We start from the raw sequence: 72,089 nt of genomic DNA on the forward strand, positions 1-72,089 counted from the left end.
TCATAGAAAATGTTGCTGACACTGAGCTCGATTAAAATGATTTACCAAACTACTTTACTAAGTATAACTAAAGAAACATCGGTGGGCCGCCCAGAAAACACTGAGCAAAACGCCAGTGGGCCGCCAGCTTTGCCATCAGCAGCACACTATCCTCTTGCTATCAGGGTAGGAGCTACACAGCTAACAAAAGAAGGACAGTGGTCCCCCCCGCCATGGTTTTTATTCCAGTCCCTGCTCTGGCTAGTTAATAAAGATGTTGACAAGCCAGAGAAATAAAATACTTCAAATTTTTTAAGCTACAGAATTCAGTATACTACGTTTAAACCGTGCTGCTCCATTAGGACATGACTGCTGGTTTAGCTTTGTTACTTTATCCTGCTAATTGCTAGTTAGTCAGCTAAAAGCTACACAGCTAACTACCAAAAAGCAGGACAATACCCACGGTTTCCAAGCTAAACCCCAAAGCTTAAGTCAGACAAATCGGTTTTTCACTAATTATTTACAATGTTCTGCTCAGACATCTTTAAACACTACAAACTTTGCTTAGTTAGCTAATTAGCTCGCTGAGGCTAGCCTAGCCAAGTGGGCCTAGGCAAGTGGTGAGCCAGAACTGGTGAGGGCAAGTTAGAAACAGTGCTGAAACAGAGGGTGGCTGTTCTGTTAAATCTAGACACTGTATATCTGTATGCAACAACCGACACATTGACTCTAGCTCCCCCTCTTGTTGTGGGGGGGTTGCGTGCCATACAGAATCTATTTTTCTATTTACCTCTTGGTTTAGGTTTATCAGGTGACATGACTGTTGGCAGAAATGGCTGTTTTAGGGGAAAATAGGACAGACAGGAAGATCATCTACAGACTAGGTTATGAATAAAAAAGGCTTTAAAAAAATAATAATAATCCCCAGCACTAAGATTACAGTCAGCCACGGTGAGTCATGATATCTAGAGGCCTCTCCTTGTTTTTATTAAAGCAGCTGCAGTAACTTAATATGCTAACTGGCCACTTCATTAGACACCCCTGCCTTGGAGCTCCACCAGCGCTCCTTCTGGAGATCTGAGATTGGTATGGATTACTACTGGATTACTATTTAGAGTGGTAGTATACGGTTTTGGACGTGCATATATGTGGTGTTTCTGATGAAATGGCCAGTGTAGCTACAAAATAGTTGTTTTTAATGAACTGGCAACTCGGTATAGGTTTGATGCAATCTAATGCTTTTGCAGTTGTGTCGGCCTTAACACCAGTCAGAGAGCGAAGTGAGCGGTCCATATCAACCCTGACTGTCCCTTTAATCTGGTCTAACTGGAAAACATTCATCTCTCAGGACCCACAGTGAGCCCTCTCAACTATTTATTCTATTTATTTATCCGTTGGCCAGAGGACGGCATACGTTTTGTGTACTCAGAGTAATTTTGCTAAGCTATGAGATGATGTCCTCCTAGTTAACATGGTAGGGCCATTAGCTTTTATACTGGAGAGGAAAGGTAACCAATGATTTAAAAAAAGAAAACAACATGCCTTTTTGTTCATACTTGTAGTTTTCCTTAACACAGGGTTCAACGGCAACTGAGTATGCTTGTGTCTGTCATATAGTTTCCACCACATATTAAAAATATAGAACAATAAAGGTTCCTAAATGGTTGCATGTGCAATTCTGCGGAAAACATATATCTCGCTGTTGTCGGAAGAAAACCTCATATCTCCTAAAGAGTCATTTTAAAGGAGAAGGAAAAAACCTACTTTACTTTTAATGTAAGTCAATGGAACCAGACATTTTTACAAGTAATTTTGGGCCTTTTCTTTTGGTCCCTTCATCATGAAATTAACACACAATATAAAGAGCAACAGGCGTTTTCAAATTATGTCAAAAACTGAAAAACAGCAAATATCTAGATACAAGGTTTTGTTCCTACAGCAGCGATATACAGTGTGTGTGTGTGTGTGTGTGTGTGTGTGTGTGTGTGTGTGTGTGTGTGTGTGTGTGTGTGTGTATATATATATATATATATATATATATATATATATAAAATCTTTACGTTAAAGGAGTGTTCATTAAACTTATCTCATTTACAATTATAATTCTCTAAAGAGCCATCCGCTAAAAAGTTTATTTGGGGGAAACGGTTCTTTCTTGAATCTTTTATTTATTACTTTTATTATTGTTGTTATTATTCTATATATAGTGTACATATACAAAACGTTGCAAAAGTAACAGATCACCCTTCATTTTTAATTTCAAGTCAAAATGTCCATTAAATACAAGTTAATAATTTGTCAGAATTAGGGGAAAAAGAAGAAAACCTATTTAGCAGCACATTTGACAGAGGCCTCAATAACTAAATATAATATATTATATAGCTTCCATTCTTTTCTGGAGACTCACTTTTAGTTCGTCAAAGAAATCTGCAGCCACGCCTCCAAAGTTCAGTCTTAGAAGTTGGTTGTATTTTCTGCTTGTCATGATTTGTTCTGTGAACATCAGCAGCTCTTTTTGCAGATGGTTGTTAGGGGTCTCATTTTCTCTGTTGTTTCTAATCATGTTACTTGGTCTCCTTTGATGTTCCCGTTCCTTATGTCTCTTGAAATGTTTCTTGAAAAATGACTTGTGCTTAATAGCTATTTTTACTGGAAATTAAATAAATGAAGGGTGGTCTCTTTGCACAGTACTGTGTATGTATATGTGCATATATATATATATATATATATATATATATATATGTATATGTGTGCATATGTGTGTGTGTACACACGCGCACACACACATCTCCTGGTCAGCCTACTTCTTCCTCTCTAAACGCCATCATCTGTTCCTCAATATGAACTATGCCTACAATATGTGCATCATGTCACTTAAACTAGAGCCTACACACACACACACACACACTAGCAGCCTCGTTTAAAGCTTTGTGTGCTTCTGTGGTAATATATGAATATATGCACCATCAGCTGTCTTAATTATTTTTAGTCTGTTAGAGGGGTGGAGGTGTCTTTAAACGATTACGTTTGATCTTATTTTATCTCTGAATCTACATGAGTGATAATACATGTGAATATGTGGTGCACATGAATAAATCATAAAACTATAGTCCCACTGTAAAACTTGCTGTGTTTTATGTGTAAAAGTTTGATTATTTATTTTTCTTTTTTGGACAAAAAAAACGTTCAGTGAAAAAGTACGTTTTAAAATTTGATTTGATCTTTTTCTGTCGTTATTACGTCAGCTGTATGATTTTGGCTTATTTGTACAAAGCTGATTTTATTATTTTTTACTTTTTTTAAATGGTTATTATTGCTTTGTGCATGAAGCAGTGGTTCCAATGCATCATAAAATCTGACAACTGATCAATCTTTCAGTTTCTCATGAGACCCTTATATCAATGAGTGTACATTTAATAAGTGTAAATTATGTTTTCATTATTTTATAAAAAAAATATATTAAAATATTTCAGGATAACTTATTTTGCTGTGTGTGGGTGTGTGTGTAATGACTATAACGGGGATGATGTATTTGTCCTCGGATCCTTAGAGAACTGGGAGATGCACTGTATGGCTTAAAGTATGTGGACACCTGACCATCACACCTATATGAGCTTGTTGGACATCCCATTACAAAACCATGGGCATTAATATGGAGTTGGTCCCCTTTTTGCAGATGGAACAGCTTCCACTCTTCTGGGAAGCTTTCTACAAAATTTTGTCTGTTTAAATTTTTGTCCATTCATTTAGAAGAGTATTTTTGGGGTCAGATGTTGGACAAGAAGGCCCGGCTTGTAATCAGCATTCTAGTTCACTGAGGTTGAGGTTAGGGCTCTGTGCAGGTCACTGGAGTTTCTCCACACTAAACTCATCAAACCATGTCTTTATGGAGCTTGCTTAGTGCCTGGGGATGTGACCAGTGAGCGTATAAAAAAATTAAACTCTATATTTAATTGAAAATGCTTCAAAGACGACACATCAAATGTTGAAACTGAGAAAATTTTTTTTTTTTTTTTAAATATATGGCCATTTTGAATTTGATGCCAGCAGTACGTTCCAAAAAAGTTGGGACGGGGGCAATAATAGGCTGGAAAACTTGTGTAAAAAAAAAAAAACCTGGTGGTTACTTGGCAACAGGTCAGTAACCAAAGAGGTCATCTCAGAGAGTCTTTCAGAAGTAAAGATGAGAAGGGGTTCACCACTCTGCGAAAGACTGCATGATCAAATAGTGCAACAATTCAATAATAACGTTTCTCAACATAAAATAGCAAAGAACTTTGGCTTTTCATCATCTACGGTACATAATATCATCAAAAGATTCAGAGAATCTGGAGAAATCTCTGTATGTAAGGGACAAGACCAAAAACCAGTATTAACTAGCTGTGATCTTTGGGCCCTCAGAAGGCAAAACAGACATGGTTATGTATTGGAAATCACTGCATGGGCTCAGAAACACTTCTGAAAAACACTGTCTGTGAAAACGGTTTGTCGTTCCATCCCCAAATATTAATTAAAACTCTTAAATGTAAAGACAAAAGCATATATCAACAGGATCCAGGAATGCTGCCACCTTCTCTGGGCCTGAGCTCATTTAAATGGACTGAGGGGAAGTAGAAAAGTGTCCTGTGGTCCAACAAATCAGTATTCTCTGGTGATTTTAATCATGTTACACTGGACTTAATGCTCACATCTTTTTATGTGTGTATGTAGACTGCCCCACTAGGAAGAACAGGACAATTGATCTCCTTTCGCCAATGTGAAGGATGCATACATTGCCAAACTCCTGCCCCCTCTGGGAAAATCTGACCACAACCTGGTCTACCTGCAGCCTCAGTACAAACCCTGTGTCCGGAGACAGCCTGTAACCACACGCTGCTTCAGGAAATGAAGCCGAAGTGGCTCTCAGGGATTATTTTGAGTCCACGGAATGAAGTGTACCGCAGGAGCCATACGGGGAGGACATTTAGGGGCTTACACACTGCATGACGGACTACATGAACTTTTGCATGGACGTTGTTGTTCCAGTGAAAAAACTGTACGCTGCTTTGCTAACAACAAGCCTGAGGTGTTGAAAAACTCCAGCAGCACTGCTGTGTCTGATCCACTCAGACCAGCGCAACACACACTAACACACCACCACCATGTCAGTGTTACTGCAGTGCTGAGAATGATCCACCACTCAAATAATACCTGCTCTGTGAGGGTCCATGGGGGTCCTGACCACTGAAGAACAGGGTAAAAGGGAGCTAACAAAGCATCAGAGAAACAGATGGACTACAGTCTGTAATTGTGGTTGGTGTAGTGTAGTAGGCAACACCTCTGGCTTCTACACTGTAGACTGGGGTTCAATCCCCTGCTTGAACAAGCCCCCTACACTATACCAATAAAAGTCCTTGGGCAAGACTCCCAACACTACCTTGCCCCCCCCCCAAGTAAAATGATCAAACCGTAAGTCACTCTGGATAAGAGCATCAGCCAAATGCCGTAAATGTAATTGTAGAATTACAAAGTGCACCTATATAGTGAGTGGAGCCGATAAAGTGGACAAGGAGGGTAGAAATATATATTCCTTTGAGTGTTGTAAAGAATATGGTTATACACTCACTGACCACTTTATTAGGTACAATTGCTGTTATGTTCAATTGCTTGTTAACACAAATAGCTAATCAGCCAATCACACAGCTGCAACTCAGTGCATTTAGGCATGTAGAGTCAAGGGAACTTGCTGAAGTGCAGACCGAGCATCAGAATGGGGAAGAAAGGTGATATAAGTGACTTTGAATGTGACGTGGTTGTTGGTGCCAGACGGGCTGGTCTGGGTAGAGAAAATATCCAGTGAGCGGCAGTTGTGTGGATGGAAAGGCCTTGTTGATGTGAGAGGTCAGAGGAGAATGGGCAGACTGGTTTGAGATGACAGAAAGGCAACAGTAACTCAAACCAACCAAAATCTCTGAGGAATGTTTCCAACACCTTGGTGAAAATGTGCCACGAAGAATTAAGGCAGTTCTGAAGGCAAAAGGGGGTCCAACCTTTTACTAGCAAGCTGTAATAAAGTGGCAGGTGAATGTATGATGCTGTCGGCCCATAAACAAAACAGGCTTCTCTTCTCCTTTAAGAGAGGCTGTAAATCAGTCACGTGGGACTCAACGCGGAAATGCAGCGCTACAAATGGAGCTGGGAGAGAGAGACAGGAATATAAAATTGGAGATATAAAGGATATATAAATCTATATATACCCAGTATCAGTATGAAGTGGAAGAGGAGAGAGTGCGTACACAGAACTGAGCTTTAAAACTACAAGCGGTCTTATTTTAAATCGTTAAAAAGAAGAGTGGAGTGTCGCTGCTATGTGGGCAGTGGTGTTCCGGGCTCGGTGCGTCTGTTTAGGGCGTTTTACTGCACAGCAGCACCGAGTAGACCCAGTATCATCAGCACCGAGTAGACCCAGTATCATCTACACCGAGTAGACCCAGTATCATCAGCACCGAGTAGACCCAGTATCATCTGCACTGAGTAGACCCAGTATCATCTACACCGAGTAGACCCAGTATCATCAGCACCGAGTAGACCCAGTATCATCTGCACTGAGTAGACCCAGTATCAGCGGTACTTACTGTCATTCAGCTTTGTTTACATTGCCTGTTTATAGGCGGAACAGATTCAACCAACCGTGATCCAGAATTTGTGAGGCGCATGTTGGTACCACTACTAACGTCACTGCTGCTACTGATGACATTCAACAGTTCGAGTTTCTAAAGTGTTGGTTTTAAGCACTGAATCCGTTTTTCTCCAATGATGTCCCGTCGTCTGCGCCATGGTCCATTCAGAGAGAGCTTATTTGGTTCCTTTCGCTAGAGAACCTCGATTCGTCTGTTCATTCAGAGATCATTTTACTTGCACTTAGCTTGTATGTTAGCTAAGTTGGTAAGTTAGCGAGGGATCGTTTAATTATCCACAATGAAAACAGGAATAATAGTAAAAACATCTGATACTCCGAGGCATCATCAGCTGCCGACTGGCTCACTGACGCGAATTTATATATATAAAAGAATGTTTTTTTCCCACTTTTGGACTCATATTCTAATTCCACAGTGGCTGTGATCCTAAAAAGAAACAAGTAAAATAGCATTAACTGAAATGAAAACATAAAAAATACGGTTAGAATTGCCTTAAAGGGTCGAAATCTCTCAAGAGAAGTTACCTTAGCTTAGCACCGTTAGCTGCCAGTAGCCGTTACCACTGGCGACGAACGAATAGGTTCTGTTCAACGGATCGTGGGAACCGATTCACAAGTCTAACTGAGTCGAACTGATTGTTTTAGCATATACGTAACGTTTCTCATAATTATGAAATAATAAAGAACAATGTCACATTATAATGTATTAAGAACAACGTTGTCGAACATTTTCTCTAATGCATCTTTAATTAATTGTTTGACACTAAACGGACAGTTCATCAAAGGAATCGGTTCGGCCAATTGAATCGAACTTTACATGGTTGGATATATCTGACGTGTCCTCTGCTCGCTCTTCCGCTGCGCCCCCTGCTGGCTGTCCGCAGTGCACCTCCACACTCCTTTCTGAACGGCTGCTTCGGGTCTGAATATGTCGAAAAGCAGCCGAAGGCACAGATCCGTTCCGAGCAATGGAGTGTCCGGTTGTCCGGTCAGAACCGGCTCCCGTCGCGCGCTGTTCTGGTGCCTGTGCTGCGCGCTGTCGGTGGCGCTGATGCTCGGACTCTACCTGTCCACCGAGACAAACACCAACAGCCCAAAACAAACCACAGATCTGCTGAAGGACAAGGTAAGACCCTGTGTGTGTGCTGGTGCTTGTAGTCTCGCCACCAGGGCGTGTTATGTACAGTAGCTTAAAACCATATAGTTAATATACTGTTACTTTAAAGGGGAATTCCACCCATTTTTCTGAATTTCTGCATAGTGAAGTGGGTAAGACGTAAAGGAAGTCATTCAGAGTAAGTTTGGTGTGAAATTCTTGATTAGAGAGAAACTTACAAAGACAGAGTTGTTTATAATGTTGGTGGTAGGAACCAGACAGCTGAAGCATTTGAATTGAATGAATTGACAACCAGTTGTCACTGTGAAATTAGACCTCATGCACACTAGGTAATAAACACACTAGGGGGTAGTGAGCACACTTGCCCGGAGCAGTGGGCAGCCCTATCCACGGCACCCAGGGAGCAGTTGGGGGTTAGGTGCCTTGTTCAAGGGCACTTCAGTCATGGACTCTCAGCCAAGGGGATCGAACCGGCAAGCCCATGACTGCCTCTGAAGGGTTTAATAGCTCAAAAAGCAGCCTGTAGTACAAATAGTTACAAATGTTGCCTTGTCTGAGACTGTATAGAAATCTGAGTCATGAAGTTTCTCTATTGTGAAGTAAATCACATCAAACCACTCTGAATGACTTTAACTATCAACGACTGAATGATGTAGAAATTTTGAAAAACTGGTGGCATTGCCCATTAATGGCATGTTGAGTCAAGCAGAAGTAAAAGTACATTCCAAGCCATCTTGAGTAGAAGTATGATGTCCAGAAACATCTCAGGTACCAAGTTCCCCATAGAACTGTAGCAGAACATTTTAGCATCTGTCAGGTTAGGAACATAAGCTTCTACACTGTTAAAGGTGGTTCTTCAATTTAGTAAGGTGAACAATAAGTTCTATATAGAATCATTCCATGCTTAAGTGGGCCGATGCATGGTGAAATGGTTTTTTAGTTTCATGGAAAATGTGTTGTATATAGTTCTCTATAGCACTAACATGGGTTCTGCTGTTATGACGTGAATCCATCCACAGGATCCTTTTGGAACAGCAATTGGAGCTGAACCGAAAGAACAGAATGAAATTAAATGTAGTTGAATGTTATAGCTGAGGTTTGAGGGGAGGACATGCCTGAAACCCCTTTTTCTTCCAGGGTAACACCCTATAAATTCACATCCTCACCTCCCGTTCCCATGACGAAGGGTTCACACAGGCAGAAGCTGCCCAGAGCTCCAGCCCAGCTTCTCAGAGTTCTCCTCCCTCAGTCAGTCTTCCCTCATACTACCACCACCATGTTGAGTCAAGTCAGCTTTATTGTCAATACTACAATATGTACAAGACATATTGCGTACTGAAATTGCGTTACTCTTGACTACGTGGTGTAACAATAACATTAAGTAGACGGTTAACAGGTAAAGTGTGAAATTAAATAGACACAAAAAACTAGACACTAATCATAAAACTAAACATTAATTGTTGAAAAATAGTAATAAAAAATAATATAAATATAAGAAGGTCCTGAAATGAACACTACAGTGACATAAGGCACATACAGATTGAGGTCTGTGGGTAGCAGTAGTGCAGTTAGACTGAGCTTATGGAGCAGTTAAAGTGATGAGTGTGCCGGCATGATCTGCACTCACAAAACACAAAAAGAGATTTAGGACCTCAGTGTGAAGGACTGAAATGCAACTGAGGAAAAAGTGCATTGCTTACCTCACAAATACATGAGCAGAATTTAAATTATTTGCATTTGGAAATATCCCGAAAAAGAATAAATCCATTAAAATAGTTTTATAGTGAAACTCTACTGATTTTTTTTTAAAACTACTGCATAATTCATTCGTTATGACAGAATCACTCGGAGTGGTATGAACGCTGTGCTGTAGTGCAGGGGTGTACTGCAGTCTGGGAGGCCCAGTGTCCAGCAGTTTGGTGGCTTTCCTTCTCAAACACACCTGACTCAGCTCATCTGTTAATCTCCAGGATTGGTGTGTTTTTCTAGGGCAACTACAAAACTGTGCTGGACTCTGGACCTCCAGGACCGGAGCTGCGCACCCCTGTTCTAGAGAAACTTGCCAAGCCATGTAAAGCATTTAATGCACATATACATATAAAAGCTCAGGCGACACGTGTAGGTTCACCAGTCATTTTGGCTCGTAAATAAAATGGCTATATTTGTGTTGTAGACATTGTGACTGGTTCCTATCAACACCACTGTAAAGAAATCTGAGTCTGTAAGTCTCTTTCCAGTGAACGGTTTCACATCAAACCACTCTCTGAATGAGTTTCTTCATATCTCGACGACTGAATTCTGCAGAAATTTAGAAAAATGGGTGGAATACCCCTTTAAAGACTACATTGTGTGTGCATTTAAATCATCCATATAAAATAGCCAAGACTTGTTAACTGAAAGCTAAAAGAAGATAATTGCTCATTTGAACAACTCTGCTCTCTCTCTCTCTCTCTCTCTCTCTCTCTCTCTCTCTCTCTCTCTCTCTCTCTCTCTCTCTCTCTCTCTCTCTCTCTCTCTCTCTCTCTCTCTCGCTCTCTCTCCCTCTCTCTTTCTTGTGCAGTTTTCCCACAAGCCCAGGAAATGCTCTCTGGCGCAGGTACGTAAGCTCGCTGCTCGGGTGGATGGATCTCGTCTGTGGGAGACTTGTCTGAGGCCCATGTTGATAGAGAGAGTACCCGGCACTGCGGGCAGCCAAACCGTACGACAGGTAAGACCCAGATATACTGAGTAATAGACATAGTACATGTTACTGCACCTTCAAATGCAGACCAGCATACCATGAAATAGCACTGCTCACCGAATTGGCATTTACAGCCATTCTAGTTAAGTCTAGTAGTGGGCTAAATTGCAATGTCAGTGGTGTTTCACCATTTAAAAATCCTGATTAGACCAGACTTAGACCTAATCTGGCTCTGGGGAACCAACCTAATAGTGTTTTTCTTGAATCGTTTTTGAATCACTTTGCAGCAATTGAATTATTCTTATTATAGCAATTGAATTTCACTTATAAAAGTAGTTCTTACATACATCTTCTGTTACACTCTCAGAAATAAAGGTACAAAACTGTCACTGGGGCAGGACCCCTCTTATCACTGGAGTGGTACCCTCGAGGGTACATCTCCGTACCTTTAGTCAGGGAACATAACTGAACCATAATCCACTGAAATTATATTTTCAGCTGTACTGACTCCACACACCCCGTCTCGCCTCCAGGCTTTTTATTTTATTGTTCTGTTTAAAACATTTGGACAAACTCATTTAAGGTATGGAATGGGACCTTAAAACCACTGTCGTACCTTTGAGGGAGCATTTACATTGATTGTACCTTGATGAACGAAAAATGCACATGGGCAGAACCTTTATTTCTAACAGTGTATGATCTATATTTTCCGCAATAGTCTCATACAGGAAAAAAAACATGTACATTTAAATTAACCTTGAGTAACGCTTTAACTGAATTCATCAGTTTAAAATGTTCCTCTTAAATCTGCACTATATGAGATTTAGTTTTTGTTAAAATTGAAAAAAACAGACATGGTGTGCATGCACATCCTCGGAAGACACATTCTTCAAGTTTTGACTGAGCTCTGAATGCTCCTTTGGTACATTTGCAATTATCAGATTCATCTGCCTGGGGAAGGAGTCCAAAGCACAACTCACATTGCATGCAATTACACACTTCTACCAGAGAGGTCTCCAAATCCCTAATTCTTGCATAGTGTAGCTTTAAAATCTAAGAAACAAAAGATCTAAAAGAAAATAAGGACATAATTGTCCAAAGTCATTAGTCTCTCTCGCTCTCTCGCTTTCTCCCTGGTTGGGTAGGATGGTCCTCCCTCTCGCCTCTCTTTTTTCAGCATGATGCTAGCCAATGCAGGCATCTGTGAACTGATGTAACGGAATTGGCAGTTAGTGTTCTCCTCAAAGTGTGTCTAACTCCAGTGACTTTATATTAGTAGCAGTTTGAAAAGATGCCTAATATGACTCCCGAAGCTCATGCTAGCCTTCAGTCTCTCCCCTTGTTAGCATCAGGTGCACATGGGTGGAATTGGCGATGACTAACTGTGATCCTTTATCTCATGTGTTCAGCATATCTTGTCCCAGCTGAGGTCGCTCTCTGCAGGCTGGTTAGTAGAAGAAGACTCATTCCATTCTTCCACGCCCAAAGGTTCAGTGACTTTCAGCAACGTACTGGCAGTGCTGGATCCATTTGCCCCGCGCAGGCTGCTGCTTGCCTGCCACCATGACTCCAAAATATTCCCCCGAGACCCCAAACACCCGCAGGATGTGTTTATTGGGGCCAGTGACTCAGCTGTGCCCTGCGCCATGCTGCTGGAGCTGGCCACTGCACTGGACACCGAGCTGAAAGCTCTGAAACAGCAGGTAGGCCTCAAATATCAAAAGGAGTATAATAAGCATTATTTTTGCTGGGTCAGCTTTACTGGAGGAGGTTGTGTGTGGGATACTGTGTAATTACCCCAAATTCCCACAGATGCCTATTGAATACTGTGTAATTACCCCAGATTCTCACAGATAGCCCTGACTGAAAGGACACAGTCTGGAGGTGCATGTCAGCATTAGGCCAAAAGTGCTACTGATTTTTCTATATCAATAATAAGAAGTATACCTTGTCTTTGATATACATACATACAATATGTATATCATATTATGTATATCATGTAACATATACGCACACCAAGCACTTCATTAGGGACACTGTGGTTGGCATAGTGTAGTGGGTAACACCTCTATAACCTCCAGCGCATGCTGTAGACTGGGGTTCAATCCCCACTTGGGTAAACGCCCTACACTATACCAATAAGAGTCCTAGGCAAGACTCCTAACACTAACTTCTCCTTCCTGTGTAAAATGATCAAATTGTAAGTCGCTCTGGATAAAAGCGTCTGCTAAATGCTGTAAATAAATGTAAATGTACTATAATAATACTAGGTAGGGCCTCCCTTTGCTCTCATGTGAATGTGTTCTGTTGGATTCAGATCCAGTGACTGGGAAGGCCACTGAAACCAGTTTGAGATTACTTTGCTTTGTGATGTGGTGCATTATCATGCTGGAAGTAGCCATCAGAAGATGGTAAATTGTGGCCATGAGGGGATGCACATTGTCAGTAACAATACTCAATTAGGCTGTGGCATTCAAGCGGTTGATTGGTGTTAATGGCGTAAAGTGTGCCAATAAACTATTCCCCACATCATTACACCACCTCCATCAGCCTGGACTGTTGACACGAGGCAGGTGAGGTCCATGGGTTCATGGACTCAGTCTACTACTGAGGCAGCTCCAGCTTCAGACATCTACAGGTCATTACATTGCACTGTTATAACTGTAGGACTGTAAGGGCTGCACACTGCAGATTCATACTGGATTAAAATCAATCTCAAAAAATGATTCCCAGTTTGACCATTTTTAGGTTCTTGTTTCTGTTTGAATGTCATACAATAGTATCTGTACCTGCTAAGATGAGACATGTTGAAATGGAAGGAGGGAACGGAGAGTGTGAAATGGAGGAAGACATGGACTCTGTTGGCTGTGTGCCCCTCACTGCAGATCCAAGCATAATTTGCTGACTCAAACATTGTGTGTGTGCGTGTGTGTGTGTGTGTGTGTGTCTCTGTGTGCGTGTGTGTGTGTGTCTGTGTGTGCGTGCGTGCGTGTGTGTGTGTGCGTGCGTGTTTTCACACATCCTCTACAGTGAATTTAAGTACAACATTTTTAGTTTAACATGGGAAAAACACATAAAATATAAACGTTGCCAAACCAATTGAAATGAAGGGGTTGAGGATTGGGACAGACTCCTCCCAATAGGAAGTGCACTGTAAATGATGATTTTATATATATATTTAGCTTATTATTATCTTAATCATTTCCTTGGGTTTGCATTGATTATAACATAATCATTGTAAGTATCTAAGTTCTGAGTTAATAGTTTTGGGTTGGTTTTTTTTTTTTGTTTAGTTTACTACTTTAGTAGAATGGTCCATACTCCAAATGCAAATCTAAAGTATCGTGTACATTCGCAGTATTTTAAAGGATTGTGCAACTGATGACAGAGAACAGGCAATGGAAGGGTCCTTATTCAGGGGGATTATGGCCTGATATATACAGTGTACACATACAGTATTGCTGTCCAAAGAAAAACGAGCATCTTCAAAATATTAACTTTACAGGAGAGAGCCAAAATTTTAATGTAAGTCAATGTAAAGAGATTTTTTTCCAAGTAATTTTTTAACATTTCTATTGGTCCATTCATCATGAAATTTTCACGCAACATAGTGTGTGATGGTGTGTTGAAATAGTAGAAAATTAAAAAATTTGTTATGTTTTTCAGTTTTTGCCATAATTTGAAAATATCTGTTCCCCTTTACATTGTATGTAAATTTCATGATGATAAAATGGACTAAAAGAAACGATTCAAAATGACTTGGAAATAATTCTGGTTCCATTGACTTACATTGACTCTCTCTCTCTCTCTCTCTCTGCATGCAGAAGTCAGTGGTGACACTGCAGCTTGTGTTTTTTGATGGGGAGGAGGCATTTGAGGAGTGGACAGAAACCGACTCTCTCTACGGCTCTCGTCATTTGGCTGAGCTGATGGCCCACACCCCGCATCCTCCGAGCTCTACGCACACAACTCTGCTGCATGCACTGGTGACCACCCTTCATTTATTCAGTTTACAGTCAAAACATCATTAAGTACAATTTATTCTTTTTCCAGGAGATGTTTCTGAGGAGATATAGGACAGTTCACCTGTATAAGGAAGGAGAAAGTCAAAGGAAAATAAGTGGAAAACAGGAGTTTGAGAAACTGGGGTTTCAAAAACAAAATGGTTTAAAAGCTGCAGAGAAAATGGGGCTCCTAACAACCACCTGGAAGACCTTCTAGACACCAAAACTGACCCCATCAGCTAAATAGCACTTCATCTTTGACAGAGAGAGGAGAAAATCAAGCTACTTCAGATCTGAAAACATTCACAGGTGTTTCTGTACATCCTTCCACTGTGAGAAGACAACTATGGGTCTGAAAGGATGTGTAGCTGATCAAGAAGAACCTCACTGAGAAAAGGAGACGGACACATCAAACAAAGAAGCTGACCAATGGTCTGACAACCCCAGAGTCAACCCCCTAAATACCAAAAATGTCAGATTTTGTGATTGTACTTGTTCTTAAAGGCCATTTTGACAAAATATTTTAATAAAGGAAAGGTGGTCTGTTTTGCACTATACTGTACTTACAGGAAAACTTCTAAAGACACTCTCTTTCTCATGTGTCTCATAGGATCTGTTTGTTTTGCTGGATTTACTTGGCGGTCCGGAGCCGCTGATCGTCAGTCATTTTGATAACACTGCTCGATGGTTTGACCGTCTTATTGCTGCAGGTTAGCACTCTTGTCTTGCTTTTTCCTCAAGCTGAAGCACAGATTGTGTAGTCTAATGCAGGAAAGTCTGCAGTGCTGTGGCCCCGCATGACGGGAAACTAACAGCCCTGTTGTAGTTCACTGTTCTAGTGCATTTTTAATGACCTTTATCTCTGTGTTTCCTGCTGTCTCAGAGTCAAGACTGCACCGTCAGGGTCTCTTGTCATCCCACCCCTCAGAACAGAGCTACTTCAGAAAAGACTTTTACCTTGGACCAGTTCAGGATGACCACATCCCCTTCTTACATCGAGGTAAACCACAACTAACACACATACACAGATGTATGTACTCTGATACTTAGTGAAATAGATATTAATAAAGTTTGTTTTGACTTCAACTCCAGTGATACTGTTACAAAACGGCCTTACCGTTATCTCCATGGTAATAATGCTAACCTTACCATATCAGCAATCACTTAAGGGGAAAAAGAATAGTTTTTTCAGATCTTTCTGGAAAAAAAATCTATAATAAATTTATGTAAAGCAAAAGTAATCTTCACATGTGCCACTGAATGATTGTTAAATTGTAGAATTATTTAATCTCAAATTAAATAAAGTATGTACCTGATGTAACGGATATACTATTAAGTTTAGGTGTTAAATTAGTTTGCTTCTAGCCAAGAAGAAGATCCTCTGTTTTCTCTGTGCTGAGTAGGAGAAAGTTACTCAACATCCAGTCTTTTGTCTTTTTCACAGTCCTCAGTCTTATCAAGTTGAAGTTGATCATCTGGTTTAGTTGGTTTATTATCTTATAACCTATTATGTTACAAGAATAACAATGGAAACGGATGCTGTGTTTACTGATAATGATACCCAGTGGTGGCATATATAATGTGAATAAAAGAGCTCCTAAAACAGAGCCTTGTGGAACACCATACTTTACATTTACAAACTGGTAGCAGTCATTCAGGTAAGATCTGAAACAGGAAAGAGCTATACAAGGTTTTCTAGTCTATCTGGTAAGATAGAGTGGTTTGTCGTATCAAATTCCACACTAAGAATAGCAAAGATACATTTCCTTGGTCAGAGAATAATAAGAGATTGTTTACAATTTTCTGTGTGTGGATGCCCTACTATGAACATTCAGACTATAGACTAGTGGGGAGATAAAACTCAATACAATATAACTCAGTATTTTGGGTATAAAAGATAGTATTAATACACAGAGGAACAAGTAACAAAATGTTATTTTTTAGTTACAAGGAATGCACTGAATTTTGTATATCACACTACATCACTTACTTACTTATCAAGTTGAAGTTGATCATCTGGTTTAGTTGGTTTATTATCTTATAACCTATTATGTTACAAGAATAACAATGGAAACGGATGCTGTGTTTGCTGATAATGATACCCAGTGGTGGCATATATAATGTGAATAAAAGAGCTCCTAAAACAGAGCCTTGTGGAACACCATACTTTACATTTACAAACTGGTAGCAGTCATTCAGGTAAGATCTGAAACAGGAAAGAGCTATACAAGGTTTTCTAGTCTATCTGGTAAGATAGAGTGGTTTGTCGTATCAAATTCCACACTAAGAATAGCAAAGATACATTTCCTTGGTCAGAGAATAATAAGAGATTGTTTACAATTTTCTGTGTGTGGATGCCCTACTATGAACATTCAGACTATAGACTAGTGGGGAGATAAAACTCAATACAATATAACTCAGTATTTTGGGTATAAAAGATAGTATTAATACACAGAGGAACAAGTAACAAAATGTTATTTTTTAGTTACAAGGAATGCACTGAATTTTGTATATCACACTACATCATACTGCAACAGTATGATTCACACGCGTGTGAATAACGCAGTAGTATCATTTCGTGTCTGAATCATTGTACAAAAATAATTTTGTATTTTGGGGGCTGCAGAGATTCCCATCCCTATTATTAAGCACCCTAATTTCTGGCGTAGATCTGGACATGTATTCCTAAAGCTTCTCAAAGTGGAAGGTCTGTAAGGTCATTGAAAATAGGAGATGAATCTCATCCTAAACCAGCAGTCCTACTGTGATAACCCTCATGAATGTGGGCCTAAATGTGTCCCTGCAGGTGTTCCGGTGCTCCATGTGATCCCCACACCGTTCCCCTCATTCTGGCACACAATGCAGGACACAGAGAAGAACATGCACCGGCCCACAGTGGAGAACCTCACTAAAATCCTGGCTGTCTTCCTGGCTGAGTATCTGCACCTCTGAGTGGACTCCTGCTACCCCTCAGATTCTGCTCTTAAACATGCATTCATAATCCACAGGAGTGCGGCACCCTGACACTTACTATACAGCATTTATTTATTTGCTGAAAAAGAGCCATAAGTGGTCACAGTGGCCGAAATACACCTGCTTTGGCAGCTTTTGAAACTGCTGTTTCAGCCTGTAATCACACTGGACTGGAAAAGACATTTGTTGCTCAGACTCAAGCCAAAGACTGCATACACTGTCTGGTCGTCCAGTGGGTCTGACTTACTGTATAAGTTATATCAGTGTTTAATTTTAAGTCATTGCAATTGAGCCACTGATTGCTAACCTTTTGCTCTGTGTACGGACATGCAGCGCTGGTTAGAGTGATAAATCCCACTAAGGACTGTTTTTCTTCACCTGTGTTGTTTCGAAAGGCATCAACAGGTCTGTGGGATTGTGAGATATTTAGTATTTCACTTCTGGTGGAATTGGATCGTTTAGAACTGGTTCCAAATAAGGAACCGATTCTCAATACCAAAACCTGCTCAATGTGAGGCAAGCAGAAACGATGGTAGAGAGCTGGGGTTAAAGCGGAATTGCACTGATTTTTCAGAATAATTAAATAATAATTAAATGGGTAAGATGTAAAGAAAGTCATTTGGGCCGGTTGGATGTGAAACGTACCAGAGAAACTTACCAAGCCAGAATTGTTCACGTTGGTGGTGATGGGAACCAGACATCTGAAATGTTTGATTCAGATACCATCACGGCATATGAGAACTCAGACACATGTAGGTTCGCTGGTCATTTTGGATTGTAAAAAAATGTCTATATTTGTGTTGTAGACATTGTGACCCCTGGTTCCCATCAGCACCACTAAAGAAATCTGTCTCATTTTCTCTACAATGAACCACTCCACTCAGACTTCTCTGAATGACTTTGTTTACGTCGCGTTAGCTGAATTATGCAGAGCTTATGAAAAATCTGTGGGATTCATCTTTGAAGTCGTAGCTTCCAAATGGGAATGTGCTCTTGAACTTGGAATGAAGGTTGGTGTTTTTAATGCTTGTGTTGCCATGCCTTAGGTTACGACTGTTGAACCTCTTTATTATCCTTCTGCACAGAGTCGGGCAGCAAGCAGGTCACATGCTGTAAACAGTGCATTTTTTTCTTTATTGCAAATTGTTTTGAGGGTATATTAGAAATAAATGTAATGCAAATACAATTTAAACAAGTATAATAATAATAATGGGGTACTACCAAGTATGAGAAAGATTCATCTGATAGAAAGTGTTTAAATTAGGGCTGTCACTAACTGATTTATAATAATAATAATAATAACTTTTCACTGCATGCATGTAGCAAAACTTTAAAGTGAAATAGCTTTAAAAGTAGTAAAAATAATGTAAACAACATAGAATCAAATAATCAATTTCAATATTAGTAATCAAGTGATCTACCAGTTTTTTGTGTAATTAAGTAATAGAACTTCTTTTTTTATGGACCAAACTATAAAAATTACTTGACAACAAACAAACCATTTATTCTCTTGATATTTCTATGGTCAGATATTCCATAATACATAAAAAAAGACTTTTATTTTTCAAATATGTTAAATTTGTGCTGGAAAATGTATATAAATGGTGAATTAGACTCTGTTACTGTAAAAGACAGCAGTTAGAGAATTTAAAATGTGTGTTAACATCAGGTAAATTACCAAATAATGATGGCTAATCCACTGAAGGTAATTTTTGATTAATTGAATCATCAGTTTGATAGAATTATGGTGACAGCCCTAGTTTAAACGTGGAGATGAACTTAATCCAGGCTGGTGCCAATACAACAAGCCATACAAATTTTTAAAAATTCTAACTGAGACACATTTACTGGTCAAAGGATGTGGTTTCATTTTAGAGGAGCCTGAAGTGAGTTTTATCAGATGTATCAGGTTTTCCCTTTGGTCGTTCAGCTTTCGGCGGTGAAAAGAAGACGTTGCACTTAAACTCTTAATAAACTCTGACAGAAGTTGTCTGTGTCTGTTTTATTGCCATAGTTGTACACTGGGACCTCCTAATGGGTGATGAGCGATTAGATCTTTTTTACATTACAGCAGATTACACTCCTGTGAGACCCAATCCTGTGAGTGTCGATGTGGTTTGTTACAAAGCTGAGCAAAAATACACAAAATAATAAGTATTTCAGAAACAAAACGTACAAAAAGTACAATTTGAAGCATGTTTCATGATTCCCTTTAACAAAAGAACTGCGTACAGCTGCAGCAGCTCAGTCATCTCAGTTTTTCTCTCTTTAAGTGAGCTTTAAAACCAGATTCCTCGTCCCTCTGTGTCTTCCAAGCAGGTGGGGGTGGCGTTTTAATTTAGAACAGTGATCAATACCGTTGAGATATGCATGTATATATATGCTTGTGTGTGTGTGTGTGTGTATCTCAGAAAACAGTATTGCAGTCCATGAACAACAACAACCAGTATAATAGCTGTATCAACTGTATAGTAATATGTAGCTGATTGAATGTCAGTCCATTGCATTATTTGTTATTTATTTATTTTTACACATTTTTGGAAGCCCATTCCTGCCAAGTAGAGGAGAAATAAATAATCTGTTGTTGCTGTTTGAACAACCATTTTCTATAAAAAGGTAAATTTACAGCAGAAAGAAAAAATTTTCTTTATTTTAATGTATGGTAATGTATTTAATGTCATTTTTGAATATTTCTGTCATGAAATTTTGAAATCGAGTAAATGACAGCAGGTGTTCACATAAATGTGTGTATATATATATATATATATATATATATATATATATATATATATATATGTATATGTGTATATGTATATATGTATGTATGTAGTATATTTATGTGTGTATGTATGTGTATGTATGTATGTATGTGTGTGTATATATATATATATATATAAAATATATGTAAGAACAGACATGAACGGTTCTGACAGTGACAATATTTTTTTTTCTGTTTCTGGCAGCTGTATTTCAAAGTTTTCACTTAGTGTCTCGACAGTCATGTTGAAACGACTTGTTTTCTAGATCTTTTTGAGTTATAATAATGACATCTCAGAATAATTACTTTCTTGAAGTTTAATCAGTCATGTTTTTGACAGTCAGTCATTATTTTGAGATACAATGTAAAAAGGTTCAGGAATATAATATTTATTTCAACAGATTCATTATTTTAAGTCAAAATGTTAATATACTGCTTTTTCCCTCCTCTACCTGGCAGGAATGGGCTTCTACAATTTTCAAATTTTCTTGCAAAAAAAAAAAATGTATTCATATTTTTTCATAGCCTTTTTCTGTCGCAATTTGTTCATTCAAACTTGTTCACAGCCTCAAAAAAACATTGTGATATGTATTATGTCTTCAAGTGTCATGATGTTTTACCGTATTGCTCACTTGCTCACTCATGTACAATTCATCCCACAGAATCAGACTAACAAGTAATGAATTTCCTCTGCTGTGCCAGCAGGCGGCAGCAACATGTTGAAGTGTAAACGGAGCGGTCAGTCTGCATTCAAGACCTCATCAGTAGGGAGAGTAGTGAGGAGGGCCGAGGTGGCTGAGAGGCGGCGGGTGGGCAGAGGAGAGCTGGGAGCAGGGGAAGAGTGATCTGGGGCTCGTTGGAGGGGAAAAGTCATCGTCCGAACTATGGAAGCCACCTCTAGACGTTCCAGTGGAGCACAATAACTGCTGCGGCACAGAATCTTCCATTTGCCTGAGAGAGTGAGAGAGAGAGACAGGGAACATGGCAGTTTAAAGCAGGGATCTGTAATTTATACCAAAAAAAGAAACATGGCATTTTCAAATAAGCACTGAGAATCACAGGCTTTTGCAGAATCTGGTAATCAGGAGAGCCACCAGGCCTTTAAAACACAAGCAAAGTTAAGTTCATCATAAACTACACTACCCTGTAATTTCCTTTAGGCATTTTAAAAAGTCATAGATTGGGAAAAAAATCTGAACTAAATTTACCCCCCACCCTAAATGCTGTTGATCAGCCTAGACATTTTTAGTGTCCGGCATTTGCTTCTGTAGTTTTGTACTGGGAATATGAGGCAAATGCAAACGGAAGCTGAACGTAGACCATTCCCAGGCTTTACATTTGCTCATCTCTTTATGCAGTTGTGTGAAACAAACAAAAAAAGTGCCCAAACTATTGCATATGTTAAGGAACATTTAGACAACTTATGAAAGGGTTCTCAAAAACAGGGTTAGCACGGTGGGGTCACCAAAGGTCAAAAAGGGGACAGATTTTTCAGTAGGAATGGCCCTCGGCTAGGCTAGCCTCAGTGAGCTAACTTGCTAACTAAGCAAACTTTGAAATGGAGCAGCCTTGGCGATGGCGTTTTCCCCCAGAGGGAAAATGTGAGGGCAAGTCGAGGAGCATATATCTGAAATCGTACTGAAACAGAGAGAAGATCCCATCAGTGAGGACAGTCAAAGATTCCACTGTTAGCAAGAAGGCAGCTTTGCTAGTCTTTTGCAGTGCTGTTAGTATTCTGAAGTTAAAATGCGTAAAAACACAAACGACTGAACAGGTTCTCATCCTTATAGAACTAGAACCAGAGTGTAATCTAGTAAACCGATCTATTTCCAAAGCCCGATATTTACTAAAATATGATATCAGGAAGTTTCTGTAGAAATATGGATGTAAATCTTATTTTTAATGTTGAAGAAACATGACTGAGGCTACATGGGGCCCTGGGAACATAGTGCTGTGTTGTAGAAATTTCAGGGAGTAAATAAGGGGAGCTTGATACCCCGTGGAAGCTGATACCTCATCAATTAGCATTGTGTAAACTGCATAACTAACTCATCATATACATGCTAACATGCTAACATGTCTGGTGTCTGAAGTTTGTTTCTTTAGTGTTGCACTGGAGCTGCAATGCTAATGTAACCTAGCTAACAAGCAATGGAAGCTGATACCGCATCAATTAGCATTATGCAAAACGCACAGCTAAATCATCATATTGGGCTCAAACTGAAAAAAATTAACTTGCGAATATATATATATATATATATATATATATATATATATATATATATATATATTTTTTTTTTTTCTGTTATCTAAAAAAATGGACAAAAGACCAACACATTTCAGGTTTCAGAATGGCAGCTAATACCGTTTTTAGCTATTTTAGCTATGTGATGTACTTTTGTCTGTTGTTTCTAGACATACAGCATCAGAAACAACACCAGCATGTCTGTTTAATAGGACTTAACATCTTCAAAAGGTTTCAGGCAAGCTTGATGTTAGGCTGTAGTTTTTACCATTTTAACCACAGATTTACACAGATTTCTACACCAGTCAGGCAAACATTATGACCTATATCCTTGTTTCTACATTCATTGTCCATTTTATCAGCTCCACTTACTCTATAGCTGCACTTTGTAGTTCTACAGTTACAGACTGTAGTCCATCTGTTTCTCTGATACCTTGTTACCCCCCTTTTACCCTGTTCTTCAGCAGTCAGGACCCCCATGGACCCTCACAGAGCAGGTACTATTTGGGTGGTGGGTCATTCTCAGCACTGCAGTAACACTGACATGGTGGTGGTGTGTTAGTGTGTGTTGTGCTGGTAAGAGTGGATCAGACACAGCAGTGCTGCTGGAGTTTTTAATCACTGCGTCCACTCGCTGTCCACTCTATTAGACACTCCTACCTTGTAAGTCCACCTTGTAGATGTGAAGTCAGAGACGATAGCTCATCTGCTGCTGCACAGTTTGTGTTGGTCATCCTCTAGTCCTTCATCAGTGGTGAGGACGCTGCCCACAGGACGCTGCCCACAGGATGCTGCCCACAGGACGCTGCCCACAGGATGCTGTCGGCTGTATATTTTTGGTTGGTGGACTATTCTCAGTCCAGCAGTGACACCGAGGTGTTTAAAAACTCCAGCAGCACTGCTGTGTCTGATCCACTTGTACCAGCACAACACACACTAATGATCCACCACCCAAATAGCACCTGCTCTGTGAGGGTCCATGGGGGTCCTGACCACTGAAGAACAGGGTAAAATTATACAGAGAATCAGATGGACTACAGTCTGTAACTGTAGCACTACAAAGTGCAGCTATACAGTAAGTGGAGCTGAAAAAGTGGACAACAAGCATAGATCATAATGTTATGCCTGATTGGTGTATGCCTTTATTTATCCCTGATTATGCCTCGCTGATGAAAACTGTAGAAGCAAACTCGACCCATCAAACAGGTCTTGATTGGTCAGTTATATTTGGTCTGTGTTCATCTGATATTTTTTGACCTATTATAATTTTAATAAGAGGTCCAATAGAACAGACTCGACTCACCCTTTACGGCCCTGGGCGGCTCTGTCTCTTTGGCGACGGTTTTTGAACCAGTTGCTGACCTGAGTGGCTGTGAGGCCTGTGGCTGCAGCCAAATCGCGTTTCTCCCGGGGTGAGGGGTAGGGCTTCCTGCAGTACCACTCTCTCAACACACACCGGGACTTCTCCTACACACACACAGAACACTGAGAATGGTAATCTTGCATGTTCATGCAGATCTATGGACCTGTTCTTACAGAAATTATTACACAGCACCTGTCAAAACAATTGGACACATACACCTGCGAGGTTTTCTTATTTGAACTATTTTCTACATTTGAGAATAACAGTGACGGCATCAAAAATATTAAAATAGCTTGCGGCTCTTTCGCTGTTCTGTTGTGGCTCCACAGCAGAATTAGATTTTTTAAGGCAAAAATAAAATAATCCTCCTTTACAGTAAAATAAAGCTCTGCTGATCACAGTTTAACAATAAATGGTCTTAAATGCTGGAGTTAATGTCTAACTGCTTGTTCACCCTTTAACCCTGAAGGTTGTCGCGCTGACTGCTGGTCACCATAGCAACACAGATAACTTGCTTAGCTAGTAGTTAACAAAAAGGCAAAGATAAAGATTTAAGGTGAACATTGATGATTTTGAGACGAATGGACTTATTTGCATTTATAATCACTCCAGCTGCTTTCCTGATATGTTTAATCTGCAACGAGAAACTGTCAAACACTAAGAAGTCACAAGGCTGAACAAGCTGACTAAAGCTTCATAAAAAGTCAAACATTAAGAGACGTTTTACAAGAAGCTGTTCTACTTTAGTGGAAAAGTTTCCTGCTGGAGATTCGAGAAAAGCGCCTATAGCTGAGCTGAAACTCAAAACAGGGCAAAGTAAGTCCGTATCTTTGTTATATTTTTAATCTATATTAGTACATCAGCACACGCTGAGACACATTTACAGCCAAGATGGTGAAACTTTACTTCAGTAAAATAGACATGTAATGTTGTGGCTCCCAAGCTGGTTAGATTTGTTGTTGAAACTTGACAAAATGGCTCTAAATATTTGGGTTGCCGCCCATGAAATAGCACATATTGAGCGTGTTCAAAATGTTTCTTCTATAGTAGCCCCTCCTTGGACTTGATCCATCTGACATGCTTTACCAACAGGACATATTTGGACAAGTGACATAAAATAGAGAATCCTCTCTAAAGTTCTGTACTAAATAAAAACAAACTTCAAGCATTTGAGCAAAAGCCTTTAAACTATCAGTAAAGAATCAAATAGGTTTTGGCTCAGGTGTACAGCTCTTGGGAAAATTTGTAAAAAAATGGTTTAACTGGCAAAACCTTTATATTAAATGACCAATTAGTACAGTAAGCAAAAATACATTTTCTGGGGATTTTTCATACATTTTAAATATTTTGGACAATCATAGTTTACGTATATTTATCTTCCATATTGGCCCACTGAGGTTAGTGCTGTTTCACTAATGCTAGCTATAAGCACAGACGCATTTATTAGTTGTGAATTTGGATATGTTTTTAAAACAGCACAGACCAGCATACGTTGTGTTTTAAAGGCTGGTATGCTGGTCAACAAGCATGACCATGCTGGGGTGACTAGCTAAACCAGCACCAGACCAGCATATGTTGTGTTTTAAAGGCTGGTATGCTGGTCAACAAGCATGACCATGCTGGGGTGACTAGCTAAACCAGCACCAGACCAGCACAGACCGGTTTAGAACAAAAAAGGGTTCTTCTGTTGTTACAACCCTGACATTGTAACAACAGCAGAAGCCTTTTTGGTGCTATTCAGAACCCAGAAATGTTCTACATACAACCATATACAGGACATTCTGCACTTCTTTCTTTCTTTCTCTCTCTCTCTCTCTCTCATGCTCCCTATTTAGCTCTCTTTTCTCTCTTCTTTTCTGCGCCGGTCGGTCGCCGATAGGTGGATCGGTGTGTCATTCATCAACCTCGTCACGCTCGTCACTTACTGGCCAATCAGAGGGCGCGTCCGGACCAAGAGAGGGGAGGGACTTCGTGGTCAAAAGCTGCGCGGCGGTTCTTGCTCGGAAGCCTTCGGCTCGCTTGCTGTGCTCCCGCTGTGTCCACTGTGTTTGAGCTGGTCTAGAAGAACAGTCTAGAACGTGCGCGCGCTTACACTGCCACACGCAGGTAGTGTGAGTGTCTAGTCACACTAGTTCAGAGGCGGGTTCCACCCGCCAGTCTAGCTTAGAGTAGCAGTCAGCTCTTTTATTTCTGCTAGTTAGACAAGATGGACAAATGCAGGCTGGTGTAGTTCTTTTGCTATTTTCTTTTCTTTGGTGCCGTCTGTGTTCTCCCCCAGGCTGGACCAGTTCTTCAGCGTCATGGTTTGTTGTCTTGGTGTTTTGTAAACATTGGTGTCCATTGTCCAGTGTTGTGTATGACTGGATGTCCTTGAATTAAATCAGTTTTCTATATTGTCTGGTTTCCTCACTGGTTGGCCATCTCCACCCACTCACACCGCACGTTACTGTCCCCACACTCTCCTCTGGACTGCAGCCTTTTGTGGGTATGTAACAAATACCATGCAAAGAACCATTTAAACCTGACCTGGTTCTCTATAGAGCTCCTTCTAAATAGAACCACTGCCTTTACTAAAGAACCGTTGATAGGTCATCTAGTTTTTCTACTGGAACCAAATCAATAGATAATTGTTTCTTTTTGACCAAAGTACCCATTAAGGTTCTGTTGTGGTGGAAAAGAACTTGACACAGATCTCTTGTAGAATCAGGTTTAAAAATGGACAGCTCTTCCAGTCATGTGTAAAATGTGATGATATCAGTAATACCTTATGAAGGGAGGAGTCCAAAGACTTAAAGATTAGGTCTAATTGCAAAGTCAAAGTTAGTTGAAGTATCGAGAGGATAAAAGAGAGCAGGGAAATCAGTGGCCTTCACTTCTCTGGATGGTCAGGCTGCAGTGATTTTTGTGAATCAGTCCGTGACCTTCAGACTCTGAAACTCTGACTCTGGTGAGAAAAAAGTGCTACGTAAAGATATAATTTTTGTCAACCTTTACAAACATGTATGACGATATACACTTACTGGCCACTTTATTAGGTACAGCTTGCTGGTTAAAGGCTGGACCCCCTTTTGCCTTCAGAACTGCCTTAATTCTTCATGACATTCTTTCAACAAGGTGTTAGAAACATTCCTCAGAGATTTTGGTTGGTTATTTGAGTTACTGTTGCCTTTCTATCATCTCGAACTAGTCTGTCCATTCTCCTCTGACCTCTCACATCAACAAGGCCTTTCCGTCCACACAACTGCCACTCACTGGATATTTTCTCTTTTTCAGACCATTCTCTGTAAACCCTAGAGATGGTTGTGTGTGAAAATCCCAGCAGATCAGTAGTTTCTAAAATACTCAGACCAGCCCGTCTGGCACCAACGACCATGCCACGTTAAAAGCCACTTAAATCCCCTTTCTTTCCCGTTCTGATGCTCGGTCTGCACTTCAGCAAGTCGTCTTGACCACCTCCACATGCCTAATGCATTGAGTTGTGGCCATATGATTGGCTGAACAAGCAATTGTACCTAACAAAATGGTCGGTGAGTGTATAGTCAGGTGTACCTAATAAAATGGTCGGTGAGTGTATAGTCAGGTGTACCTAATAAAATGGTCGGTGAGTGTATAGTCAGGTGTACCTAATAAAATGGTCGGTGAGTGTATAGTCAGGTGTACCTAATAAAATGGTCGGTGAGTGTATAGTCAGGTGTACCTAATAAAATGGTCGGTGAGTGTATGTTGCTGGCACTTTTGCAGGAGTTTGTCTCAGAAAAGAAAAAGCCTAGTCAGTTGACCAGCTTGCTAATTAGCTAGCTAATGTTAGAAATTAGCTGCCTAGGTAGCATACAAAACCAGAGCTAGCTAGCTAACATTATGCATATTTGCTAGTGTTTGATAGCTTGTCCTGCCTATAGCTCGTTGTTTTTATCGATAGCTCATATACTATGTATTTTGTAGTTGTTTAGTCTGGTTATTCTTGATTCTTTTACATTTAGCTTTCATGAAATAGTGTTAAAGAAACGTCTGAACTGAATCTGATTCTTAGGTTAGCGCTGAACTGAATCTGATTCTTAGGTTAGCGCTGAACTGAATCTGATTCTTAGGTTAGTGCTGAACTGAACCTGATTCTTAGGTTAGCGCTGAACTGAACCTGATTCTTAGGTTAGCGCTGAACTGAATCTGAATCTTAGGTTAGCGCTGAACTGAATCTGATTTTTAGGTTAGTGCTGAACTGAATCTGATTCTTAGGTTAGCGCTGAACTGAACCTGATTCTTAGGTTAGCGCTGAACTGAATCTGATTCTTAGGTTAGCGCTGAACTGAATCTGATTCTTAGGTTAGCGCTGAACTGAATCTGATTCTTAGGTTAGCGCTGAACTGAACCTGATTCTTAGGTTAGCGCTGAACTGAATCTGATTCTTAGGTTAGCGCTGAACTGAACCTGATTCTTAGGTTAGCGCTGAACTGAATCTGATTCTTAGGTTAGCGCTGAACTGAACCTGATTCTTAGGTTAGCGCTGAACTGAATCTGATTTTTAGGTTAGCGCTGAACTGAATCTGATTCTTAGGTTAGCGCTGAACTGAACCTGATTCTTAGGTTAGCGCTGAACTGAATCTGATTCTTAGGTTAGCGCTGAACTGAACCTGATTCTTAGGTTAGCGCTGAACTGAATCTGATTCTTAGGTTAGCGCTGAACTGAATCTGATTCTTAGGTTAGCGCTGAACTGAACCTGATTCTTAGGTTAGCGCTGAACTGAATCTGATTCTTAGGTTAGCGCTGAACTGAATCTGATTCTTATCTTAGCGCTGAACTGAATCTGATTCTTAGGTTAGCGCTGAACTGAATCTGATTCTTAGGTTAGCGCTGAACTGAATCTGATTCTTAGGTTAGCACTGAACTGAACCTGAATCTTAGGTTAGCGCTGAACTGAATCTGATTCTTAGGTTAGCGCTGAACTGAATCTGATTCTTAGGTTAGCGCTGAACTGAATCTGATTCTTAGGTTAGCGCTGAACTGAACCTGATTCTTAGGTTAGCGCTGAACTGAATCTGATTCTTAGGTTAGCGCTGAACTGAATCTGATTCTTAGGTTAGCGCTGAACTGAATCTGATTCTTAGGTTAGCGCTGAACTGAACCTGATTCTTAGGTTAGCGCTGAACTGAATCTGATTCTTAGGTTAGCGCTGAACTGAACCTGATTCTTAGGTTAGCGCTGAACTGAATCTGATTCTTAGGTTAGCGCTGAACTGAATCTGATTCTTAGGTTAGCGTTGAACTGAACCTGATTCTTAGGTTAGCGCTGAACTGAACCTGATTCTTAGGTTAGCGCTGAACTGAACCTGATTCATAGGTTAGCGCTGAACTGAATCTGATTCTTAGGTTAGCGCTGAACTGAATCTGATTCTTAGGTTAGCGCTGAACTGAACCTGATTCTTAGGTTAGTGCTGAACTGAATCTGATTCTTAGGTTAGTGCTGAACTGAACCTGATTCTTAGGTTAGCGCTGAACTGAACCTGATTTTTAGGTTAGCACTGAACTGAATCTGATTCTTAGGTTAGCGCTGAACTGAACCTGATTCTTAGGTTAGCGCTGAACTGAATCTGATTCTTAGGTTAGCGCTGAACTGAATCTGATTCTTAGGTTAGCCTGAACTGATTCTTAGGTTAGCGCTGAACTGAACCTGATTCTTAGGTTAACGCTGAACTGAACCTGATTCTTAGGTTAGCGCTGAACTGAACCTGATTCTTAGGTTAGCGCTGAACTGAACCTGATTCTTAGGTTAGCGCTGAACTGAATCTGATTCTTAGCTTAGTGCTGAACTGAATCTGAATCTTAGGTTAGCGCTGAACTGAACCTGATTCTTAGGTTAGCGCTGAACTGAACCTGATTCTTAGGTTAGCGCTGAACTGAATCTGATTTTTAGGTTAGCGCTGAACTGAATCTGATTCTTAGGTTAGCGCTGAACTGAACCTGATTTTTAGGTTAGCGCTGAACTGAACCTGATTCTTAGGTTAGCGCTGAACTGAACCTGATTCTTAGGTTAGCGTTGAACTGAACCTGATTTTTAGGTTAGCGCTGAACTGAATCTGATTCTTAGGTTAGCGCTGAACTGAATCTGATTCTTAGCTTAGCGCTGAACTGAACCTGATTCTTAGGTAAGCACTGAACTGAACCTGATTCTTAGGTTAGCGCTGAACTGAATCTGATTCTTAGGTTAGCGCTGAACTGAATCTGATTCTTAGGTTAGCGCTGAACTGAATCTGATTCTGATGAAAAACAAGCATTCAGTCAGGTGTCTTCAAACTTTTGCCTGGGACTCTATGTTAAAGGGAAATTCCACTGACTTTTCAAAATTTCTGCATAAGTCTTTCAGAGTGGTTTCATCTGAAATGTTCCTTTCTACAGAACCTAACCAAGTCAGAATTGTTCACAGTGGCAGTGATAGGAACCAGATGTCTGGAACATTCAGTTCCTTTAAAAGCTACATCAGAGAACCTTAGTGCATGAAATGGTTATAAATCAGCTGCCTGATACTGTATTTTACTAATGTTTTGGTCTAAAGCGTATATTTTTTATATACATTAATGACAGAGAGGTACATACTGAGTGTTGTGAGGCAAAATATTTGTTTATTTTATTTTATATTATTAGCATTATATAAAAAGCTTAGAACACCTGTGTAGGCTCACCTGCCATTCTGCATAGAACATAAAATAGCTGTATTTCACTGTCGAAAGACCTCATATCCCCATATTTACGTTTAATGTAAGTCAATGGAACCAGAACGATCATCATGAAATTTATACATAATGTATAGGACAATATGCATTTTCAAAAACTGAAAAACGACAAAAATGGAGATACGCAGTTTTCTTCCGACAGCAGCGACTTGCTTTGTAGGCATTGTGACCCCTGACTCCTATCACCATCACTTTAAAGAAATCTGGCTCTATAAGTTTCTTTACTATCTATAACAACACCATTTCACATCAAACCACTCTGAATGACTTTGTTTACATCTCTGAAAATGTTAAATCCATTATAGTTTGTGTGCATTTATATATTCCAGACATTCCAGCTTCAATACCTTGAAGCAGTAGCTGGTCTCCTCTCCGTCCCAGATGGTCCGAGGCAGAGGGAATTTGCGGCGGACGCGGTACTTCCCCACTGCCCCTAGAGGACGCCCTCTCTGCAGTTCTGCCTCCAAGTAATGCGCCCTGAGCCAGAGCTGCTGGAGTAGAGAGTGACTGCGAGGGGAGAAAACGTTTCCCTCTATGAGGGCGTACAGCTCCGTAAAGCGGCCCTGATGGAACGCCACGGCTGCGCGCGCCTTCAGCACGCTCTCTGCGCCCTGCAGGCCCAGGTACGAGGAGGAGGAAGGTGAGATGGAGGGTAAGGAACGAAGGAAAGCAGCCAGACGGTCCATATACCCACTCTGCAGCAGAACCTCACAGACACACGCCACTTGGTCCTCAGAAAAGACCATCGCCATGGTCACAGAGGTGGGGGTGAGGGGTGGTCTAGAGGACAGATTTGATTTCATATGATAAAAGACTTCACACTCACACTCACAGATCTCTTTAATAAGGTTCTTTAGAGAACCAAAAGTAGTTTATCCATGGCATCATGCCAAGAGCACCATTAATTTTTAAAAGTGTTAGTGGTCTTGAGGTTTTATTAGTAAGAGTTTCTTACATGGTGAGATTATTATATTGCAACAAAATAGTCATTAAATATTATCAGTTCACATAGATGGTATAAATATAACAAAAAGCATTGTAAACCTGATTTGTGTGTATGAATATTGCTATACAGATAAGTAGCAGTGTGAAAAATATGAGCACAAAGTTGCCGCATTACTGTTACTGCAATAAATGTCAATAAAGTCTTGGAATACATTTCATATAAATAGGCCATTATAGTCTTAATAGTAAGGGTAGGAGGTTAGGGACCGGCCTTGTGGCCGGAAGGTCGCCAGTTCGATCCCCAGAGCTGACAGTACATGACTGAGGTGTCCTTGAGCAAGACACCTCAATGCTCCCCAGGACGCTGCAGATAGGGCTGCACACCACTCTGCCCCCTAGTGTGTGTGTGTGCTCACTAGTGTGTATGTGGTTTTTCACATCACGGATGGGTTAAATGCAGAGGTGAAATTTTCCATTGTGGGCCAAATAAGGGTCACAATCTAAAAAACTTAATCATTATACTCCATGAATTGGATTGGAATCATGGATTTTTGTGAAGTACCTTAATCTGCATTTCTGCATAAGTAAATAATTATTACTCTTTTTATGATATTAATAATAATAGTAGTAGTGGTGGTAGTTCTAGTTTCTTTTATGGCAGTAAAAGCCAGTAATGTGATGAATTACAGTTCATATAGATAGTGTATTATTATTAGTAGTAGTATTAACAGTATTATAATTGGTGTTTTACTAGTACTGAGTCCCAAATGCTAGCATATACAGTCTAATAATAATATGTACATAATATATTCTTGAACTACAGTTCATAAAAATAGGTCTGCATATTAAAGAGCACCCACCTAAAGGGCAATATGATATTATTTATATTAGTGCATATAGTTAATATAAATAAAAACTATATTATTTATATAGTTGTATTATTTATATAACTTATATTAACTAGGAAGCACTGATTATCACTGGTATTAATGTAAGGTGTTATACAAGTAATAATAATAATAATAATAATAGTTATTATTATTATTATTATTTATAGTAGTAGTAGTAGTAGTACTCATCTATGTATTAGTGTTTAGTATTAGTAATGTGACCCTCACAATAATTGGCAATAAAAGTCAGTAAAGTCATAAAATATAATCCATATAAATAGGCTTCTATAGGCCTAATGGTATTATTTGTTATTCGTTTTATTATTATATTATTATTAACACTAATAGTATTTGTGTTCTACTTACAGTAATATGAGCCCCAAGTTCTAGTATTTATTGTACTGCACTAAAAATCAGTAAGGCCATTAAATATGATTCAATATGATTGCACAGGCACATTTTAGATGATAAGTAAAGTACCTTCTAATATGATGAGTGGCCTCCGAGTTGGTTTGTCCTGTAAGCAGAAGATGCCGATGTCTCGTGTCTTTAAGCAGCTGAAAGAAGTGCTGGCAAGCTGAGCAGCTCTGTTAGCGTGTATGAGGTTTCACAGACTTCTGCCTGTTCTCACCTGAGAAGATCCGCCCACAGTGAAGTGCTCTCAGGTAACAGGAGACCATGAGGGTTACTAAAACACTGGCAAGCACTGACACACATTCTGAGTTGAGTCATGCCAACACACAAACTAAGATAAAAAAAAACAAAAAAAAAAAAACAAAAACAAACCTGTTAATCTGGTGCCTCGCTGGTATCTCAAATACTCAGGAAAGCCACAGGATCAAAAAGGAGCACATTTAAATCTAAATACAATCTTATTTACAAAGCAAATGAGGGCCTCAGCGTTTGTTGAATGGATTTGCCCGACATATGTGTTTATATAACAAAGATTATTTGCCTCTTAATGTGCACCTGAAAAGTCAGCCCTTCACTCTCTGGTGCAGTCAGATTATGTTATGTATGCAATGCTTTAATATACTTTAATATACTTTGTGCAAAGCAATGACTGGTAACTAGTTTTTTTAATAAGCAGACAGTTCTGTTGCCATTGGGCGGGCTGGCAGATGGATGGATAGGTGGGTAGGGCTGGGTAGGTGGATGGAGGTGGGTAGATGGATGGAGGTGGGTAGATTAATGGATGGATGGATAGATAGACTGATGGATGGACATTATATTTCCTAAGCTGTACTGACTACACACATCCCGTCTCGTCTCCAGGCTTTTATTTTATTGTCCTGTTTTAAAACATTACGTACAAATATGAACGTTTACACTGGGAAAAACTTTTTTAAGAACTATTACAGAACTAAAAGAACCATTTGAATGTTGAATGGTTCTTTCCCATAATGGAGAACCTGCTGTGTATGGTTCTTAGCATCTGTATCATTCTATTAAACTGGTAACTACTTTTGCTTTGAGTGAGCCCATACCTTAATTACGATTATTTTATTAAAATAAATTTTAATTAAATAAATTTTGTCACTACCACAACAATCATAAGACTACCCAGGCTTTGCCAAATGTTTCACTGGTGACAATTTTAGATCATTTAGAGTAGAACCTAAAAACAGGACTAGCAAACACATCATAATTTTGATTAAAACACAAAAGGTTTACTTGGTTGCAGAAAATGTGTTTCGGTAGTGACGATTCTTAATGCTCCACACTGATTATGAGACTTAGGGACACATTTATTTCAAAACAATGGGACCTCACTGCTCACCATGTGGCCATGAGGGACAGGGATGCAGTATCACATCCTGCTCTAAAATACAGAGGCGTGACGGCTCCGCCCACACATTAAAACACTTTCAGTAGTGACAGAATTTTCTGAATAGTTTTAATATGAAATTTAAACTCACAATAAATGTAAATCTCAGCTTCACTTAAAATATCCTTTTAAAAACACTGAAAACAATGCAAAAAAACTAGGATTTGATACAAATACGTCCCAATAGAAAATACCCTATAACAAGTTTACAGAGGTCTAGAGAGACCATAAGGTAGTTATAACTTTCTGGAATGTTATTCAGAGATGATGGGTTAATTACCTTATCTCAAGATAACAAAATTGTTATTGTGAAATAAGTTTCTTAATTTGCTCTCTCAAGATTACAAGTTATCTTGAAATAATGAGTTATTTATCTTGTTTTTTCAAGACAAAATTATCTTGTTATATCAAGGTAACAAAACTTATCTTGAAGTAACCAATTATTTATCTTCTTATCTCAAAATAACAATTCAGAAAATGATAGCAACAGCTCATGGCCTCTCTGGACTTGTGTACAACTTTGTATATGTTTAGTTTATTACTTTCTCAGTTAATGCCTCAGGTTTAAATAGATCATAATATAATCCTTGAAAATATCTAAGGTCTGAATAATGGCTCTTATTTTTAAATTTATATTGTTTGAACTAATTTGGTAGCCTCATCCATGTAGGGCCAAAAAAGGGGCTCCACTACTGTCAATTCAAGGGAGCTTTTTCTGCTAAGATATGAAACTGGTACTGTCCAAAAACACAAAATGAGACCAATCAGCTTACATTGTAAAGGATGTTTAATACAATGTCACACAAACCGAATATAAAAAATAAAATAACTATAACAAAGTACAAAACACACCTCTTTAAAAAGAGATCTGCTGTTTTATCATGCAGTAAAAAAGGAAACAATCCCTTTATTACATTTTAAAGAACATTTCAAAATTCTTTGGTTTGATCAGCTGCATATTTCCTTTCCTCTGGGTGTGGATGCATGATGTCACATATTTGTGAGAGTACTGCAAAAACTAAACTACAACAAGCCACATACGATTCTGTAACAGCAAAACTCACACTCACGCGCACACACACACAAACACACACACACACACACTCAGATTCCCTTTGTTTCTTACACACAAACATACATGAACACAGACATCCAGGTGCATGGAAGGAAGGAGATGAGAGAGTAAAATCAACACACACCTTTGGCAAATAAATGCTACATGTCCTATTTTGAATACACTTGTAAAATACAACTAGAAAAGTATTTTTGAAAGTATAGTATACAAAATGCAAGAGGAGGCATTTTCTTTGATGGAGCATGCAGTGCAAACCTGGCTAGAAACCCCTCAGGTCTGCCAACACCAGGATGCCACTTCATAACTGATAAATGCTTTAAATACACACAGAATTGAAAAAATAAACACGTAGAAAAGAGAAAAGGCACATTTGCGGCTAGAATGAACACGTGGGATCACATGTACCAAAGGCTGGGTGCCACAGGCCTAGTGTAGCGGTAGTGTCCTCAAAGGCCACCGTTTACAGCCAAACTAAGTGGAGATTAATTGCACAAATTCTTGATGGCTGCAGTAGAACCACAGATTTCCAAAGAGAGAAAGTCAGTAAACGTTTCATAGCTAAAATGTGCAAAACATTAAGAGGTGAGCCCTTTATAGAGCAAAACATGGGTCTACTGGAAATAACCATCAGAATATTTCACTTTGTGCATTTAGGGTCAGTTTCCTGGACAGGGATTAAAGGGGAATTCCACCCGCTTTTCAAAATATCGGCATAATTCTGTGGTTGAGATGTAAACACAGTCATTCGGAGTGCTTTGATGCGAAATGGTTTGTTTTAGAGAAACATACCCACCAGGGATTGTGAGGCCTACAACACAAATATAGATCAAATTTTATTTACTATCCAAAACCAGCAGTGAACCTACTTGTGTCTTGTGACTTTCTCTAGAAGGTAGCATTCCACATCAAACCACTTTGAATGATTTGTCTACACCATAGCTGTTCAATTATGTTGTAAATTTGAAAAATCTGTGGAACTGCCCTTTAGGCCTAGTCTTGTACTACACACCACCCTCAATGGAGATTCTTCATTGAGAGCAAAATGTAGTTCAGGACCAGGACTGTTAAAGTCCTTATTTGCAACCAGGGGCACCCAGAATTATTGCTCATGCCAAATTACATACATTAACTAGAAAGGTATTGATACAATATACTAGTATTAGGATATTAAAAAAAAGCTGATTAAAAAAAAAAAAGTACAAAACACTTCATGAAAATAGTCATTGTGTCTTAGCTTGACCTGAATTACTGGAGCATGATTCGGTTTGATTTGACCAACAAGGAGTGGAACACAGACACTTTGTGCAACTAGAAAATAAATCCTACAAAAATACTCTTCAAATAGCAAAGACAAACAAATACACAGAAATAACATTTACATGCATGGTGTAGTGTAGCATGAAAACTTGGCTGCGCTCAATGGTATAAACCCAATTTTAACGAAAACAGGTTTGTACCATGTAGCTTTGTGTGTCTGTATAGACTGTGTGGAGTTAGATCACATCTATAACCACAAATCCCACCAATGTACTCTTCACAAGGGGACAATTTAAAATCATTGCATAGATAAAAATATTCAGTTAGCACTATTATTCATTTTTTCCCCCAAATAAACTGGAAAACTATTCCCTTGTTCAAATAAACTGGCCTGTAGTGCCTTCTCAGCATGCGCTTCATTGTAGTGATAGACCGGAGTGTTGGATAAGCCATGAATGTTTGAGGAGTAACAAACGCTAAACTGTGAGAGATTTGCCTGCTACTGGATGCGCGGCCATTAAGGGTGGAATAATACACAATCTTGGATTTGATATGATATTTTTTAATAAGGAATGCTAAATTCATGCCTTGTGCATGTCATATATTGGCACCATGCACACTAGGATACACACTGCCCGGTTTGTTGTGATTTTTGATTGAGATCAATATTCAATTTTAAAATATGTGACATCTTGATTTACAGAGCGTCAATTAAGCACTACAGAGATTGGTTTGTCAATGCCTGCCATTCCAAGCTCTAACAAAATACACCCCAAAAACTACAGCCACTAGAATATAAAGGCCAGAAATATACTCAAGGCAAGTACGCGAATGCAAATGATACTGCATGGCCAACGCACTGTTCTTCAGTACAAACTCAACCTGCATTCAAACTTTATTGTGGTGGTTGAAACATTCACTACTAGAAAGGACAACAAAGAATATCGGAGCATCTGTAAACAAAGAATATCAGAGCATCTGTAAAAAGGATCTACTGTTATTCCAACGGGCACCACAACTAAACATGACGACAGAATCGAGAGGTGATGATGCATCAAATATATCGTCGCTGTCAGAACGAGAGTATGCAAGAGGAGTGGAGTGACAGAGACACACTGTTCCGACTCCCATTCTTAGCTCACTCCTCACTCAAACGTCAGAGAAAATCCACTCCATGTGATTCATTTTAATGATATCCATTTGATGTCAAACATATGAACATGAATTATAAGGTTTATGGCAGTCATTAAACGAAAACTAGTTAAACATCCTGTGCTACACTGGATTTTTAGTAGATACAGACTTGAAATAATGGACCAATCTCGAGGCAGAAAAATGGACGAAACGAAATTAATTCTGTATAACACCTGTAAAACTTTGTTACAACTGGTGAGATTTTCCAGTATGCAAGTCTGCTAAACCCGGAAACCCGGAAAAGGACGGCCCACTCCAGGTAAGGGGAAAGGACTTGCCCCAGGTGGAGGAGTTTAAGTATCTCAGGGTCTTGTTCACGAGTAATGGGAAGGGGAATCATGAGATTGACCGCAGGCAGAAACAGGCGGCAGCAGTAATGCGGTCACTGTACCGGACTGTAGTGGTGGAATTATATATTCAAGTTGGCCTGGGAGCAGCTTGGGGTCCCCGGGAATGAGCTGGAGGAAGTTGCGTGGGACAGGGTCATCTGGGATTCTCTGCTCTCCCAACTGCTACCGTGACCCTATCTGGACTAAGCGGTTGTTGATGATGATGATGATGTCTGCTAAACAGTTCCACAACGCAAATGTATGAATGGCCATGGTGTGCGAGCTATAGCAGTCACGCTGTCGCATCACTCATGCAGAGGTAGTCAGCGCGGTAAAAAGGGCTGTTTAGCTCAGGCATGTCAAACTGGGGACCTTCCGGGCCCAAATGCTACAGAGATTAGCGTCATCTAAGGCTCTGAATTCTGTTTATGAAGGCCTTGCCAATTAGCTGATAAGCTGAATCAGGTGTGTTTAATGAAGCAGTGTGCTCAAGTTTGCAGTGTTTTGGCCCAAAAAGACTGGAGCCTGACACAAGTGGTCTAGCTCATGGGATGGAACCATATTGGAGCAATTTCAGAATGAGAGAGAATGTTCAGTTGGCTTCCTGAAAAAGCCGCTCGATGCTCCGGGCAAATTCACACCGCACCACTCATACTCTGGTTGGAACAAAACAGCATCTCCTTTTCCAAAAGAATTCATTCATAATGGAAAGATCACAAAAATATTTCTTTTCAAAGTAGAGTTTTCTCCCCAACAGTGATGATATGTTTATACAAGCCAACTAGTTCTGTAAGAATCATCCAACTGCTAGTCTGCTGTGATAGCTGCCAACAGAGCAGCTGACCAGAAGAAGCACACTGTCCTTACTGAACAGCTTTGGTGTTGCTAGGTCACTCCTTTCTTTAACACTCAGAATGCAGGTTGTGCTTGCTCTGCTTTTAAATGCACCATGACTTAAAATGCAACAACTGCCAAAATCGTGCTTGCATAGCTTGAAGTGTTTACACTCATGTATTTGCCTTAAGCTCTTCAGAAAAGACAAGTTATTTGAGACTGACTGTCCCCATATCATTAGACCCACCCCCTCTCCACCCACTTTACTCTTACAGAATGTACCAAGATATTTAGCTGTGACTGCTGACAGTGGTTTCCATGAAAGACGGTGAATAAGAGACGCTCAAAAGTGAATCGATGATGTATTTCACTACACATTTTAAGTTGTTTTTGGAACCTGTATTAAAATCATTACACCCTTAATGTCCGTTAACCCGTGTGCAGCCGTAACAGGAGTAATGACCATCAGCGTTCGTCATGAGAGCGACAAACAACATTAAGTGTACTGGGCCACCTATGTAATGTTTAGCTTAGCTGAGAGACACTGTAAGAATGCTGTGAAGAGCTAGCTCAGACCTTGAATGGACATGAAGGATTAAAAATATATATACACACTGCAGATGGATACTACACTAAAGTAAATGGATAACACAAGTATCTAAAACTGAAAAAAAAACAAATCTGAAAATATCAGATTGCTGTTGAGAGTTTAACAACAACAGGATATAACATGCCTCTCTTCTCTTTAAGATAAACCTTATTGCAAGAGACTGTTTGTCTATTTGACCTTGATATCCCACACAAAATCAGTTCAAACTTCCTCTCCAAAAACTGCAGCCAACATGCCGCTTGTAAAAGCCATTTAAAATCAGTCTTATTTAAAGGAGTAAAAAGCAGCCTATGACATTATATACCACATTGAAAATGTATCTTATTTTAGTATATGGGTGGGCAAAATTATATTGATCACTATTGGTTATCACAATATACCACAATATGCTTGTTTGATCATATCATAGACCAAGAAAGAACGGCATGTCTCAAACAGACCATAATTAGGCCTGCTTAATTGGATTTAGCGAAGTAGTCTGTGAAAGACAAATCATTTTATTCTTAGGTTCAATGGTGCATTTTAAAAGTGGCACAACTCATGATTTTATCTCCATTCCATTTTTTCAAAATTCAGTAATAGTAAATATGAGGAGCGTACCAATATTTTAGCCACTCGTCGTTGTGAATTTTGGTTTCTGATGGTTTACTGATGATGCATATCGTGAAAAGTATTGTGATGTTATAGTTTTGTCATATCACCCACCCCTTTTTTTAACACACGTGGAATATAACATGGTCACTAAATGCGGAGCCTCACGCTGGTCTAAAAGCTGGAGAAGGCCTTTCTTTTCAACAGTGGTTGTGTTAAACTTGCAGGTTAGCCTACTTCCTGTTCCAAAGTCAATATGCACTCCTTTTACCAGAGTGAGACAATATTCTGTTGCTAACAAAAAGGTATAAATACTACTTATTACTCCTTCAGCCCCATTCTCAAAGACACTGCAATATCTAATGACTCTGTCTCTAGCACCACAGAAAATAGTTTGGCAAAATTAATATAGACAGTGTGATTCAATGCACAAATAATGAGGAGCTCCCAGCTGCCAAGATCTAAAGAGATCTTCACTGCCTATATATGGAAACTTCTATTTAGAGTCCCTCCTCTGGTTAGAAGCTGGCCTTTTTTCTTTCAAATAAACTGGCCAATAGTGCCGTGCTTTGTAGTGATGGACTGTATGGAGTGTTTCCCAATCCAGTCCTCAGGGCTGCCAGACAGTCCACATTTTACTTTCATCCTTATGTGTTGAGTTGGGTTGGTGTGGACTGTCTGAGGGGTCCCTGAGGAGCAGGTTGGGAAACACTGAACTGGAGTGTTGGATAAGGGAAATATTTAACTACATGCTGTATAATCTCATTGAGTAGTATAAACTAATTGCATGGTGAACAGAAGTTCATGCATAATTTAAACTACTAAAAATAAAATTAGCTCTGCTACTGGTTGTTTGTCCATAGGGTAGGTTTATCCACATGTCCCATGTCTTATTTGGAGACAGTGGGTGTAATGGGAAGAAATGATCATCATGAGAACGTCAGGTAGCGTTAATTATAGCCCGAAGTCTTATGTGAATAAAGAAAGGCAAGTAAAGATGAGACTTAGATAAGACCTCCAAAAAAAAAAGCTACAAGCCCTTATAGATCACGTCACTGTTAGACCTAGCCATTTCCTATATCTCAACATACAGGAAAAAATAAGGTATCGTGTGTTTACAACCAAGATTCTTACCTCTGAGATCACACATGAATTGTTCACTGAAATTGTTCACCGATTGTCTGGGGTGCTTCTAATATGTAGCCCACAAGAAGAACAGTTACAAAACCAAATCATCATCCACAGGGACAGACTGTAATTGTGTTAGAATTTTTGAGTCCCCATCCATCTCTACATCATCAAGATGAGATTCCCTGTCCACATCACTCGGAGGGGAGGCACCTAACAGCAGGGACTCTCCACCCGGTAAGCCTAACAAAGCAGGGTCCTCAGGTAGATCCCCTTTCCCACGTACATCAAACAGCGTCAGCCCAGATGAAGAGGACAGGGATACAGGACTCCAAGCTGGTTGAGGAAGATGGGGACCACTGGCCACTCCACTGCTGATAGGACTGAAGGAAAGCATGCTTTCAGGGCAGAGGGTCTGTTGGGATGGCAGGATACTGGTGGAGGTTGGGGTGGAAGAGTCTGGAGTGTTTGGAGAAGCCCCTGGAGTAGAGGTGGCAAGAGTACCAGGCTCAGGGCTGCAATATAGTCCAGACGAACAGATGTAAAGAGACGACTGGAGGGGGCTAGACGTCGGCACAGATGATGTAGAAACGGGCTGATTATCTAGGGGTGGCCCAACTGTAGTTTGCTCCAGTCCGGTGCTACTGCTACTGTTGTTGGGGCTTGGGCCTGGAATTTCCGTGACTGGTTTGACAGGCACACTGGTGAACTGGATCCCAGCTGGAATAGTGAGGATAAGTTTGCCATTCTGAACGCTAAGGAATGGGTTTCCACCTGCCAGGACGAAGTTTCCTGAGCATAAGAGCAGATTGATTTGGTCAAGCTCTCTTACTTGGTGGTAAAAAAAGAAAGAACAAAACTAGTGCATTTGTAAATTGTATATTACCTTATAATAAATATTGTTCAGTTGAGTTTCACAGCATTTGACTCTGTAGCACATTCTATATATCTAATACATGCCAAGGATATTACAACATTATGTCTTACCTGGAGAAGCGGAAGGCAGCTGAATCACCCCAGAATTAAGAAGCTGGACACTTGGAATGGCACCAGCTGTAGGTGCACTCTGAGGTGGTCCAATTGGGGTTATACGTAAAGCTCCCTGGGGCACACCAACTCCTGCACCAGTTCCAGAAGTTAAAATCTGGAAAGCCCCTCCAGGGGATGGGATGGATAGAGAGGGTGCTGCTGGAACCACCTGAGAGAAAGAGAAGGTTCCTGTAGGAGCTCCAGCCATGGAGGACACTGGCATGAGCTGGGGCAATGGGACCAGTTGGGGCTGCCCTGTGTCCTTGGACTGTGAAACAGGCACTACTTGTGTTGGGGAGGAGATGGGAATAACTTGGGTCCCCAGTGGATTTTGTATCTGCGAGTTGGTGGCTGAATTGGACTGATCACCCAGCTGAAGTGTTAGCCCCTGGGGAACTTGTCCATTAACCACCTGGGGGACAGACACAACAGTGTTGTCGCAAAATGTGGTAGAACTATTCTGAGGTTGAGTCTGAGTAATCCTGGGACCAATATGCAGGCTCTGGGTTGGAAACTGAGGGATGGAGCCCTGGGGTACTTGGGGCGTGATGGGGGACACTGGCACCAGCTGAGGGCAGGAGGACACCTGAGTCCCTGTTGGGTTCTGCACCAACTGGGATACTGGAATGCCCTGGATGGAGGGTACCACCTGGGGCAAAGATAGGACCTGAGGGCTGGAGACAGTGGAAGAAGGTGCCACTTGAGAAATGGATGTGGTGGGATTCAACTGAGAACCAGCAGTTGCTAACACCACAATTTCAGGCTGCTGGGTGGATTGTACAGGCACTACAGGGCTGGAAATGACTGTACCTGAATGGGCAACTGGTGAAGAGAGCATGCCGTTTTGAGTCAGTGCCAATGAAGGAAGTGAGGTGGGAGTCATGACTGTGGAAGAAATGGTGGATGTGGATATAGAGGTGGGAGGTACTGTGTGGATGGCTTGGCCATTCTTTATAGTCACATTTTCTGGAACACTAATGAAATCCAATGGAGAGACATTGCGGTTGGACGCTTTCACTTCCTCAGTCATGGGAACAGGTACTGTGCTAGTGAGACTGGCTTGTGGGCTCAGGACCACTGTAGGCAGGCTGGTCTGTGTCTCCATATCAGTAGCACAGTGTTCCTCTGGATTGCTGTCATTCCCACTCCCCTTAGAAATAACCTGTGCTCCATTGAGTAACAGCGGAGTATTAGCAGTTACGGGACTGAGGGTGACCGTGTGGCCATCACTCAGTGTCAGTCCATTAATAATAACTCCAGTTCCTGTCCCTGACAGTAAAGGGCTCCCATTGAGCAACAGAGGGTGGGGGCTGGTCAGGAATCCCCCTGTGCTATTGAGAATGAGCTGACCTCCAGTACTACAGGGGGCACTGGAGAGGGATATGAGAGAAGCAGTTGAGCCTCCAGCATCTTGAGCAACAGGTTTGTCAATGGTGTCGTCCAAATCTGCCTTACTATCCTCATCCTCTGCGCTGTGATTTCCATCGGATTCACTATGAGAAAGTCAAAGGTTACAACGTGAAAACCAAAAAAAACTTGCTTTGTGTGTGGAACACAAGTCTTGAGACTTACATCTAATAGCTCTAGAGAAGTTTAGGATTTTCTCACATTACTTTGCAAGACCTTTACTGGCTTTAATTCCTGACTTTTAACATTGTAACATTCATTTTACTACTGTCACAGTAGCTTTATTGAAATAAAACTATTGTGAATACATAAGTCAATACTGTGAAATGAAAAGGAAGTTGTATCTACCTGGTAATGATGTACAGCATACTTATACTATGCTCCCAAATGTGAACAGCAATTAAGAGAACTGCCACACACAGTACACTGTAAAAATGATTTAATAAATTGTGAAAATATTTAGAATTACAAAAAAATATGACCTAAACTTTATCTTGAGGGAAGCAGCACAGCCCTGTAACAGAGTGTAGGTACTGTAGAATTGATATAGGATCAGGGCACTGTGTATCAGGTTAACTAGAGTACTGCACAAGTATTAAAAAGTATTAATATTTTTTATATTAATATTATTTCTGTAGTGAATGTAAATTGCCAGGATATAAAAAAAACTACTACACACACAACACACAACATTAGAATAAGGTAAATAAACATTAGTACAAATACTGTAAGATGTCTTTTTTTTATATTAATATCTTGGTTAAAAGCATTCAGTTAAAAGTGTACAGGTTTGGTTCCTGACTTGTCAGCACACTCCTGCCACTGCACAGATTTTAGTGTTGTCATTTTCAATTCAAGTAGTAATCAAGTAATCTAGTGACTATTTTGACGATTATTCTAGTAATCTGTTTATTTTTGGCCAAACAATAAAAATAAGTTGAACTAAACACTAATATACTATGCAGAGCCTTTCAGAGATTCCAAATTGCTGAAAAAGAAAAAAAATACATCTTTGAAACTGCAGCAGTGAATAGAAATGCATAGAAAATGTGCCAAGCTTTGTTTCTTACTATAAAAAAATTCCAAATTTATCACTAAGCCAATTTATCAATAACATACATTTTAAACAATACATTTTTCGAATCAAGTAATCATAGAGTGATCATGACAGGTCTTTTGGGTTTGCTGAATTCCGACAGCAACACATCTGAGTCAATTTAATGAAGATCAAGTTATTAGTCCCACAACGGGGAAATTTCACCTCCGCAATCTAACCCATGAAACACCATATACACACTAGTGAACATACAAACTATGAGGCATTGAGCACACTTGCCCAAAGCTGTGGGCAGCCCTATCCACAGCACCTGGGAAGCTGTTGAGGGTCAGGTGTCTTGTTTAAAGGCACCTCAGTCATGTACTCTCATGTACGCTCAGGGGATTGAACCAGCGACGTTCTGGTCACAAAGCTGGTTTCTTGACCTCCAGCCCATGACTGGCCCCAATAAAGGAATGATTAGATTAGTTTATTTGTTATGTGCTATTCAAATGTTAATATTTTTAAACAGATAAATACTTACTGCACAGAAAAATGGCTTTACGTATATTTTCTCTGATGCCTAAGGCTTTTCCACAGTTCCAGTTTCTCAGGTTGCCTACCCTGACAAACATCAACCATCACTCACACACTTCATACCTCACCTAGCTACTTTTCTGAAAGAAACAATAGGTACGCTTATTTTGTTAAAAGACCTTAAGGGTTCTTTATTTTCACTCTGTCTGACTTTGTTGAACATAAATGTCCAGAAGTTCCGGTACACTGATAACAGTGATTATGGTCAGCTGTGGCTATCAGTGAAGTCTGGAGAGCAGAGCTTTACCACCTAACCACAAACCCTTCTGATAAGAAAGACGGGAAAGCCCAGCTGTTTTCCTCCGTCTGCAGCTTATTTCCTAGGTCTAACTTCAGGATAATTCAGGAAAAGCAAAAGCATGGGGTTGAATTTTTGTCACGATACATGTAGGCCGATTCCTAAAATGTCTTAGTACATTAGTACATGCAAGTACATTGTTCACCTATGGCTTCTTTTATTCACTGCAGTGTTTAAAATTGTAAAGATCTTGGGGAAAATATCGTGAGGGGCTACTTACAAGTTATTTTATACCTGGAATCTATTCATCACATATGCAGAAAGGCTTGACAAGGTGTGTGTATATATATATATATATATATATATATATATATATATATATATATATATATATATATATATACACACATGTATATATGTATATATATATATATATATATATATAAACTCTCGGTTCTAAAATGAGTCACTTGTTCACAGCAGTGGGAATCAGATGTCCAAAGAGCTAATGCCTCTTAAAACTCCCTCACAGACAGTTACTACGTAAAACGGTCAGTGGATACACTGCCTACCGCTGGAGACACTGTTTTACAGTAGGTCTGCAATAAACATTTGGTATAAAACCTATTTTTGGGTCATTCTCCACTTGTGACGTGAAAACCATGTCACAAAGGTTGCAGGGCTTAAAGAGATAGTCAAAACATTCGGTACAGCTCCAAAAGTCATTATGTACGTTTACACAGTTGACCCAAGACTAAATAACACATTTCCCTTATGATTTCTTTGACTTTCCTTTTTTTTTATCCTGTTTCGTAGTCGCTCTGCATCTGTAAACCAGCTCGTCTCACAACTAATTTTCACCATTTGAGAAACTGATTTTACCATAAAACAATATTTCTAAGGAGGTTTAACTCAAAGGAATCTGTATAAAACAGATTAATGTTTACTTTTTATATCATTAACTTTATACCACATTTTTAAATTGTTTTATTTTTAAAAAATCATTTGTCACAGATTTGGTCACTGCTGTTATCAGGACACATCACCCTTTCAACACAGTATTTTCAGCTCTATTAAACCGCTTCTTTGGGTCGAGGCTCATCAGAGAGGAAGCATCTCACACCTGCTCACTATATTTCATTAATTTATTAATATTTTTGTTTATCAGGCAGCTCATAATTTCTATGCATCACTGGTGTTATGAGCTTTAATGGCTGGGTATTTAAAATATTGTCAAAATAATGCTGTATATCATTTTTCAGTACTGATTTTAAACAGTTGCATAAGGTCGCCTGATCACCCAATTTACAAAATCCTTAGTTGTCACTGGAGTCACCGTCACTGGTGTTACACCATAGTCATACAACCCTTTTATGCATATGAAAGACATTCTGAGGCAAAGCAGTACAACGAAACTGCATTTTCTTTCTATTTTACAACAGTCATCATAAGACACATAGATAAAGGGGCTTCATGTGTGACAATTAACCACATCAGACTGCTCTGAATGACTTTGTTTACATCTCAAAACTTACTTATGTAGAAATTTGGGAAAATCTGAATTCCTCTTTAAATTGTAAAGCATCAGTACTGACCTGTTGAATTTGCTGGTATTTAATTGGTACTGCCCAGTTGAATTTGCGTTAATTGGTACTGCCAATTCGTGAATACAAGCGGTGGAAATGAGCTTTCTTCGCCGGGTGGCGGGCTACACACTATGCGATAGAGTGAGGAGCTCGGTCATCCAGGAGGAGCTCAGAGTAGAGCCGCTACTCCCCCACACTGAGAGGAGCCAGCTGAGGTGGTTCGGGCATCTGATCCGGATGCCCCCTGGACGCCTCCCAGTGGGGGTATTCCAGGCACGGCCTACCGGGACAAGACCCGCTGGAGGGATTATGTCTCCAAGTTGGCCTGGGAGCGGCTTGGGGTCCCCGGGAATGAGCTGGAGGGAGTTGCGGGGGACAGGGTCATCTGGGATTCTCTGCTCTTCCAACTGATACCCTGACCCTGTCTGGACTAGCAGTCAACGATGATGGATGGATGGTACTGCACAGTTGAATCTGCGTTATTTAATTGGTACTGCACAGTTGAATCTGCGTTATTTAATTGGTACTGCCCAGTTGAATTTGCATTATTTAATTGGTACTGCCCAGTTGAATTTGCGTTATTTAATTGGTACTGCCCAGTTGAATTTGCGTTATTTAATTGGTACTGCCCAGTTGAATTTGCGTTATTTAATTGGCACTGCCCAGTTGAATTTGCGTTATTTAATTGGCACTGCCCAGTTGAATTTGCTGGTATTTAATTGCTACTGCCCAGATGAATGCGCTGGTATTTAATTGCTACTGCCCAGATGAATGCGTTATTTAATTGGTACTGCCCAGATGAATTTGCATTATTTAATTGGCACTGCCCAGTTGAATTTGCGTTATTTAATTGGCACTGTCCAGTTGAATTTGCTGGTATTTAATTGGCACTGTCCAGTTGAATTTGCTGGTATTTAAGTGGTACTGTCCAGATGAATTCACATAATTTAATTGGTACTGTCCAGTTGAATTTGCTGGTATTTAATGGGCACTGCCGAAATGAATTTGCGTTATTTAATTGGTACTGCCCAGATTAATTTGCTGGTATTTAATTGGTACTGCCCAGATGAATTTGCTGGTATTTAATTGGTACTGTCCAGATTAATTTGCTGGTATTTAATTGGTACTGTCCAGATTAATTTGCTGGTATTTAATTGGTACTACCCGGATGAATTTGCTGGTATTTAATTGGTACTGCCCAGATGAATTTGCTGGTATTTAATTGGTACTGCCCAGATGAATTTGCTGGTATTTAATTGGTACTGTCCAGATGAATTTGCTGGTATTTAATTGGTACTGCCCAGATTAATTTGCTGGTATTTAATTGGTGCTGCCCAGATTAATTTGCTGGTATTTAATTGGTGCTGCCCAGATTAATTTGCTGGTATTTAATTGGTACTGTCCCGTTGAATTTGCTGGTATTTAATTGGTACTGCCCAGTTGAATTTGCTGGTATTTAATTGGCACTGCCCAGATGAATTTGCTGGTATTTAATTGGTACTGTCCAGTTGAATTTGCTGGTATTTAATTGGTACTGTCCAGTTGAATTTGCTGGTATTTAATTGGCACTGTCCAGCTGAATTGCTGGTATTTAATTGGCACTGCCCAGTTGAATTTGCTGGTAATAACTGGTACTGTCCAGTTGAATTTGCTGGTAATAACTGGTACTGTCCAGTTGAATCTGCGTTATTTAATTGGCACTGCCCAGTTGACTTTGCTGGGCAGCACCAACACCCCCACCCGTCTCTTCATCCCTTGGGGAAATTCCAGCTGGCCTGAGTACAGTAAAAGCAGCCTGAACCTACACTAATGGAAATGCCTGCTGGACAGCCCTGTTCAAAACTTAGATTTCCAGCTTCTACGCCAAACTGAAACCACCAGAAACTCACTCGGGTTTCTACTGGAATTCCCCTTTAGGGATATTAGGGATCTGATCGTGTTCCTATAAACTACCTGCCTGCTGTGAACTTTACAGACGGTAGTTTGTTCCTTTACTCTGCCTTAAAGCTCCGCAGCGCGGTGTAGCAGGAAACCCGAGCTTCTCTGGCTGGAGCTCACATTTCACAACAAAGCAACACGCTCGCTTTCTTTCTTTCTTTCTTTCTCCCCCGAGGTTTTTCAGCGCCTTTACTTACAAGCCAAAAAAGCACCGACTGCACACATGCGCCACTCCAGGGAGGAAAAAAGGAAACAAGTTTCCACTTTTTGTTCTAAGAAGAAACGCCGTTTTTTACAGAACTTTCCAGCGAGTCCGCGAACTTTCACTTGCTGAGGCTAATGTGCTACTGGCTGCTGGACGGCACCGAGAGGTTTAGACAGAAATGGTCCCCAAAAGGTGCCAACAACTCTCCGAGGACTTAACTCGGCCGAGCTTTAACTTGGTGGGCACGTCTAGCACGAAGCAGTGTAGTGGTGGTATTGGGGGGGCGTCCACACAGGCCTAGAAACCCCCTTAGAACCGTTTTCGTTCAGGCTCACCTCTTGTTGGTGCCAGACGGCGTGCGGTCCCTCTGCCGTCGGTTCTTGAACCAGTTGCTGACCTGGGTCAGAGACAGGCCGGTGAGCTTGGCCAGGTTCCTCTTCTCGTCGGGCGTCGGGTACCTGTTGACTCGGTAACACTCCTTGAGGGCGTTGCGGGACTTCTCCTTGAAGCAGTACACGGTCTCCTCTCCGTCCCAGATGGTCTTGGGCAGGGGGAACTTCTTCCTGAGCCGATATTTGTCCACGGCCCCCAGGCTGCGCCCCCGGCTCCTCTCCGCCTCCTTGTAGCGCGCCTTCAAGTAGAGGTCCTGCAGGAACCCATGGTTGCTCGGGTGGAAGTCGTGGCTCTCTAAGATGGCGTACAGCTCTTTGAATTCCTCCCGGTGGAAGGCCACCACGGCCTGGGCCTTCAGCAGGGTCTCGTTGCCACGTAGCAGGTCCGAGGAAGGCGGGATGGCGGTGAGGAAGCGCCACAGTCGCTCCACGTTGCCCGCCTGCAGCAGGGCTTCGCACACGCAGGCGAGCTGCTCCGGGGAGAAGCCCAGCACGGAGGAGCTCCGCAGGCTCTCCAGCAGGCTCTCCGACGCCTCGTCCGAGTCCGACTCCTCTTTAACTTTGGCCGCGCTCTCCTCCGCGCTCTTCTCCGTTTGTTCTGCGGACTCTGAGGACGAGGAAGCCATTTTTTGAGTTTAACTTTTTTTTTCTTTCCCCCTCTCACTCTCTCTCTCTCTCACTCCCCTTTCTCGGTTCCTCCTCCCTCTCCCTCTCCCTCTCCACCATTCTCCGTGTAGGAGAGGGAGTGTGTGTGCGTGCGTGTTGTTGGCTGAGGAGTCAGTCACGCCTCTTTACATTTCGTCAAGCGACAACACGAGCACCATTCAGACCCCCGCAGTGGGGCACGAGCTCGAGAAAGTGGGGGAAGAGCTGCTCAGACTTCATTCAGATTGACTTTGATGGAATTCACGAACTTTCAGAAGCACTTTATTTCGCCGTGCTTGCTAAACGTACAAGGGAATTAGTGTGGCACGCAGGTATGACCCCCCCTGACCAGACCAGACAAGCACTCAGAGACCACTAACCTGTAGTTAACTAAGGGGAAAGCACAGTAGACAGAATAAAGAATAGTGCAGAGCCTGGCTGGTGACGTCCCGTATAGATGTAAACAACTTTGTTCTGTCTATTGTGTTTTTCCCTTAGTTAAGTACGTGTTAGTGGTCTCTGAGTGCTTGTCTGGTCTGGTCAGGGGGGTCATACCTGCGTCCCACAACTTAATAAGGCGTGGAAATGAGGTAAATAAGTTGTAGCCACCACTTAGTAAGGCATAGGAATGAGATGAATAAGCCTTGGCCACAGCTTAATAAGGCATGTTCCTGTTCCCACACCTTATTAAGTAATTCCTAAATTGTCCTGCTGGTGACATCCTGTAGAAATAAAAATAATAAATGGCCATGCTGTATTAACGCATGGGAATGAGATCATAATGTGTGGTCACAACTTAGTAAGGCTTGGAAATGAGATAATTAGGTCATAGCCACCACTTAGTAAGGCATGGGAATGAGATGATTAGTTTGTGGCCATGACTTAGTAAGGCATGGGAATGAGATGATTAGTTTGTGGCCATGACTTAGTAAGGCATGGGAATGAGATGATTAGTTTGTGGCTATGACTTAGTAAGGCATAGGAATGAGATGATTAGTTCGTGGCTATGACTTAGTAAGGCATGGGAATGAGATGATTAGTTTGTGGCCATGACTTAGTAAGGCATGGGAATGAGATGATTAGTTCATGGCTATGACTTAGTAAGGCATGGGAATGAGATGATTAGTTTGTGGCCATGACTTAGTAAGGCATGGGAATGAGATGATTAGTTTGTGGCCTTGACTTAGTAAGGCATGGGAATGAGATAATTAAGGCTTGACCACAGCTTATTAGGGCCTGATTTCGTTCCTACACCTTGCTAAGTCATGGCCACACATTAAGATCTCATTCCCATGCGTTAATATATGGAGCCCTGCTAGTGATATCACAAATAAAAATAATGCATGGCCACGCCTTATTAATGCATGGGAATGAGATCCTAATGTGTGGTCACGGATTAGAATTTTGTTCCCATGCCTTACTATGGAGCCACAGTAGTGATATCCTGTATTAATAAAAATAATGCATGGCCATGACTTAGTAAGGCATGGGAACAAGTTCATTAAGTCATGGCCACAACATAGTAAGGCATAGGGAACGAGATCCTAATGCATGTCCACGCCTTACTGTGTCATACCCATGACTTAATAATCTCATTCTCACACTTTACTAAGTCGTACCTCCTGTACAAATATATATAACGTATACAGGATGTCACCAGCAGGGCTCCATAGAATCATGAGGAGCTAAAGAGTTGTGTGAATATCTGCATGTGCACCCTGCTGAAAAAATCATAGGATCCATTAAAACGTTTCTGCTGGTTCCTTTTGGAGTCCAGTAGTCAGCGATGGTATTTTGTGTTTTCCTGATGGGCTGATATCACAGTGTGAAGGATTAACAGGTGTTCTTACTCATTCTAGATGCATCTGATGGTATCCTAATGGGATATAAAGCTGTTCTACAGGAAATTAGTGGTCTCTAAGGGTAAACAGTAAGCCACTTCCCATTAGAAAGTAAAACCATCAGGTTTTAATCATAATGGTTCTAATGGTATTTTTCCTGCAGGGCAGATACGAATATCTATACATGTGCAGGTCTGAGTAGACATAGCTGTTATACACAGAATATTACACAGTGATAGGGACTTTACTACAGTTGTGCAAACAAGCAATATGTGATAGAGGAGTTTTACTATAACTGAGTTATGCTGGAATACAGTGAGGAAAGTCTGTTGGTTTCAGTTTAAACTGTAACTGCACTACAGCTCTGGTAAAAGCTGTGTGCATGTCTGACTGTGCTGGTTTTCCAGGCTGATTTGATGCTGCTGGCTTTAGATTTCAATTCCATAATGACTGTGAAGTAGATAGATTTTTATTCCTACCTTTTATTTCTGCATAGTATATGTAGGTTTATGCGCAATTATATGTCTTGCTACTGAAAAAAGATCTATCTATCTGTCTATACATCTATCTATCTGCACTATATTTCCAAAGGTATTCACTCATCCATCCAAATCACTGAATTCAGGTGTTCCAATCACTTCCATGGCCACAGGTGTATAAAACCAAGCCCCTAGGCCTGCAGACTGCTTCTACAAACATTAGTGAAAGAATGGGTCACTTTCAGGAACTCAGTGAATTCCAGCGTGGTGTGCGGTTGTTTTTCAGGAGTTGGGCTCGGCCCCTTAGTTCCGGTGAAAGGAACTCTTGATGCTTCAGCACCAAGAGATTTTGGGCAATTTCATGCTCCCAACTTTGTGGGAACAGTTTGGGGACGGCCCCTTCTTGTTCCAACATGACTGCACACCAGTGCACAAAGCAGGTCCATAAAGACATGGATGAGCGAGTTTGGTGTGGAAGAACTTGACTGGCCTGCAAAGAGTCCTGACCTCAACCCAACAGAACACCTTTGGGATGAATTAGAGCGGAGACTGTGAGCCAGGCCTTCTCATCCAACATCAGTGTCTGACCTCACAAAGCGCTTCTGGAAGAACGGTCAAAAATTCCCATAAACGCACTCCTAACCCTTGTAGAAAGTCTTCCCACAAGATTCTATCTATCTATCTATCTATCTATCTATCTATCTATCTATCTATCTATCTATCTATCTATCTATCTATCTATCTATAGCAGTAAAACCATGAGAATTAAGTAATAATAAAATTAACAACCCGAATGGCTCGTATTTGAAAAGTAAATTACTACTAATAAAATAATTACCTATTTACTGTAATTGTCTTTTACCTGTCTTTTCTGTGTTCCCAAAAAACAAAAATAATAATTATTAAAAAGTTTTACGCACCTGAGAAAATAAAAGTTATACCGAAAACACTAATACAAATAATAGTAATTACAATAAGTGGTGATTTTATGTATGTCCCTATGTTCATTTAGCCATTTCCATCTAAAAGCTGTTGGAATTTAACAAGTCCATGATTTGGCTGGAGAGGCCTGACTCCTCTGTTCTTTCAGGCCAGATGAGGTGCAAACTGCCCTCCAGTGAGATTACACTTTCAGCCAATTTGCATGCAGAGATCAAGGCAGATTCTTCTATACAGTGCCACATTCACCATCAGTGTTCTTTCTGCAGTGGAATGTTTGTCCTTAAAGGTCAATGTCTATTGAATGTTTGACACTGTAGAGCCTTGTTTCTGCTTAGTTAGGGCAGCACAGTTCTTGGATATTATAAATAAACAAACAAACTCTCCTGATTTTGTTTTCCAAACAACATGTATCTTTCAAAGCTGAACATTGTCTATACATATGTTCCTAAAAGATCTACCAAAGGTTCCTAAACTGTTCTTGGCTTGGATATACAGTTCCAGGAACCGTAGATGCCCTGTAGACGGTGTTTACATCATAAATGTTTTTTTTTATCACAGGTTATTTTTTATTCCAGTTACTGAGTTGTCACAGAATTCACTCATATTATTATTACTGTATTACACTTATTTTGTTATTGTTGGCTGTAATACAGCAGCTTTTTAAAGCAAATGAACAGCTCCCAGTGAGAGTTAGCCAGTACAGCCTCCACATGGTGGAGGTAGTTTTAGTCCAGTGTTGCAACTTTCAGCCATGGATGATTTGTTGTATATACTGGATGATTTGTTGTATATAAGGTGGCCACCCATCCTGAATTTCACTGGATTGCCCAGGTCTTTGGTTGCTTTTTTGTTCATTTATTTATTTTGTTTTATTTACTTTATCCATATTTTTAATTATGATCTTGTTTAAATTGTTTATTCTTTTACTTGCTTTTTCTTTTTCTTCCAAATGGATTCATTTGTATCATTTGTTTTATTTATATGGCCCTCCCTGTTTATGTTCATTGGATTTAGTGTTTGTGTACTACTGCTGCTTTGATCATTTGCACCTTAATTTTTAAATTATTATTAATATAGCCCCTTTTTTTGTCATTACTTGAAGAATCCAAACCCTAACTGTACCAGGGGACCAGCCGTATGTCTGGGGAAGTGAAGTTTATTCGTTTATGTGTGGGTACCAGACATCTAGCCAGCTCATAAGACACTGGGCTGATGCAGTTTTATAGAAGGACTGATGCCAAGAAGAGGCTCAGCCTATATATGACAAGTGACAGGTGTGCCAGACGTGACCATGTAGGGATAAACAAGAACAGACAGAAGAGTGTTCTATATACAGTCAGAGTACAGGCACACAATACTGAATATAATGACATATAACACAACACTAAACACTTTACAGAGCACAGAGCAGTACATTTCTACATACTTTCATTTGTTGTTGGGTTTTTTCTTGTTGTTGTTGTTGTTGTTCTATTTTTAGTTGCCTTTTTACTCTTTGTTGTTTTTACAGTAAAGTATTGAGCTGCATTTCAATATATGAAAGAAATAAATTAAATAAAGACTGTTTTATTCTTACTGTTGTTGTTGTTGTTGTTGTTGTTGTCCTGGAAAAACTGAACTGACTTCTATTCCTAAATATACAAAGTGCACTGCTGGTGACATGTTGAGGACTTTTGGCAGCACCTCTATGCCACAACTGAGATCTTATTGTTCTGTACACAATTAAAGAAGTAGATCTGGAAGGGGTTCTTTAGTAAAGAAGACGGTTCTATATAGAACCATGAACACTCAAAGAACCATTTGCATGATTAAAGAGTTCTTTGCATCATAAGGGGATTGCAGAGTGGTGTAGATGGCCCTATATAGAACCGTTTTTAAAAAAGTGCTGCTATTGTTATGATATCAAGCCTATAACAATAGAAGCACCCTTTTTTGGTAGCTTTCCGGGTCTCAGAACGGCTTCAATTTAACGTAGTAATAGTGAAATGCTGAGTGTTAATAGTAATGCTGAACAGTGTTAATAGTCACCGAGCTCGTCGTGCATCGTCCCCGAAAGTCATTAAAAACAATGGTTTGGAATTTGTGGATGCTGCACAACGTGGTGCGGCTCATCCAGTGTGTGGTGGCCTTCAGCCTCCTAAAGGCAGCAATGGGAGAAGTCCACACCCCCCATATATATTTAAACTGGATACACCAAAAACATAATATAGCTCCTCTTTTAACTAAGCATGTTCATTTACATGCAGATGTTTTTGATGTACTCAGGTTGCAAGGCTTATCTAGTTCAAACACCAATGAATTGTAATGAATTAATTGTGTTTGCATCAATTTCCTGGACATTTAGTGACTGTCAAAACTAGCCAGTCTCGTCTGTTAAGTTATTCTCACCTATGGGGTACTTTGTAGGGTTTGCTCTCATGTTACTTTTGGCTGAATTGATTACAAATGATTGGTGGCGGATACCACATGTACATGTTCATTTGTAGCAGAGTTAATCTTGTACAAATGCTTTTCATTTTTTTTAGCAAAATCCTAAATGTATTGGGGCGTTTTTCTGTTTTTTACATAATTTGAATATATCTTTTGCCCTTTACATTGTGTGTAAATTTCATGATAAATTGCCCAAAAGAAACGGCCCATTATTATTGAGAGTGTTCTCAGGTCATCTATTACAGTGTGGTGTGGAAATATAAATATCCAGACCTGTAATAAAATGCAAGTCATTTTGAGTAAAGCTTCGAAGACGATTGGAATTTCACTTCCTTCAGTTGATTCCTCTCATCCATCGAACCGTCTTTTTCAAACTCTTCCATCTGGGAGACGCAGAGACAGTCCGCTTCAAGAACAGCTTTTTTCCTACTGCTGTAAGGTTGCTAGTGTAAATATAGTCTGCCTGTAAGATTTCCAGCCTTCCAGAAAGCACAGATGAAACTACTGTGCAATTTTTCTTGATTCTTCTATGTTAAAACTTATATACCATGCACTGTGTTGTATATTGTTTATTGTATATGGATTGTATTGTATGCTTATATGTGTGTTGTACTTAAGTAGTTTTTCATGTATCTGTACTGAAGTTTTTCCATTTTGGGTGACTTTTTACTTTCACTCCACTACATTTCAAAGTCTAATATCTGACTTTTTCCTCCACTACATTTTGAGAAATCTGTTGTTCCTTTTGGTTTCTGTGTGTATAAAAACGTAACATGTCAAAATGAAAGAAGCACAAAGCCAGAACACCAATCAGGGCACAGTAGCCAATTTGTTTAGAGTTTGTTTTGATCTGTTGGTCATACCGACCCAGTGCAGCACACGGTTCAATGTCAGAGCAGCAGCGTAAAATTTTGGGAGACTCTGTTCAACATAAATGATGAACTAACCTAACTTTGTGTAAATAGAGCACAATATAGAAATATGTCCACACATGCAGTCGTGACTGATGTGGATTTTTTCTGAATTTATACAAACACCATTTCATTTTACAGTAAATTAGTTTGGGCTGGTTTGTGTTTATGAACAGAGGCCTACAGATCAATATAGTAAAGGAGCTCATTTGTGATCCTGAGTTTAAAGCCAGTTTTTATTAAACTTAAACTTGGAACTAAGTTGTAAATAAATCTTAAACTGAAACTTTGCTTGTGTGTAAAAAATGATTTCAGAGCCACTCAGTTCTCCCTGATGGAAACTGTTTAACTTCAGTGTTTTGTGCTTATGATCATTTTAATAGACGTCAGCGTCACCAATTAATGACGTTCTATTAAAAGACTGGTTTACCAAGAGAGACACTGGAGGATTTTCACCTGAAATGAGTTCATGAAGCGAGTCTTGTTATAAAAATGATAACAGGACATCAGAGCCAGAATTAATCTTTTAGTACTTTTACTTTTGATACTTAAGTACATTTGAAGGCAAATACTTTAGTACTTTTACTCAAGTGGAGGTCTAAAGGGAGGAACTTCTACTTTTACTGGAGTATAATTTTACCTCTACTTTAACTCAAGTACGTGGTTTATGTACTTCGTCCACCACTGTTTATATGATGGATAGGTCATAAAAGCTGTGCAACAACTGAGAGAGACAACCACTGAGTGCTTTTGCGTGTAAGAATAAAGAGCACCAATATTAATATTATCAACGTTCATTCAAAAATTGTGACGTGCAAATTAGGACGTATATTTGAGAGGCCGATTTGTTTACAAAAAGCATTTTAAGCATACGTTGATAACATTCTGATGAAAAAAACCTTTTGCATACGGGTGTATGTGAGTATTTGCGTATTTGTGTGTGTGTGTGATGCAACTTTGCATGCTTGGCAGATGGAGGGAGTGAAGGCTTTTAATATATGTACACCTGGAGACAGATGGACGGAGTGAACTGAAGCAGAGCCCAGCACCTCCATACCGGCCCTCTGAAGGAATGTAAACTCCTCTTCCATGAGGGGGATGCAGGGGGTGTGAGATGCTGTGGGTGAGTGAGACATCCCCTCCAACCACCCCCACCCCCATTCTCTTCTTCACCTCAGGCCTTTGATCTCCCACTTCATGCCTGTGCACACTTGCCCTACCAAGTCAGGCAGTTTGGGAAGTACGCTAATAGTAATGCAGTGGCTAGAAGGGCTTTGCTGTGAAAATGTGTTCAGCGCTGTTCACTTATCAATTCAGAAATAGTTTTCTTGTATAGAAGCAGTGTGTTTCACCTAGATATACTGTATTGATCAACAAGAGGTTCATAGAATTCAAACTGAACTAATCAAATTTGGGATAATTGTAGTACAAACCCAATTCATGCATTGATTTCTAAATCTATTAGACCTGTATTTGAATGAAAACAGTGCAAAGACACGATATGTAATGGATTACTTTATCAACTTCATTGTTTTTTGGTAAATATTTAAACTTGTATCTCCAAAATGGTAACTTTACAGGAGAAGGAAAAAGCATACTTCACTTTTAATGTAAGTCAATGGAACCAGATTTTTTTCTCCAAGTTATTTTGGGCCATTCATCAAGAAATTTACAAACAACATAAATGGCAACAACAAGTACTTTCAAATTATGTAAAAAAATGAGAAATACTGCAGCGATATGTTCATTATATCATACACTGTAATACTTTGCTGTGGAAATATGTGCTATTTTGTTCACTAATAGCTTCTGAAGCTTTTTTCATGTATTAAATATAAAAGAAAAGCTCCTAGAATGAAAATGTAACTCAGACACATAATTTCCATTTCTTTTGGCCCATTAATCAGAAAATGTATACACAACATTAAAGGAAATAGGTACTTTCAAATTATGTCAAAAACTGAAAAATCACCCCCCCGCGATCCTGAGGGAGAAGCGGCTTAGAAAATGGATGGATGGATGGATGTGATACTAAAACACAAGGCAGTGATTTATCTGCTATGACGTGTATTTGAATGAAAACAGAACAAAGACAAGATATATAGTGTGTTACTTTATCAGCTTCACTGTTTTTCGTAAATACGTGGTCATTCCGAAACTGATTCCTGTAAATGTTGGGGCAGGGGTAATTAAGACTAGGAACATTGTGAATTGTTCATAAAACATCTTAAACAGGTGATGCAGTCATGCTTGGGAGAAAAAGGCCGAGTCCTTTATGAGCCAGGATGGAGATTTTTGCAGAAAATGCATCAGCAAGAAAATCCAACAGCTTAAAATTAACGTTCCTCAGTGAATCCAAGGGTTTTAGGTGTTTCACCCTCCACAGTGCATAAAATCATCAAAAGCTCCAGAGAATCCAGAGAAATCCCTGTGTGTAAAGCAAAGGCCCCTGACCTTTGACTCCTTGGAGGACACTGCATTAAAATTTAGTGGGTAACCTACACCAGTGTTTCTCAGCCCTGGGCCTGGAGGCTCATTGCCTTTTGCTTTTTAGGCTTCCCTGCTCCCAGCTCACCTGATTCAACCAGTCAGCTCATTAGCAGCTTATTACTGAGTTAACGTGGGTGTGGTAAAGCAGTAAAAATGTGCAGGGCAGCGGGCCTCCAGGATCAGGGGCTGAGAAACACTGACCTATACATCTGTGAAGGCACCATTAACATGGAACATGTTCTGGAGCAACATATCGCTGCTGTCGGAACAAAACCTTGTATCTCCAAAATGGTAACTCTACAGGAGAAGCAAAAAACCAACTTTACTTTTAATGTAAGTAAATGGAACCAGACTTTTTGTCCAAGCAATTTTGGTCCATTTCTTGGTCTGTTCGTCATGAAATATACACACAACATAGAAGGCAACAGGCATTTTCAAATTATGTTAAAAACTGAAAAACGACAAAAGCATTGATATGCTGCCTTTTATGTGCTGTCTTTTTCAGAGACCATCACTCATGTTAATTTCAGCAGGACACCACTAAGCCACTTTCTGCATGTGTTACAAAAGCGTGACTTCATGCGTGCAGGTGTTTAGGTGCTGGACTGGCTGGCCTGCAGTCCAGGACTGTCTATTTCTGATTTTTTTTTTTTTTTGCTGTAGAACTCTTCAATCCCTGATTCCTGTATTACTCGGCTACATTGTAAATGAGGGTCTCCCTCAATTTTTTCTGAGTTTGAGTCTGAGGTTGATTGATTGATTGATTGATTGAGTGATTGATTATTATTGAAAACGTGTCAAAATATGACAATGAAGGTCCTGTTACAGTAGCACAGCTGGGGACTTATAACAGAAGAATAACTAACCATCCCACTTTTACAACTGGATGAGTTTGTGTCTTCAGTCTTCAGATGTTTATTGAGTGACATTAAGAAGAAAGATGATGTAATACAGTGGTAAACATGCTCTTAACATCCCAGCATTTTTGGAGCATGTTGGAAGCATCAACTTTGGAATGAGCTTATATTTACAAAAAACACTGAAGCTCATAAAGTAAAACATGAAATATTTTATACTTGAGCGGTACCTTGTGGTTCAAAGAGGTAATGCAGCTCTGCAGGACTGCAGAGATATAGGCCTAATCAATGGAAATCGGCCTAATTCTGCCCTACAAACATTTGTTGGTGTATACTTTTGCAGAAAGCTGCATGCAGAGACCCTGCGGCATGCTCATCCCATCCAGTGTGGTCGTGCATACTGAGTGGACCCTGTACCTCACTTCCATACAGTGCAATGGGCGCAGTTACACTGTCAAAAATGTTACACCAGATTTTGATTGAGTGTCTGTTTTGTGATCAGATCAAAGCTTCCTCAGGCACTGATTTTCAGTCCTAGGTAATAATAATGTAAGGAGTTCTCTAGGTGTTTCCTAGAGTGAATAGGTGTCTGTTTTCCTAAGATCTGGCCTTTTTCTGGAAGATTATGATTTTAGTTTTGTCCAGTTTAACTGTCGGGGCCCAGTTCTGACAGAACTCTCTCTCACTCTCACTCTATCTCTCTCTCTCTCTCTCTCTCTCTCTCTCTCACACCCTTTAATTTTTTCTTTCAAATTGAAAGTAGCTTCATTGTCATGACTGTTTTTAATACAATGTTGCCAAAGCACAAAAATTCAAGTCATAGCAGAATGAAAAATATAGGATTAATAATACTAGTAATGATAATACACACACATTCTAAGCTGCTTACCCTTCTGGGTCACAGGGGGAGCTGGAGCCTCTCCCAGCAGTCATTGGGTGGAAAGCAGGATACACACTGGACAGGTTGCCAGTCCCTCCCAGGGCAGACAGATAGACACATTCACTCACACCCAGGGGAAATTTAGCCTGTCCATTTAGCCTGACTGCGTGTCTTTGGACTGTGGGAGGAAACCCATGCAGACACAGGGAACACATTCAAACTCCACACAGAAAGGAAAGACCCTGGTCGCCCCACCAGGGAAACAAACCCAAGCCCCCTGTCCTGTGAGGCGACAGCCCACTGTGCCACCGTAATAATGATGAAAGTCATAGTGAAACAATAACAATAATATTAAAATAAATCAAGTGAATAAAATAAGACAGCAGATATTCAACAATAAAAAATAATAACAGGCAGTAAATGTAACTTATATACAGTGAGGGTTTGGGGGGGTTGGCGAGGTCTGGGTGTGGAGCATGTTACTGTGCCTCAGGCGGCGAGACGTGGCCACATATTTTGCAGCAACAGATGCTGTGCTTCCTTCTCCAAGGAATACTGGTAGTTTTTCAGATTGTGTTAAAATTCCAGAATTTGGGAGAATGTTTTTCAATTTTGTTTTGAAATTTTCTTGTGCCAATTTATATTTTGCACATTGAAGGAGGAACTGCAGCTCTGTCTCGCCCTCGCTGCTCTCACAGAGACCACACGTTCTTCTCTCTCTGGGCATCTACCCGTTTCTATAGACAGACTGTGGTCACTGAGCCCGTACGTGGTCAGGATCTGTCTCTGCTGTGGTCTCTGAGGTGAAGCGATGCTCAACCAGCTCATACTCTCTGTTTAGGGCCTGAAGGCTCTGTAGTTTAGATTGAGTTTCTGTGTTCCTGATAGGTGTTTTTACTGTGTCTGATAATTTGGTTTACTCTGATTGGACTTTGATCATCAGGGCCGGACTCAGGCTGTTGTGTGTTAGGGCTCAGTGGGTTAGTTAGTCTCAGCACCAGTTGACAGATGGAGCTGGGTTTAGGGCTGAACTCTTGGGTTTTAAGTGCTTTGTACTGTAGTGAAGTTGGGTAACTAGTTACTGAATAATAGATGCTGTGAGAATTTTAAAGCTCTTTTTTCTGAAGGCCTAATCAATGGAAATCGGCCTAATTCTGCCCTACAAACATTTGTTGGTGTATACTTTTGCAGAAAGCTGCATGCAGAGACCCTGCGGCATGCTCATCCCATCCAGTGTGGTCGTGCATACTGAGTGGACCCTGTACCTCACTTCCATACAGTGCAATGGGCGCAGTTACACTGTCAAAAATGTTACACCAGATTTTGATTGAGTGTCTGTTTTGTGATCAGATCAAAGCTTCCTCAGGCACTGATTTTTAGTCCTAGGTAATAATAATGTAAGGAGTTCTCTAGGTGTTTCCTAGAGGGAATAGTTGTCTGTTTTCCTGAGATCTGGCCTTTTTTTTGGAAGATTATGATTCTAGTTTTGCCCAGATTAACTGTCGGGGCCCAGTTCTGACAGAACTCTCTCTCTCTCTCTCTCTCTCTCTCGCTCCCCAGGGCCTTGCTGCATGTGGTTTGTTCCAGTATGTTCAAGACATGATCTGATTGGTTTTTAAAAATTCTGCCTACTCACTTTTGGAGCCACAAATAAGAATGGCTGTGCTCCGATAAGCTCACTCACGTTCTAGGATGCTCAGCTAGTGTTCCCTTGTGTTCTAAAGTGCTCGCTTTGTGCGTAGGATTCTAGGCCTCTTCACAAGCCACCTCAGAAGCAGGTCTTTCACAAAAGCTGTCAAAGATGCCGAGGAATCCCATCTGAGATGAGCCCTCTTACTTGATTCACACACAGGAGGACAGAAAAATCGTAGGCCAGTCTAAAATGGTAGTGCTCTATGTACTGTATGTCATGAAATAATGACTTCCGCTCCCAAACAGTGCCCTATTGGTCCACACCTCTTTGGGCCATTTAATGACTTCATCATGTCTTTAATTTTTGTAATGTAAATAGTATGTTAATATACCCCAAAGGGTATATGTGAATTCCCCACCAATTTTTCAAAATTTATACACAATTAAATAGTTGGGATGTAATAAACAGGTTATTTAGAGCGGTCTGCCCCATCAGAATTGTTTACAGTGGTGGTGATAGGAACCAGACGTCTGCAGAGTTTAGCCTCTGTGAAGAGTGAAGCCCCTGAAGCCTTCCTCACAGGAAATTGTTACATGAAATGATTAGATACTTAAATGATTAAATATATTCTGAGACATTGTTTAATGGTAGTTTAATAAATTTATTTTAATCCATGTATGGCTGAGAGGTACATGTAGGGTGCAGCAAAGCAAAATAATACCCAAAGAAAAGTTCATTTTTCAGCCTATTTTACCAACATCAGTGCTACATATAAAAAATCAGAAGGTTCATTGGTGGTTTTGGGTGGTAAATAAAATTGCTATATTTGTGTTGTAGTCATGGTGACCTCTTGTTCCTATCGGCACCACTGTAAAGAAATCTGAATCTCTACAATGAACCATTTGACACCTGAACTGAAATAGGACTGCGCCTTTGTACACGCTGAAGTATTCAGCAACTTTGAAAATTTGGTGGAATTCCCCTTTTGCAGAACAGCTAGTGTTTTTGCGAGAGTGCACTAGGTAGTGTACTAGTGTGCAGGATTCGAGTGGCGTATGGGAACACAGCCTGATCCCCGCCCTGCCGCTGCTCTCTGATTGGAGTGAACGGAGGCGGGTGGGCGGAAAATTCCAGAAGTGGCGACGAAAGATCCGTGTTGGTGTTAGCCGGTTAGCTTCAAAGGAGAAGGCGCAGTACACAGTCGGTGTCCAAAAGGCGCGTATTGGTTTCATTGTTGGGATTAAAACGCAGAAAATTCAAGAATAAAACGACGACGGGATTGTTCGGTGAGTTTTATAGTGTTAAAGTGCTCGCTGTGCTAGCGTAGCTAGCCGTTAGCGGGCAGGTGCTGCTGCTGGGCGGGTGTTTGTGACCGTTGGCTCGGTCAGTGAAACGGCACCGACTCCCGGCGTCAGCTGGGTTAACTGGGTTTCTTGTGTTCTGAGAGTTTGTGACAACTTGGTGTAGTGTAGTGTGGCTAACTCTCGATTTTCACTGAGACTGAACCAGTTTCTTGTACGATTTTTCGTGGTATTGCGTGTAACTGATGCTCCATTTAAGGTGGAACGGAGAATCGTACAGGAAGCTGAGGACTGAGGACTGGTCAGTTCAGCGAAATCCGTCATGTAGGTTAGTTTTCTCACGGTCATTGCTGTGGGACAGTTAGGATACGATTAATTAAACTATCCTTCGCCTCCAGCATGAAGATGTAACGTTAAGCTGCTGTGTCTCATTTCTGTCTGTCTCTGGTGGGACCATGACTAGGAGGACAGGGGTCCACTCATTTTTAGGAAAATCTGGACTTGTTATAAAATTGTGGTTCCTTTGCAAACCTGTTGATGTCTTAGGCTTTTAATTTAGCAGTAAAAGCATCAATAGACGTCTCATCTTGGGGGAATTTCACCACTTTGGTGAAAGTTTAGAATAATTAATTTGAGATGTACAGAGTCATTCGGAGTAGCTTGATGTGAGATGGTTCACTGTAGAGAAATCTGCTCACACCGGTTTCTCTACAGAGGTGCTGATCGGGATCAGGGGTCACAATATCCTAAACACAAATGCAGTCATTTTACTTACTGTCCAAAACCACAATGTACACGTGTCTGATGATGATGATGATGATGATGATGATGATGATGGTAGAATAGTTATAATTCTGAAAGAGTGACTGTTTTGCTTTCAACACTTCTCTTTAGGTGGTTTAAAATATGTTTTAGCCAAAACCTTATTACCAAACTATTAGAAAACGTGTCATATATCAAGTAGCAAAGACACAAAGCTCTTTCATGTAATATCTTCATGTTTGGGTCCTTTCAGAGGTATTAAGCTCCTCAGATGTCTGGTTCCTATCACCACCAGTGTGGACAGTTCTGACTCAGCAGTCTGAGCATTTCATGTCAGATCACTCTAAATGACTCTTTATCATCTCGACCGTTTAATTATGTAGATTTTGGTGGATTTCCCCTTCAAGGTCTAGACTTGTCCCAGTCTTACTGTACACTGTAAGGGGAAATAAAAGATTTTATTTTGATGATTGATATGATGTCAGTTTTATTTGGGTTGAAAATGTACAGATTTAATTGACCAGGCTTGTTTGGCATAGCTGAGCTTGTTTCTCTCTCATTTCTTTGCTCTCTTCTAGGTTTTCCCTTTAAATCACAAGGAAAACTAGCAAAAGCCAGCCCCATTGATCAGGGATCAGGTTGGCAACTGGAAAAATGGACGAGAGAGTGACCGTGATCAGTAACCCAACGGTGTCTGTGCGTTTGACCAGCACCCTCAGCTCCTTCGAAGTGAACCGGAGATTCAACAGAGGGATCACAATCGCAGAGTTTAAGGTGCCCTGTGTAGTTTACTCTTTACCTCCTCTGATTCACTTGATTCGGCTCCAGATTGACTTGATTTAGTGCTGCAGAGTATCCTGTGTTTTTCTCACTAGGACATTTTACTGTGCGTCAGAAAGCACCTCTGGTTGTTGCCTTTACTTGTAGCAGTCCTGGACGGCTGATACCACTGCATTACATTACAGTCTGTAATTTCCGGTCTTCTGTACTGCGTATTTGTGGAATTAAATATATTGGGTGTGGGGAAAAAAGCTCACCAGAGTTGAGGAAGGCACTCTGATGTAACCATGCATCAGCCAGTAGGAGATGGTCTGGTGTCGAGCATCAGTTGATACTGAGGAAGATGGAGGGGAAGCGAGTCGATCCTGTCTCTTCACCTCCAGAGCTGCCCCGTCTACGTCTAATATCGCGTTTACATGTCGCATTTAAAACAGCATCACCAGTGAAAATGGATGATGATCAGAGAAGAGCTTTAGCAGTGTTAGGTCTCTACAGAAGCTGAAAAAAGGCAGGAGGATGTTCTGTACTCTGTTTTTTGCCGTATAATACTGGGTGTGTCTGAACTTACACAGTGAGGCGTTTGGCATCTGTGACACCTAAAGCATCAACATCTTGTAATGATGTGCCGAAGTGAAAACTTATCAATGAAACTGAATTTCAACACATGCCTGGTCAAAAAAAAACTTTTTTTTTTTCCTAATGACTTTATTGAATGAATTTATGCTTTCTAATAAACATATCATACATGAAATCAACAGGGTAGTAAAGACAGTACTTTCTTTATACTGTAAAGATCTAGTGAGAGCAGGAGAAAATTGAGCTGGCAATAAATAAAGTTTACATAAAATAAACTTTCTAAAATGATTACAGTATGTAGGCTGCAATATGTGGTGTGAAATCTAGCATCCTCGTCTTCAGAGAATGGTTGGTCATCCGAGGAGGTTCATCCGTCAGCTGTTATAAACGCAGCACAAAGACCTATAAAAACATTTATAAAAAAATCTTCTGTGAAAAAGAGCTGCAACTGCCAGCAACCTGCCACAATCACAATCAATGACGGCTGCAAAAAAACAGCAACATGTATCCATCTTTTTCACAGATATCAAAATGTCCTTGTGACGGCCACCTTCAGTCTTCGTTACCTTTGTGGTCCTTGTATTTATACTCTTCTGGTCTGTGTTTCCCTCAGAGCAAGCTGGAGCTCGTGATTGGCTGCCCTGCTGCCTCCATGGATCTTCAGTTGTTCAGCACCTCAGACAAGTTCTTGCAAAACCTTGATGATAATGAAGCTCTGTTGGGTTCCTACCCTGTAGATGATGACTGCAGGATACATGTAAGTCTGGGCAGCTCTGAGAGGACATGGCCTTAAATATTTGACATTCTGGCTTCTGCTACCTCTGTAATCAGAGTAAATCAAAACTTTATCCTGCGCAAATGATTACTGGATAGATAAAAGGCACCTGATGTTAGTTTATGAAAAATGGGGGCCACTTTGTACTGGCTTTGTTTAAGATAAGCCGATAAAGAAATTGTTTGGATGTGGTAATAGTAAAGTTTTGTTGTAAATGCAGGTGATTGACCGCAGCGGTACTTTAACTGGAGCATTCAGTGATTTGTCCAAGGTGGAGAAATATGAGATTTCTGAAGAAGCATATCAGAAGAGAGCAGGTAAGTCTCTTTCTGTAAATGTCTAAAGGGGCTGTTGTATGTGATGTTTCTGTTGACGTGGGCTGTTCTCCTGTAGATTGTTTGGTTATTTATTATATCGTTGCTGTTGGAACAAAACACTCCAAAATAGTAAAAAAAAAAATAAATTAAATTTGAGGGGGATAAAATTACCTGTTAATTTTAATAAATGTACCAAGAAGTAGTTTGGTCTGTTGGTCATGAAGTTTAACATGATGGAAAGGGCAACTGGAGTTTCCAAATTTTGCGAAGTAATAAAAACAGAAATCAGTCATTCTACAGAAACATCCACTTTTTTATTTTTTATTTTTTAATCTGTCTATAGGTGTCACTGGTGTTGCCAAGCCTCATTGGTGTTAGACATAAGGAAGGTAACACCAGAGACATTTTTAATGAGAAATGCGTTTTTTTTTAAAAAAACGGCTGCTGCAGAGCGTCAAACCACATGTTGTCAGTCATGGAAAATCCACTAAGATATGTACTTTAATCCCTTTGTCTTCTATTTTTTCATATAATTACCTCAGAATAAAGTGGGTCACACCAGTGACTTCAGCTAAAAGCTTCATATGAAATCATGAGCTAAATGAGAATCTCTGAGAACTGAAAGACACTTAGTGGACTCATGAGCTTTTCTTCATAGATCCTCAGAAAACAGGTAAAAGGAAGTCAAGTGATGTCATCAGTGTGACTTTTATTTCAAAAGAAGAGCTTTTTTTATTGCACGGTAACACCAGTGACACGACTCCTGGGGACCCCAACTTTGATTATATATTTTATGATATTTATTTGCCATTTGTTTCCTGTATGTCAGTTAAATCATATATTTCATAGTCATGTGTAGATTATTGCAATTAAAATAGCAGAAAAACAAGTGTAATTGTTAAAATAACTTATTGTTTTATTTTAAAATATAAATAAACTGTAGCCCTAACATGTTTTTCAAGTGTAATATATCTGAAAATGCTTGGGACAGATAAGTATCTGTAGAATGACCCAATTTCAGAAATGGAGGTTTTGTTGTATGTATCATGTGATTTGTTGTTAGTCAGGTTTAGATGGCTGGTCTAACTGAAATCTGGTCAAATAAAAAGCGTGGTTTAATTGTATTAGTCTGATTAAGGGCTTAAACGACCAAAGCTTAGCTAGATAAAAAAAGTATTGGATGTGAACATATGAATGCTTACATCGCTCTCCAGTCTACATCGAACAGTGTTTGCACAATATTTTAAAGCACCTCCTGCGGTATCACAGGATTGTGGGTGATTTGTAGAGCATGTTTCATGGCATCGTCAAGTCCAGTGGTGAAAAAAAACGAATTAGGAATATTTGTATTTAACTAAACATTACTGATATTGAATACTTGTACTTTTACTCAAATACATTTCCAAGAGAGAAAAAGACTTTTCACTCCTTATGTTTTCTTGTTTTAAAAAATCTCAAAGGTCGAGATACATTTATTTTTACTTATTAATTAAAATGTTTGTTTTTATTAAAACATTCTGTCAAATTTATGAGTGTAAAATAAAACTAGTGTATTTGTTAATATTAGGTGTGTGTATATATTTGTTTTTTTTTTTTTATATAAAAGTTTGGATGCCTTAGGTCAATTATACATGTTGATTGTCTAAATAAAAATAAATAACTTGTCCTCTATGAGAGGAGAGCACAACGTCTGCACATTTTAATGCACAGTTACTGTTTATTGGCTTAATGGAATATAATGGAACAAAATGTGATGACTGCTTGAGTCTATTCAAATATAGTTACTTTATCGTTTTAAGTATATTTTTTTACTCTATATTTGTAAACGAGTAAGATGTTGACACAAGTTCACTGAAGTGCATTTCCTCTGTACTTTTTCTAGCCGTAGTAAAGTCTAACTGGCATCGCAGTAAATGGGACAGTAGATGAACTAGTCTTTCATACAAGTCATGTAAACTTCTGGATTCTTGGTCCATTTCTTGGACTAAGAACTTAGTATTAGTTTAGATTATTGTGGTCATGCAAAGAAACTTGTGTGTCCAAACCGTCCAAAACATTGTGCTGAAGATATGGTGCGGTTTGAGAATTATACTTTAGTAAAGTCTCCCGAGTTTTATGTTTACTCTCAGTCTGAACGTGCTGGAACGCTGGAGCTTTGCCTTTTCCTTTAATGACCGTGATGTATAATGTCCAAACATTTGTGTGTTGACCTTTGGCCTTGTTTAACTGATGATTTAATGATGCCAACTTTCCTCAGACTCATTGCGGAATTTCAAAAAGAACATGAAGGTGGGACAATTTAACGAGGAGAACATGGCCAAGCGTGAGGAGGCACATGTGCAGAAAGAGGAAGAGGAGAAAGCTGCATTAGCCTCCATCGCTGTCGGAAAGCGCTGCCAGGTTCAAGTCGCTGGACAGCCCACTAAGATTGGCACAGTTATGTTTGTGGGTGAGTCTTATCCTCATTTTTCCCCCCAACTGATCCTGAACTAAGGGCTTCAGTGGATTTCTGATGATTTCTGAACAACAATGTCTTTTGTTTATGCTTTTAGTCAGCAGTCACATTTAATTGAGAAGTACATTGTGTTGTCTCGTTAAAATGTGGGTCAGGGGATCATGTGGTTGAATATTTTAGGCTTTGGGCGTGGCTACATTCAGCCTGGCCATGGTTCAGCTGATGTTGGTCAATCACGTTGAGCTATTGTTTCCACCATGAAATAGCTTGTTTTCTTGGGATTTTAAGTGAGTAATCAGTAGTAATCATGTCTAATGACAAAAATTTGTGTTATTGCTTTTTTTTTTTTTCTCACAAAAAGTGTGTGAGTTTGACATTGGAAAAAATAGAGACCATAAACAAATGATTGAAAGTCAATATGGAAACGCATTCATTTGGTAGTTTGAGCTGAACTTCTGTGCATTTTCAACTTGTCATTTAACCTTGTTGTGAGTGTGTCCTCTTAGTTCTGTGCAGCATTACCATTCAAAAAATGGTATGCAGAATGTCATGATATGTTGGCCAGTTAGCGAACTGCCTGCTCTGTATAAATAATGTATTCAATAAGTAGCACTTAGTAAGACGGCACTTTGCGTGTTGAGAATATTATGCTTAAAATTTCAGCGCCTGCAAACATAAAATGTTTTCCCACATCCCTATAGATAATAGATTTTAGTACTTTTGGTGTAGAAACGTTGATTTTGTGTCTTTTACTTCCTCCTGGAGCAAAGGGATTACTTTTTGATAAAATATCTTATGCAGTAGGTTCCAAAACATATGCACACATGTAAAAAGTAACATGTAAAGCAGGTTAAAAAGATAAATGACAAGTTAATGTCTTTTATAAAATCAGTTTGAAGTTGATTTAGTCAAAGTATGTCTGATTGTTCAACTGCTAGGCTTGTGTGATGGAGCACTTTGATGGTCAGATGGGTATGACCTGGTGTACTTGCTGATGTAGGCTGACAAAATAGAGTTTGAGGCTGTGTTGAGATTTATATTTGATTGTTGGAAGCAGATTTTAAGATGTTTTTCTTTTTCCCTAAAACATTCTGAATACAGTATGTTATGGTACCATGTTTATAATGTATAATGTTATTAAATAATATTTCAGAGTTGAGAACATTTTGCGTATGCTAAGCGTCTTTTTGCCCATTAGGCAGTTTAAAAAAGTAATTTACAAAGTTTTTCAGAATTCCCTAATGTGTGTTCCCTTGTCTTCAGGTACGACAGATTTCAAACCAGGCTACTGGGTGGGTGTGAAATATGATGAGCCACTTGGGAAAAACGATGGCAGGTCAGTAACTCCATGTTTTCTTTACACCTCAGTTATTTTTTAGCCTGCTTCAGGATGGTATAAACTGAGTCTGAAGCTGGCAACATGATGTCTGTATCATGTCTGTATGAGTGAATTGATATAGATGTTGCACAACAAGATTGATTGATAATAAGTTTTTGGAATACTAATAAGGAAAAACTTGAATGAATTAATTGGCTGGTTATTTCATCTTGTTTTGAAGGAAAATTTCTTTATTCCTAATTTAATGTAGAAACAGCTTAGTCTGAAAGAAACAGTAACAAAAACAGCTGGTTTAATTCTAACCCTGCGTTCATGCTGGCAGCGACTTTTCACCTCTTGTCGCCCAAATTGCTGGTCACTCATCGTCTGTGGCCGTTTCTGAACTCGAGCGGACTGTTGGTTGCCATGGTTTCACTGACGCTAAGTACAGTTCAGATGCATTCCTGCTATAATTCAAAATCCTGGTGAGAAATCACTTGTGTTTATTGTTATTTAATCCTTGTGTCTGTGCAATCAGTATGTGAGGAAAACTCTATTTGGTCTTTGTGATTACTGTCTATTTGTGACGAAAGCACTGCAGTCATTACTCCATCTCTAGTAGGAACAGTTATCTAGGTACCAAAAATGGAGCGTATCGTTTCACAGTGGCAGAGATAAAGTGTATACTAAGCTGCTCGATGCTTAGTTCTTGTTAGTGATCGTCACATCGCTTTGCATAAATTATGCATAAATTTATGCATAATATTTTCATAAAGTTAAACTCCGCTTAATTTTGTTTCGTCGCTGACTCTGGCCGCTACACGTCGCCAAACGTTGTGCCACCTCCTGTTGCCGGAAATCACCAGGTCTCATTGAAAATTAATGACCACGGCTGCTGTGTTGCATTGCATCGCTGCCGGTGTGAATGCAGGGTAAGGGATGAAGAGAGGCTGAAAGGGGTTATGTAAAAATTAATTATGGATATTTGTACATTGGTACATAAACTCTAAGAAACTTCAAAGTGGATCTCAAAAATGTTCAATTTTAAATGGACCCTTTTGGAAGTAA

General features: G+C 40.0%; 4 protein-coding genes across 4 annotated transcripts in view; 2 read left to right on the plus strand and 2 right to left on the minus strand.

Annotated features, from left to right (window-relative positions):
* The first annotated feature begins 6,055 nt into the window (after nucleotides 1-6,055).
* On the plus strand, nucleotides 6,056-19,419 carry qpctla (glutaminyl-peptide cyclotransferase-like a). Its single transcript, XM_017708041.2, has 7 exons — nucleotides 6,056-7,781; nucleotides 10,333-10,479; nucleotides 11,862-12,155; nucleotides 14,277-14,438; nucleotides 15,067-15,166; nucleotides 15,340-15,456; nucleotides 17,263-19,419. The coding sequence occupies exons 1-7, from the start codon at nucleotides 7,584-7,586 to the stop codon at nucleotides 17,406-17,408; spliced, it is 1,164 nt and encodes a 387-aa protein (XP_017563530.1). The 5' UTR covers nucleotides 6,056-7,583; the 3' UTR covers nucleotides 17,409-19,419.
* Nucleotides 19,420-20,327: 908 nt separating this feature from the next.
* Nucleotides 20,328-32,921, minus strand: six9 (SIX homeobox 9). The gene is made up of 4 exons (XM_017708040.2): nucleotides 32,836-32,921; nucleotides 30,868-31,300; nucleotides 23,736-23,899; nucleotides 20,328-21,138 (listed from the first exon to the last, which is right to left on the minus strand). Exons 2-4 carry the CDS (start codon nucleotides 31,270-31,272, stop codon nucleotides 20,949-20,951), a joined length of 759 nt encoding a protein of 252 aa, XP_017563529.1. The 5' UTR covers nucleotides 31,273-31,300; nucleotides 32,836-32,921; the 3' UTR covers nucleotides 20,328-20,948.
* A 6,227-nt stretch (nucleotides 32,922-39,148) lies between these two features.
* Nucleotides 39,149-50,318, minus strand: six5 (SIX homeobox 5). The gene is made up of 3 exons (XM_017708038.2): nucleotides 49,573-50,318; nucleotides 42,189-43,723; nucleotides 39,149-41,993 (listed from the first exon to the last, which is right to left on the minus strand). Exons 1-3 carry the CDS (start codon nucleotides 50,253-50,255, stop codon nucleotides 41,293-41,295), a joined length of 2,919 nt encoding a protein of 972 aa, XP_017563527.1. The 5' UTR covers nucleotides 50,256-50,318; the 3' UTR covers nucleotides 39,149-41,292.
* A 13,543-nt stretch (nucleotides 50,319-63,861) lies between these two features.
* tbcb (tubulin folding cofactor B) overlaps nucleotides 63,862-72,089 on the plus strand; it is a 10,565-nt gene continuing 2,337 nt past the window's right edge. Inside the window, exons 1-6 of the mRNA XM_037540083.1 lie at nucleotides 63,862-64,023; nucleotides 65,379-65,574; nucleotides 66,770-66,913; nucleotides 67,152-67,248; nucleotides 69,506-69,697; nucleotides 70,967-71,039. Coding sequence (XP_037395980.1) covers nucleotides 65,455-65,574; nucleotides 66,770-66,913; nucleotides 67,152-67,248; nucleotides 69,506-69,697; nucleotides 70,967-71,039 — 626 coding nt within the window. The 5' untranslated portion in view covers nucleotides 63,862-64,023; nucleotides 65,379-65,454. The remainder of the gene's footprint in view (nucleotides 64,024-65,378; nucleotides 65,575-66,769; nucleotides 66,914-67,151; nucleotides 67,249-69,505; nucleotides 69,698-70,966; nucleotides 71,040-72,089) is intronic.

The sequence above is a fragment of the Pygocentrus nattereri genome, chromosome 7 (genome assembly GCF_015220715.1).
Source record: "Pygocentrus nattereri isolate fPygNat1 chromosome 7, fPygNat1.pri, whole genome shotgun sequence".
Classification (NCBI taxonomy): domain Eukaryota; kingdom Metazoa; phylum Chordata; class Actinopteri; order Characiformes; family Serrasalmidae; genus Pygocentrus; species Pygocentrus nattereri.

Coding starts and splice junctions, on each gene's coding strand:
- six5 (XM_017708038.2), bottom strand. CDS start 50,255: ATGGCTTCCTCGTCCTCAGAGTCCGCAGAACAAACGGAGAAGAGCGCG. Junction 43,724..49,572: donor CCGTCTGGCACCAACAAGAG/GTGAGCCTGAAC, acceptor ACTTTCTCATAG/TGAATCCGATGGAAATCACA. Junction 41,994..42,188: donor GCTGCCTTCCGCTTCTCCAG/GTAAGACATAAT, acceptor TCTTATGCTCAG/GAAACTTCGTCCTGGCAGGT.
- six9 (XM_017708040.2), bottom strand. CDS start 31,272: ATGGCGATGGTCTTTTCTGAGGACCAAGTGGCGTGTGTCTGTGAGGTT. Junction 23,900..30,867: donor AGACCAGCTACTGCTTCAAG/GTATTGAAGCTG, acceptor GTGTGTGTGTAG/GAGAAGTCCCGGTGTGTGTT. Junction 21,139..23,735: donor GCCGCCCAGGGCCGTAAAGG/GTGAGTCGAGTC, acceptor TCACTCTCTCAG/GCAAATGGAAGATTCTGTGC.
- qpctla (XM_017708041.2), top strand. CDS start 7,584: ATGTCGAAAAGCAGCCGAAGGCACAGATCCGTTCCGAGCAATGGAGTG. Junction 14,439..15,066: donor CAACTCTGCTGCATGCACTG/GTGACCACCCTT, acceptor TGTGTCTCATAG/GATCTGTTTGTTTTGCTGGA. Junction 15,457..17,262: donor CATCCCCTTCTTACATCGAG/GTAAACCACAAC, acceptor GTGTCCCTGCAG/GTGTTCCGGTGCTCCATGTG.